Source organism: Quercus lobata, chromosome 3 (assembly GCF_001633185.2).
Source record: "Quercus lobata isolate SW786 chromosome 3, ValleyOak3.0 Primary Assembly, whole genome shotgun sequence".
Classification (NCBI taxonomy): Eukaryota; Viridiplantae; Streptophyta; class Magnoliopsida; order Fagales; family Fagaceae; genus Quercus; species Quercus lobata.
In genome coordinates, this window is record NC_044906.1 from 49420845 (window position 1) to 49492933 (window position 72089).

The 72089-nt window shown below is 34.0% G+C and overlaps 4 protein-coding genes across 5 annotated transcripts; 2 read left to right on the plus strand and 2 right to left on the minus strand.

Moving 5' to 3' along the window:
* Nucleotides 1-17388: 17388 nt before the first annotated feature.
* Nucleotides 17389-35533, plus strand: LOC115982048 (histone-lysine N-methyltransferase, H3 lysine-9 specific SUVH4-like). Of its 2 annotated transcripts, none has more exons than XM_031104534.1 (17): nt 17389-17774; nt 18216-18619; nt 19630-19716; nt 20544-20612; nt 21426-21477; nt 21605-21711; nt 22250-22426; nt 25764-25862; nt 28361-28459; nt 29691-29740; nt 29898-29986; nt 30794-30953; nt 32346-32451; nt 32538-32720; nt 33205-33441; nt 34408-34574; nt 35201-35533. In XM_031104534.1, exons 2-16 carry the CDS (start codon nt 18239-18241, stop codon nt 34519-34521), a joined length of 2010 nt encoding a protein of 669 aa, XP_030960394.1. In that variant the 5' UTR covers nt 17389-17774; nt 18216-18238; the 3' UTR covers nt 34522-34574; nt 35201-35533. The 2 variants fall into 2 exon arrangements, with proteins under 2 accessions (XP_030960394.1, XP_030960395.1); XM_031104535.1 differs by having other exon boundaries at nt 17390-17774; nt 19651-19716.
* Nucleotides 35534-43124: 7591 nt separating this feature from the next.
* On the minus strand, nt 43125-47464 carry LOC115981600 (pantoate--beta-alanine ligase). The gene is made up of 4 exons (XM_031103873.1): nt 46679-47464; nt 45749-45862; nt 45279-45410; nt 43125-43518 (listed from the first exon to the last, which is right to left on the minus strand). Exons 1-4 carry the CDS (start codon nt 47291-47293, stop codon nt 43402-43404), a joined length of 978 nt encoding a protein of 325 aa, XP_030959733.1. The 5' UTR covers nt 47294-47464; the 3' UTR covers nt 43125-43401.
* Nucleotides 47465-56351: 8887 nt separating this feature from the next.
* LOC115981006 lies at nt 56352-57026 on the plus strand. The gene is made up of 2 exons (XM_031103197.1): nt 56352-56722; nt 56906-57026. The coding sequence occupies exons 1-2, from the start codon at nt 56352-56354 to the stop codon at nt 57024-57026; spliced, it is 492 nt and encodes a 163-aa protein (XP_030959057.1).
* A 6190-nt stretch (nt 57027-63216) lies between these two features.
* On the minus strand, nt 63217-64832 carry LOC115981007. The gene is made up of 3 exons (XM_031103198.1): nt 63912-64832; nt 63740-63823; nt 63217-63409 (listed from the first exon to the last, which is right to left on the minus strand). The coding sequence occupies exons 1-3, from the start codon at nt 64751-64753 to the stop codon at nt 63217-63219; spliced, it is 1119 nt and encodes a 372-aa protein (XP_030959058.1). The 5' UTR covers nt 64754-64832.
* Nucleotides 64833-72089: the final 7257 nt, after the last annotated feature.

A 72089-nucleotide genomic window follows, 5' to 3' on the forward strand; every position in this document is an offset into this window, starting at 1 on the left:
TATTACTACCTTATAAAAGAAGATGAGACAATCCTGACAGAACCCATAAATGGGAAATGGCTGAAACAGTACTATGCATAAGAAAGAAGGGGTTTCAGCATGCCAAGATCCTTTTGCCAACTTCATAACTCGCTAAGTGTTTTTCTTTTATCATTTCTTCGCTTTTGTTATGAATTCTTTTGTTCAGGAACCTATGATAGAATGACACTCTGTGGTTCGTACTATCTTTAATGACTTTTCCTATGTTCCTTAAATGATGACCATATTTTAATGAAAATTTTTTTTTCCTTCAACCTTTGAATCTTAAATATTGCAAAGTCCAAGTTTGGACAAAATTGAGGAAGGATATCTGGGTCAAGACAAAAAGAAAATGTATACCTTTTGACACATACCCTAGGATCCACCTCACAGATGATTTCAAAATACCCCACAGATAATTTCAAGTGCATGGTCTAGGATCACAGGCAAAAGCAAGTGCCCAGGGCCTAGCACTTGACAAAAAGGGGACCTGTCAAGTTCATGAACTGGGACTGTATCTATAATAAAAAATATATATATATATATATTTTTTTTTAAAAAAAGGGAAGGGATACCCAGTGTACCCAGTTCAATACTTGCGCAACAAAGTAACCATCGGGTACCTAATCCAGGACCTACAGTAAGGCTTGTAGGAACCATGGCCCAGGACTCAGTAAGAAAAAGAGAAAAGAAGGGAAAGAAAAGCAATATATCAAAGGGAAACAAGCAAATCCACATGCTATTACAAGAAATTAGAAGCAGTCTTGAAACACAAACACTGAGAAACAGTTTCAAAATGTAAAGAAGTAGCCTCGAAACACAAACACAGATCTATGCAAAAAAAAAAAAGTAGTGTTAAAAAAAAATAGAAACTTATACAACCCCAAATTGTTTATACGCATCTAAAAAGGGAGAGGGGAAAAGCTAAGAAATGAGGCCAGTCAATAGGGAGCTATTTGGAGAAATAACAGGCATAGCTGAAGAAGAAAGAATTCTCTGCCTTTTGACCTTCAAATCTTGCAAAGCCTTGTGAGCATGAGACAGAGCTTCCTCAGCAGCAGTAATCTCAGCATCTATGCTCCTGGAAGCTTGCCTTTGGAACAGCACGCGGGCCAGTAGGTGGAAATGATCTAGCAAGAAGGACAGGTTGAACTTGGCCTCTAGAAGGTCCTGAACCACTCCCCTCCACTCCAAAAGATTTTCTTCAGATAAGGAGTCTACAAAAGAATCTCTCAAAGAAACTAGCATAGCACACAGCAATTCCATCAAGATATTACCTAGAAAAACACCCCCCTAAAACTGCTAGTGAAGTCTCCATGACCCTTAAGCAAACTTTCTAGCAACAGCTGACCCTCCACAGGCACGAAGAAACGTAGGAAGCTGCCATAAGAAGACCCAAAGGAGTAGAAGTGGTTAGCAGGAAGACTGTTGAACTCCATAAGATCAAAATGAGCTAAGAAGGTGGAAAGCTTGAATTAAGATCTAAAGCAGCCACTCTTGGAACGTCTCCCATCACTGTATCCCCACCTGCAGGAACTGGAGAACCTTCAGCCTTTTGGTTTGTTTAAAGATCAGAAATCTGAACAGATCTCACAACTCCCTCAGGAACAACAGACTCAAAATCCCTAACACCTGTATCAACACTCACAAAAAAGGAAAAAACAGACTTAATTCAAAAAAAGGGAGGGGGGGGGGAGCAAAAAAGAAAGAAAGAGAGAAGGAAAAAGAACAAATCAGTATCAGCCTCCTGAGGCGAAACCTCCTCCTCCTGCTCCTCTAGTTTCTTGGAAGATTCTAGAAAATGACACAAAGCAAGTTGAAGAAAGGGTGAGGAAACTGTGGCGAAATAGCTAAAAGAAGGTAGAGATGCAGGGGGCTTCGCCATAGAAGAAGAAGGCGGGGAAAAGGTGTAAAAAAAAAAAAAAAAAAAAAGGAAACACAGTAGGAATGATCTACACTCACCTTCAGAATCCTCTTATTCCAAAGAAGAAGCAACACTGGCTTGACTTAAAAGGAGAAAGGAAAGAAGAAGCTCAAAAAAGAAAAAAAGAAAAAAAAGGAAAGGGGACAAAAGGGGGACAAAAGAGAAATAGAGGTAAACTCTATTATAAAGAGAAATATGGCTCACCTGTTTGTTTAGATAGAGGCGTGCCTCCCAAAGTTTCTTTACTTAACACTGTCTGAGGAAACACGGTTCTGATAGGACTGGGAGTCTGCTCAAGCTGAGGACTTTGGGATGCAGGGAGTTGGGAAGTTTCGGGATCCTATGTAGTTTGGACACCTTGCATTGGCTGCCCGGTCTCCTCAGCCATGCCACCATTAAGGGGCTCCTCCTCCATACCAGGAAATGCAACAAAAATGGTTGTAACCGTCTCTTCCTCTAGAACCCTACCAGTCACGGGAGGAGACACCTTCACCTAAACAAAAAAAAGGAGAGGGAAGACAAACACTAATAAGTGAAGATGGTAGGGTGTCCCAAACACACAGTACCAGAGAAAGGAATAAGAGCAAACGGAGAGGTGTGAATAAGGAAAGGTCATACCACATCATCACCAGACGACTAACTTCTACCCTTCTTGAAGTCCAACTTGCATTTGGACTGCAAAGGAAACAACCACTCATTAGATAAAATGAGGAAGTGACTACAACAATAGTAACAAATATAAAAGGGAGAAGAAAGAAAGAGGTCTTACCCTTCTCTCTCTCTCTACAGATTCTTTAAGGATCTTTTGTTTACTACGAGTATGCCCAGAGGGTCCTAAGGGGGGCTGAGATACAAAATCAGAGGATCCCAAAGGACCATGGACTGAAGAAGTCACAGGAACCTGGGAAAAAGAAGACTCTACCTTAGTCTTCTTTCGGGTCCTTGTAGCCAAAGGTTACCCGACTTCCTTTTCCTTCGGAGACACCAATTGTTTCTGGGATTTCCCAGTCTTTCTCTTTTTTTGCCTCGGGACCAGCCTTCATGCCCTCTGTACTTTCTTCAACATCAATTGCTTTCAATTTTTTCGGCCTAATCTCCTTACCTTTACCCGCGGGAGTAGCAACGTCTATTGTCTCCATTGCACCCTTCTTAATAGGTACCCCGGAGGAAGTACCAATAATAAGATCATAGCCCAACCAAGTTGCTGGAAAGTCTTGTGCATATGTTACCCAGCCTCCCCTGGAGGCATGCCATTCCGCGAAACCCGTCTTACTACTTACAGCAGCAGAAACAATCCCAGCAGTGGATAGGGATAAACGTTTATTGGATGTTGGAGCAGAGGAAATACTAAGATTAGGGGTTTCCCTAATTATGCCAGAGCCAACGTAATCAACAAAATATTTTTGTATTCTCCTCCAGTAGCCAGTATAGCCATTGGAGGCAAAAACTCCTCTTTGGAAATTAGGCACTACAAACTAAGGGCTCCTCCGTGACCAATAGGAGAAGGCCTGCAGCCTCAAAAAAGGATCCAAAAAGGGGAGAGACGGTACTATATCCTTAAAAACTGGGGGAATATCCTGGTCGAAACCGAATTGTCGAAGTACCCGGTGTGCCAAGTAATGAGTATATCTTGCGCCGCTCGAAGAAGGCACAGGAAGCCAAGAGGGACTAATGCAAGTGAGGTAGGCTAAATTGCCCTCGTCACCGCGGCGCAAATCAGAAGTATTTCCCGTAGAAGTTAGAAAAGAAGACAACACAGAGTCGTAGGCAAAGCCAGGACTAAACTCACGAGGAGATCTCCAGTGTAAATTTCCTGCTTGATCAAACAACTTAACAAGGTTGAGACCACCACCTTTCAGACTAATCCAACAAAAGATGATGGGAAAAGTATCAGTCGAATTACCACAAAGACCCTTAACTATATCGGGGGATCCTTGGAATTCGTCCTTCACAAACTTCAAATTCCTGCACTTAGCCAAAGTGGCTGAAGAACAATCCCACATAAATATCTAGAGAATGGTACAGTGAAGAGATGAAGCAATCACATAACAAGAATCACCTTCGGCTTCATCTTCGTGGAGCCGATCTAACTGGGAATAAACATGGCCCAAAACAAAGGGGCTAAAGGGTACTGAGCGCCTCGAGCCAACTTAATTGCTAACGGAAAGAAAGTAGACTTAACCCTGTACCCCGGGAATTCACTGAACGGAAATTTGCTAAGCCAGAATGCTAGGAAACCAGCTCGCCTGACTTCTTTATCCTTCTCACGAGAAAGGGTCATGACCCATCTCCTCATCCTGGCCGGCTTACCACTGGGAGAAGCAGTGCGGCCACCAAAATGGCTAAACAACTTATTTTCTACCACGAGACCCTCTTCAGAAAGACTAATGTCAAAAGGATTCTCATCCCCAAATACCAGGAGAAGGAAGTTGTTGACCACATCTTTCAGGGTAATTGTCAACTCACCAACAAAAAAGAAAAAGGTATGAAGAGAAGGGCACCAACGGCGTACCAGATGCCTGAGACCCTTAGCGTCTCTGAAACCCTCAAGATTCTTGGAAATCGCCACCGCTTTCAAGATACAAGCGCGCTCCAGGCAACCCACGAACTCCTCATCAGATAGTTCCTTATCCACCCAGATGGGCAAACCTTGGATTTTCCCCAGAATGAAATCAAAAAAGATAGGCATCGCCTCTCGAAGTCCCTGCCTGATCTGAAGATTAAAAATTTCTCTAGGGTCTGGAACCTAAGCGGAACCAGTGAAACCCGCCTGACCAGAAAACATCCAAGCATGAGGGGACGGAGGAGCCTCGCCATGAGACATCTGAGGGAAAGATAGACTGGGAGAGTACTAGGGGTCCCGTAAAGGAAAAGCCGGGCGCTCAGTGATTTCATGAGATTTGCTCTGAGCAGAACCAGAAGAGCCTTCGTCCTCAGAAGGGCTGGGGGAACGCTCCCTTCTTTTTCGAGAAGAAGAAGAAGCCATTAAAGTAATGGGAATGATGAGAAGAAGGGAGGATTGGAAGAATGGAAAAGGGAAACGGGAATAGCAAACTGGTTGAAAAGAGAGAAAATATACCTAAGAATGAAAGACTCAGGGAAGCAAAGAGATAATCTGAAACGCCCGTAATAAAGGCGTAAAGAGCAGTTGGAGAAGACAGTGTATAGAAAGACGAGCCAGTTGCTAAAATATTTAATTTTGAAGAAGAGATTAATTAGCAGTTATTAATGGAAGTTACGGGGAATGAAAAAGGTGGGTAAAGGAAGTTTTACTCCAAATACTCAACTGTCACGTCCTGTGCAAAGGGGAAATTGCAAAATAAAGAAACACGACGGGTAGAAAAGACTAGGATAACCAAAAAGCAGTAGGAAAGGTTTGGATCCTGAAGAAGGAAGAAGGGAACCCAGGGATAATTAAAAGAAAATCCTACAGAATCTAAGAAACCCTGAATTACTCACGTGTGGGCTTCAGGCAACCCACGAGCTCGGGGGGCTAAATGTTGAGGTTCAAAAAGTCACAGCACCCAAGTCCAAAGAAATAAGCACAAGAGGCCACGGAAAAAAAGAAGAAATGGTAAGCCCAAAAGGCTTGAAGCCCAAAAACATAAAGAAGAAAAAAAGGCAAGCCCGGAAGTTTATGAGAAAATAAGAAAGAAAAAGAAAAGAAGCCCAGATCAGAAGATTGAAGAAGAAAGCTGAGCCAGGATCCTCAGAGACTGCTAAAAGGCTCGGGATCCTCGAGACGTGTAATACAGTCAAGAAAGGATTAAGACAGCTCAAAAGAAAAAGCCAAAAAAGAACACAAGAAACAGAGGATGGGCACGTCCTTCTCAAGTATCAAATGACCCAGCAAGAAAAGAAGAAAAACTTGGAGCAACTTCTCATAGCACAAGTGGGTGACACCTTGGGGAACCAGAATGAAGAAGTATAAAAAGGGGAGTAGCAGCGAAAGACTTTCAAACCGGCATAGTGGGATTCCGCCCATTTGAGAAAAAAGATAAAGAAGAAGGACGGCCAAAAGCTGGACCGTGAAGAACGTGACCTCAGCGTACTCCAAAATAGGTAGTCAGCCATGAACTTTCAAAGAAACAACACTAAAAGGAAGGAAAGAATGAAGAACAGGGAAACTGAACCTTCTGGGCGATGGGCACAACACAGGCTCTGGTACCCAGGGGGCAAAACAGGGGAATTAATAGTTCCCCTGGGGCTCCAGAATAACACTATAAAAGGGGGGAAGGATTGCGAAGAAGGGGAGAAGAAATTTACAACAGAATCATTGAGAAAGTTCTGTCGAGAAGAAAACTCAGAGAAATTAGTAAAATTACTTCCCGGTATTCTAGAAAAAGCCACTATAGCACATACTCGAATTAAAAAAGAATCAAATTTTGCAAGTCTTAGAGGTTTGAATAACCATCTAAGACTGTAATTTTCGAGCTTGCTTGAACCTTGTATCACGTCTTAATGAGCTCACTGTAATCATAATAAAGAAAATTCAATGAAATATTCCCTATTGATTTGAGGATCCCTAACCATTACTTTGTGCTTTTACTATTTGCTTTTGCATTACTTTGCTGTTTTGATTGTTGTTTAATACAAATATCCTTATTTGTTAGTTTATATGTATTGTAGGAAGTATGCCCTATGCACCACTTGATTCTTAAACAGCCCTTTAGTTGTGGTGAATCAAAGCCCAGTCCACTAAACTACAACTATTTTGCCCAGGATTCTTGGGCCTGAGTGCTAGAGAAAAAGCTCTCACAGGTTTCAAGTTCAAGTGTTAAAACCATGCAAATCTGTCCAAGAATTAAGTGAGAAAGTGCAGGATTTTAAAACTCGACAGCTAGCATCTATCGAGGTTTAAAAGCTGCTGAAACCCGTGGCTCAACAGCTAGCTTGATAGATGGCTATCTATCGAGATTTATGAAATTCAGTTTTTCAAGTTGATTTTCATCTAATTCGTGAATGTATGTTTGAGCTTTCTTTTCTCACAACTCTAAACATATATAAGAATTATTTTTAGGGCCGTAAAAGGTTATGCGCATTTGTACAAGAGCACAATTCCACAAGTGTGAAGAAAAGTGTGACCGGAAACTTAGTTTGCCCTAATTCTTTTTTCTCTTGAAGAAGCTGCTGTGTTTGTACACCGTAGGGTTTTGTGACCTAGCAACTTTATGATCTTCATCGTGTGATGAACTGAAACACTTTACAGCCAACATCCTTCTTAAGTTAGTGATCAAGTCGCATATTGGGATCTGCGCAATTGGTTCGTCACGTACTGAGAGTCGTGCATTGAAAAGGAGAGATTGTCACTACAGAATAAGTTCAATTGAGTATTGAGGTAAGGGTTCAATTGTAGGTTGGTATAAGGTACTGAGATTCCTTTACTTGTAACCGTTTGTTTTGATAATAGTGGATTCTTAGGAGTGGTGATTTTAAAATCACCCGGTGGGGTTTCTGCCATGTAGGTTTTCCTTATTCGTAAACAAATCACCGTGTCAATTTAATTTCCACTGCATATTTAGTTATTTGGTGATTTGTTTGTATTACCACGTACAATTGCATATTAATTTGATTAATTAATAAATTTGGCTAATTAATCAATTAATTCATCACAATAAGTCAATACATTCTTGGCCTATCAACTACTAATGTTAGCAATTTTGTTCTATAAAATTACACTTTGCCCCTCTTAATAATATCATTGATTCTTTTAAAAGTAATGTTATGGTTACAAACTTTTCTACAACATTTTTACAAACTGTTGAGGTAGTAAATTCTTATTAGTTTACATCTAAACCTACCACTTACATCACTTTTTTACTTACCAATAACCACTCACTGCATCAACAATTTGTAAAAATAATTGTAACTCTAGCATTTTTCTCTTTCTAAAGGCCATAAAAAAATTTATAGGTACAAGCCCCAAAAAATTAGCCCAACAACAAAAATTACTAATAGTAAAGCTAAAAAGATTTAAGTTCAATCAACCAATTTTACCAAAAACAAACAACACAACCCTTTAAAAAATTTAAATAAAATAATTATGTCCTTACCTAGCAACAACGCACACATCAAAAGTGTACGTTTTTAGACCCTTAAAACACAAGTTGTTTAATTTAGTTATTTAACCTAGTTATTTAGTAAAGTGATTACTTAGATAAATTATTCAGATTTAGGTTTACACAAGTAAATCATATCATGTAAACAATGCGGAAAATAAAGAACACAACAATATGACAACCTAGAAAAACCAAACTGATAAAAACCTGGGGGGGATTTAACCTAGCTATCCTTAAGGTAAAACAGATCCACTATGAAATAATTGAAATTTTACAATAGCAACTTAGATCACTAACATCCTATTGTTACCTTGAGTAGAAAACTTACTACCACAATCACGTGACAGCTCTGAATCTACGGACTATTTCTTTCTTTGATTCAAAGCAATCACAAGTACTCCCACTTGTGTTTTCTTTAAGTTTTTGAAACAGCAACTGAAGAGATCACCAAGCTCTTGATATCAGTCTTGATCTTAATAACTCTAAGTATGTATGAAGGTAAACACTTCTAGATCTCACAAGAGATTCACACACACAGCATATCAACAACATCTAAAACGTGGTTAGAGTTTTTCCTTTTATACTTGAAGCAAAATATAAAACCCTACACGTCATATGAGCTTGGGCTGAGTTGGAAAATCTACAGAAAAAACAATTTGCACGAGTTTCGATCGATCGAGTCTAATTTTCGATCGATCGAGCCTTGTAGAAATTGAATAGCAATTTCCTGCAATTACTCAATTCCAACTTTACACATAATCACACTTTGAGCAACTTAAATCTAGAATAAATGTTTTGATCATGGTTTGCCAACATTACACATTGAAGTTCTAATACATTTAGATTCTAAAGTCTTAGAACCTAACAAACTCCCCCTTGGGCAATCCGTGACAAAACACATAACAAAACAAAAATGCTCAAAGTTACAAAAACAACCCATTACAACAAAACGCCCAAAAACAATTCAATCTAACTACTATCTATCAATTGCCAGTGTAGACAACAACATAACTAAATCAACCTTTATATTCTTGAAACACTCAACAAACACATAAACCCATGTGTGGACAATACAAGTAAAAACAAAATAAATTCTTGATTTCACAAAATAGAAAATAAAAGACATATATCATGAATAACCTCATAATATAAATCAATAATCACTGTAGCATATGTGAAACAAGAAACAATAATAGAGATAAAAAAAACATAATGTCTCCCCCTAACATATACATCCCATAAAAATAAATACATCAAGATAAACACATCATGAGCCAAAAAATAAATATAAGATGAAGCACCTAGATACAATTTAAAGCTCCAAAGCTCTAAAACTCCCCTTATCTCCATCAATATGTACTCCCCCTTTTTGTGACAAATTGCCAAAGGGCAATCAAGGCTCATCATCAAAAGGAGGTGGTGGAGAAGACCACCGAATGCTTGCCAAATCTGCACGCAATGCCTAAAGTTCCGCGACCACATCCACCAAAAACTGTCCATGTGCCGCTTGAACGGTCATGATAGTATCCAACATACTACGAATGCTAGAATCATTCGAAGCAAAAGGTGGAGGATCAACTGCAGCAATGGGATCAACAAACTCCTTAGCTGTGGGGTCACCTGTAGAAGGAGGATGAGATGCAGCACCAGAAGAAGACTCTACACGAGGGCATTTAGAGCTAGCTTTCATCTGAGTTGCTCTCTGCCTAAGGAAGGTGGCATCTATGGGAGCTATAATATGTATGGGCTCAGACTCGGGAAAATCCTCTAAACCTAGATGTAACAAAATCTGATGTATAAAAACAGGGAAGAAAAGACCATATGCTGTAGAGTTACTCCTATGAATCCTTAACCAAGGAACGAATGAAAAGAGTAGGAAAACTCATAGGGGCATTAGTCACAAGGGCATACAAAAATGCACATCTCTCAATAGGAATGGTGTGCAAGTGAGAGATGGGCCAGATAGAATGATAAGAAATCCGAAAAAACAAATAATGAATCTCAGTGAGCTCATGAGAGGTAATACGAGGATCAGTACCCCACTGAATGGAAGTACCAGTGAGATATGACATAATGTCATCAAGAGAAGGGGTCTCATCATAAGGGTAGACTGGTTGTCGTACCAAAAGTACCCCAAAAGCAGAGGCCACTATTAAAGGAGTAATGGTATACTCTTCACCTCTTATCCAACTCATCACATAGTGAGTGTTGGAATCATCGGAGTGGACAGAGAGGTTCGAGTAGAACTCTCTAATCAAGGTAGCCAAAGGAGGATGAGAAAAGTCTAACAAAAGTAACCAACCCCTACGCTCAAAGTTCCTCTTAATCTCCAGATCTAACTCATCTAACACAACCTTTCTCTCAGCCTACATAGACCTAAAAATGTTCAACTTCTCATAGGCTTCTTGGTTTTTCTTAAACCAAAACCTATCACTATCGAAGGCAAGGGTAGAGGTGGAGGTGGTTTTCTTATTTGCTCTAGTCTTCCTAACCATAATGCTAAGGGAAGGAAAGGATAGACAAAAATAGAAACCAAAGAAAGAAAATAAAGAAAACCAAGCGCAGACTGCATTAGACAGTGTTAGAGAGAAAACAACAATAGAAAATATCAATCTATATGATGCATGAACTGAATGAACAAATGATGCATGCTCTAATGCAGTGAAAACTATTCAATTATACTTTAGAAGCCAACAATTGACTTGAACATAGAGTTTTAGAACAAAAACCCCAAATTTTGAAAAACCCAATTTCAAAAAGTAATCCACATTGAGCAATTAACCATCATACTAGTTAGGAAACATCATATAATGAATTAATCAATCAAATACACAAGTCAATTTTACCAATTATAGCCCAATTGAACAAAATCCCTAATTTCATGTAGTTTCAAGCCCTAAAATTTCAAATTGTTCTCAAATCACTAAATTAATCAAATTAATGTATGGGAAACATGTTTACAACATCCAAGAACAAAAACCTAGTGATCAAATTTGAAAGAAACCAACTCAAAAATCAAAAACCCCAAAAATCTATAGGTCCGAAAATTTCACCTAAAATGCATGAAAATTGCGAATATAATGAAAAAGAATGGGTAAAAAGGTCTTACCGGCATTTGAAGATAAAAACCTTGAGAAAAATTAGGAAGAAAACGACAAAAATTGACTTGAAGTGGATCAGTCGAAGAAGAAGAGAGAGGAAGCTTTTTGAAAAAGTATGAACAGTGTGATGAACATGTCAGAAAAGCTTTTTAAAAAACTCTCTGACCGATTTTTGATTAGTCAAAAATTAGATTCAATCGATTGAAAATCAATTTCGATTAATCGAGCACCAATCGAGCATCGATTGAGCCAGGTAGATTGTAACCAAAATTTTTATTGCATTTTTGATCGGTCGAGCAACAAGTTCGATCGATCGATCGAAAATCTGGAAAAAATAGATTTTTGAAAAACAAAACATTTTAATGCAAAAACTCCTCAAAGCACATTGTTTTATGAATAAAATGCATGAGTATAAGATGAAAAGTTTTTTAAAAACACTTGAATTCAACCTAGATCTTCCAAAAACAAGATTTTCAATCAATTTGTCCTCAAAGACTTAAACATTAAAACATGTTTTGCATCAAAATCAAGGAACTTTTAATTTTGGATGGCCACAACAATATCACACACAATATAATGTACTAAGTTTAACAAAGAATAACTTGTGTAGTGTGTGCAACTAGCAATAGCTTGAGATACATGTGAGGTGATAAGTAAATAGTGATTAATCACAATTTCTACAAAATACATCACATAAGTTTGAAAGTGACTATCACCTAAAGAGTTACATCATATAACTTTCACATTTCCTAGAAAACAAGCTTGTAGTTATGTAAGTTTCTTGTTTTGCCTCATAATATGCACACCAATTTTATTTCAATTTGAATTTATTATATCCCAATAATGTACACACCAATTTTATTATTATAAGCCGAGGCTACATCTTATGTTCTTTTTGTGCATGTGCTAAACTTTCTCGAGCACAAAATCATATGATATGCACTAAGGTGTTCATGATTGATTAGTAAACAGTGGTGAAATGATTATTTATGCATTTTTCTTAAGATTTTTTAGTCTTTACAATCAAAAGCATATGACTTCAAGATAAAGATCATGTGATCAAAAACTATAAACAACTCCCACACAAAATGCACTACAAAGCTAAAACTAGTAAAGTGTAGTAAAATAAGCTCATCCAAGCTAAACAAGATACATAAACATGTTATATAAAGATAATATGGCCAGCCTTGATTATAAATCCAAGAAAAATAATGCAAAACACATTTTTCCTTCCTCTTTCTCCTTTTTTTTTTTTTTTTTTAATTTAAATTTTTGAAAAGAATAACAAAAACAACCCATCATGAAATGCATGAATGTTATGTAATGCAAATCCTAAAAACAAAGAAAACAAAATAACAAAGAAGAATGGTCATAAAGAATAGAGATATGAAGTACAAGGACCACGAGAGCCAAAAATGACTAGGTACACAAAATCACACCAATTACTTGATGAAGTGCCTTAAATTTACTTCTATCAAGAGGTTTGGTGAAGATATCAGCATTCTAACGTTCAGTAGGGATATATTTAAGAGCCACAATCTTTCTTTCAACTAGATCTCTAATAAAGTGATATCTAATCTTTATGTGCTTAATTTTAAAGTGTTGAACAAGGTTCTTAGAGATATCGATAGCACTAGAATTATCACAATAGACAACCATGATGTCTTGTGATATTCCATAATCACTTAAAAACTTTTTCATCCAAAGGAGTGGACGAACAATTTCGGTCCTGTCATATTGAGTAGTAACTTACTAATTTCTTGCTTTTTTATTTTTTTTTTTTTATTTTTATTTAAAGTTGGTTTATGACAAGATTGTATGATATTACGCATGCATCAAATTAGATGGTTCTATCAAACCGCATGCTTACCCCCCCCCCCCCCCCCCAAGTTTTTAGTCATTTTTATTAGATAATAACTTTGTGAGACATCTAATAATAACTTATGTCACGTTAAATAGTAACTTTACAATATTAATTCTTGTTAATATTTTAACTATGACAATGTTCCGTAAGACAACTATAAAATTTGATAGTAGGTTATGCAACGTCGTGGGCTAACATTTTCTTTGTTTTTGTGGTTACTTTTTGTTTATATTATCGTATGTTAAATTTTTTTTTTCCCCTTCAAATTTTATGATCACTTTGGTGCAATAAAAAAAACCAAATGGCTATAACTTTGTCATATTGCTAGGAAATCTCGCTGCATTGATCAATAACTTCATATGCTTCTACCATTTTATCTTCATTTTTTCACTTCACGTTAGTCTTTATTTTGAGTTACATAAGACAATGACTCCGTCAAATCCAATGATAGGTTATGCCAAATTGCATGGTAATCCTTCTCTCTTGTTCCCCCCTCGCCCCAAATTCTCTATCACTTTGGATAGATAATTATAGGGTAATAAGTACCTTTGTTACTCTGAACAAAGTCTATCTCCAAACTAGTTTGGAAAGAAATTTTTCAAACTTTTCATATTTCTCTTTTTTGGGTGTGAATTTTGAAAATCTAACCGTTGAATTTCATGTTTCTTATGTTCTTAACATGCATATAAAATTTTGTTCAAATTGGATGTTATTTACTATTCAATCAATACATTTATTTTTTATACACAATTTTAGATCACAAAAACTTGAAATTTTAACATTTGTTTGATGAAATAGCAATTGATCTTTGATTTTCTTGAAATTTTGCAAGCATGAATGATATAATAAGAATATGCAATAAAATGATTACATTTTCAAAATTCACACTAAATATAAAAATATATGATGAGTTTGAAATTTTTTTCTCCAAACTAGTTTAGAGAGAAATTTTATTCTACTACTCCCACCTCTCCTCATAGTGAGCAAAGCCAATAACTTGTTGATTTGTAAGCATTTTTAAAATAGTTTATTTATTTATTTTTTTTTTTATGTTAGAATATGATAATGTCACATATGATGGCATTGATAGACTTAAGAACTAACACCCCCAACTTGTTGTAAGTAAAGATTAAGAACCACCCATGATTTACTATCTTAACAAGTTTTACTATAAGATTAAGAACCACTCATGATTTTCTATTTTAATTAAGAACCACTCATGATTTACTACCTTAACAAGTTATGTTGTAAGTAAGATTAAGAACCACTCATTATTTACTATTTTAACAAGTTATGAAAATATTGCAAATATGTCCAATGGCGGAACCAAGATTTTAACTCTAGGGGTAAGATCAAAAGACAAGATTGAAAGTAAAATTAATTTGAAAAATATTATTCAATTTTAATAACAAAATATATATATATATATATATATTTATATATAACCATATGTTTATGTAACTGTATCCACGATTCCACAGTATATATTGCATATCATCAAAATAAAGAAATCAATCATAATCAAATTTATAGTTAATAACAATCAAATTAAGAGAATAATTTAAATACATAAAGTTTAAAGTTTAAACATGTAATTTGATTCCTCAAAATAAAACGAGAAAATAAATCAATATGAAAATGTTAAAGAATATAGCAATATACCTATAAAGTTGTATACATGTCTCACTTCCTTGAATGCTTTTACGTAGTAGAATACAACATTTCTTTTACTATTATTTTAAGTAGCTAAAGTTTGGAATTTATATAAAAATTCGGCATCTAAAACCCACAAAACGTCAAGAGATGAAAGATAAATGTTAGCAGATACTCTAGAGTTTTTAGACTTTAAGTGCTCAAATTCAATAATGTTATAAATACAATATTTTTCACAATAAAATTCATGATTATTGAAGTGATTGACTATGAGTGATAGAGACAAAGCAATAGATCCATGAGTATCAGTCATGTCCACCATTCACAGTCAACTACTTTAGTTATTGCGAAATTTGCTTGTGAAAAAAAAGTGTGCATAACATTACTGCAGCCAGAGCTTTAACTTCATTAACTGAGGATGGTAAAGAAATCTTTTTAGACATGGAGGTCATAACCTGTCCCAAATAATCCTGGATCACAACCCCAATGCCAGCTTTCTTTTCCTCCTTAAACATGACACCATCAAAATTGACTTTAAATATCAGGTGAGGAGGAGGAATCCACATAGCTTTAAATGAAACACGAGGAATAACAATGGGCAAATCATTAGGAAGGGTTCGGAGAAAGTTTGCATGAGTAAAGACTACATTGGGTAGAACTTGAGTGATTGGAAAAGATTTCTCAGACATGCGAAGAAAATAATTAAGCACAATATTCTAAAATCTTCTTCTAAAAAAAGAGCATAATTTTCTTACTTCATCAAAATTGAGTCTCAAAATATTACAATAAATCACACTAAAAAACTTAAATAAATATAAAATATAAAAATACATCAAACTCATAAATTTAAATAAATTCACATCAAAATTTAGAACAAACCAAATTAAAAAAAAAATTAAAAATAGGCTTTATAGGATTACTCTAAAGTTATAAATTATTATTATTTTTTGATTAGATCCAAAACTTGGACCTACTCGAACTTAATTAAAAAAAAAAAAGGGATAATTACAGTAAACCCACATGTGGTATGACCCGTTTTCACTTTGTCTACTCGTGGTTTAAAACTTTACACTTTGCCCACCTGAGATTAGTTCCGTTAGCCTTCTGTAACCCACCTCTCTGTTTGCCATTAGAAAAACACATTTTTAGGCAAAAACAAATATAACAAGAATAAAAAAGTTGTTTGTTTTGATTGCTTAAGAACTTCTATAAGAACATAGTGAAGGAATAGCAAACCACGGGATAATTTGAGTTCAAAAACAACATTATTGAACAAAATAAAATGAGAAACCACATTACCCCATCACGATTAAACTCAAAAACAACAAAATCCCAAGAACAAACATCAGTGGCAGCATAAATTAAACAGAACCACAATTTCGCAACAAGAACATAAGATTTCCAAAATACCCAAAAACTCAAAATTCCATACAATTGAAAAAAAAAAAAAAAAAAAAAATGAAGCAGAACCACAATAACCTAATAAGAAAACAAACAAACAAAAAAGACCCAGAAGCCGAATCATTAGAATTACCACCAGACAACAAAAACCCAGGAAATAAAAAAGAAGAAAACCCCATTATAGGTGTGAGTTAGACTGTTCTGGCATCAATGGTGTGCTTGTCCTGAAGAACTCTATCGAGAATGGAAGGATTTGCAAAGACAACAAAGCCAAAGCCTCTGGGTCTACCAGTGGTCTTCTCTCTCATGACCACAGTTTGGACCACATCACCATAGTTCTCAAAGTGCTCCTTCAGCTTTTCCTCAGTGGTCTCCCATGAAATCCCACCTATGAATAGCTTCCCCCGATCTGAATCCATTTCCAACAATCTATCGGCATACACTCTTTTCCATTATGGTAGTTTAGCGCTTTAGCAAACCGCGACAACCCATCAAGCCCAAGCCCAAGTCCATCTCTGCCGTCGTTCGGTCTCATCGGAAACGACCGTATACAGAGACAAAACTGCAGCAAAAGAAGCGACACGAGAAGAAACAAAACAACGACGCTTAATTTGAAAAGAAGCATTACTGGGTTTTCTGGCTTTTTTTCTTTGTGGGTTCTTGAAGAAGAAGAAGAAAGAGATGGGTTTTGGAGATTGGGTATAATGAAGTCTAAGGTTATAATAAATTTCTTTCTTCTTCTTCTTCTTCTTCTTCTTCTTCTTTTTGAGAACTTCTATGAGAACTTCCATGAGAGGTTCTTAAGGAATAAAAAACCCTAACTTTTTTATCTTTGTTATGTGAACTTCTATGTTGTTGTGAAATTGTTGATAGTAATAGATTAAAAATAATTTCATTGAGCCATTTGATTGGTGTGTTGTTCCTCCACTTTGTTCTCCTTGAAGTTCATGAGCAATGAAAAACCCTAGCTTTTTGATTCTTCTTATATTTGTTTTTGCCTAAAAATGTGTTTTTCTAACGGCAAACGGAGAGGTGGGTTACGGAAGGCTAACGGGACTAATTTCAAGTAGGTAAAATATAAAGTTTTAAATTATGGGTAGACAAAATGAAAATGGGCCATATCATAAATGGATTTACTGTAATTATAAAAAAAAAAAGAAAAAGAAACTCAACCTATAAACTATAAAAAAAAAACTTATCCAAAACTTTAGAATCGATAAGGTTTGTTGGGTTGGTGAATTCAATGCATATCCCTATTCCCTACATCTTCTTACTTACCAAACAAGTAAAGAAAAAAAAAAAAAAAATCATCCAAAGCCAAAAGGGTAGCAACTAGCAAATAATTAGCAATAGAATAGTCCGACTCTGACGCCACCCTTTCTCTTCTTCCCGCTGCTCTCGGCTCTTTTAAACATTGCCTTTTACTGTCCATCCACGTCTCGTATTTATGTATGTACTGACTATAATCAAAACCCTACCCTACCACACACTCCTTCTCTTCACCTCAGTCTTTCTCCTCTCTCTCTCTCTCTCTCTCTCTCTCGCTTTAAACGCTAATCTTCAGCTACCAAAATCAAACAACGCCCCCCACCCCCCATATCAAAACTCCAATTTCCCGCAGCTCAAGAATTTTCAACTTTTTTCCCTGCTGATTCCCAAAATTGATGCCGACTTCTGTCTCTTACATGCAACTTTTTTTATTTTTGTGTGTGGAGATTTCTGATTGTGCACGCATAATTTAGAGAGTGGAGCAGGTAACACTGATTCTTTCCTGGGTTTTGTTTTGTTTTGTTTTTTTTTTCCTTTAGTTCATGATCTGAGCACAATTTCGCAATTGTGGAAAATCATATTTTTTGTGTCCTATTGTTTTAATCGTAATTGAGAATTATTACAAATAGCTAGCTGTTTTGTAAATCTCTATGGATTTGGAGTAGCATGTTTAGCAAATTTCTTTCTTTCATTCTTTTTCTCTTTTTAATGTCTGTGATGAAATTGAACCTTCTTTATTTTCTTTGAAGTTGAAAATTGAGCCAATGCTTATTTGTGAAATTTCTTGCTCACCAATACCAAATTTGTTATCTATTGATGTTAAAGATCTCGTTTGGCCCAGAGATATTTTGAAATCGAAACGAAAAACATGTTAACACGGTCTTGTTTTTCAACATATTTAAGTAATTGGAGTTTTCTGAATGCAGGTTGTGGTAATTGTCTATAGTCAATGGCTATATTAGAGGATTCTGGTGCTGGCCCCTTGTGCACGTGCAATCAAAGTAAAGTGCTAGCCGATGATAAGAAGAATGTTGCTCGATGTATTAAAAAGATTGAACCAAGGACTCCCGTGCGAGGGAGCCCGCGATCGAAGAGCTCACAAGGACGGGTTAATTCAAGGCTTAAAGAGAAATCCGATGATAAAAAGCCTTCCAATGGGAGTAAGAGAAAGAGGTTATCAGATGATACTAAAGTGCTTTTGGTGGAAGACATTGGATGTAGAAGTGATCTCGAGATGGGGTGTAACAATGGCCATGCTCGAGTCAATGATTCTGTAATGGTGAAAGAGACACTAAGGGTTTTCACTACATTTTACCTTCGCTTTGTTCAGGTGATTAAATAATGTCTGCGTGTGTGTTATTTACGTATCTATGTTGCCTTTAGATGTGTTAAAAATGCTTTTATTTCCATTAAAACTTTCTATCATTAAACAAATCTCTTTAATGCTAGCTTGCTACCATGCGAATCAAATTAAGGAAAAAAGGGAAAGTTTGAAGTTGGACATGTCTTCAATAGTTTAGGATCGATAAAATTACAGAAGAAACAACACTTTTATAGGAAATGTAGTATTAGCTTCATAAATGCCCATTGTGCAATTATACAAGTAAAACAAATGATGTCGGTACTTTAACATGCCGCAGTTGTTAGTTATTGTTTTTGGTCTTTTACATTAACTTCTTACTTACATTATTCAGAACTAAATGTTTTTACCATTTGAAGATAGATCATACCAAGTTGCCTTTTGTATCAGTAAGGCTTAATAATCCCTTTGGGCACACATAATGTAATAATTGTAAAAAATTACTACTTTGTAGGGGATTTAGTATTATAGTGCATATATTTATGTTAAATTTTATAATAACATTCTTTGATGTGATATGTTTTGGTATTTAAATGTTTGTCTTTTGACTACATCAACAACAACAACCCAGCCTTAGTCCAAATTTTTTGGGGTTGGCTATGGATCCTCAGCAAATTAGTTAGGGTTGGCTTCATGTATTCTTTGTGAGATGTTTTTCTTTTGACTAATTTACAATATAAATCCTTTGAAATTGAAACAATTAAGAATCCTGTAGTGACCCAAATATCTTTTAATTTTTTTTTTAATATTTTCCTCGATTCGATTAGTCTGGAATAGATTAGTTTTGAGTTCTTACTTTTTCTACTCTAATGATTATAGTAATTAATCTTTTCCTTAGCTTGATTATGCATGTGGATAGATGAGTAGAGATGCAAGAAGGCTAAAGGCTATTCGGCTATATCTGCAAATTTTTAATACTTGTGTGCAGGGCTATGCTTTGGCTGCTTAAATGATTTGAGCAATAATCTCTTTTTACATAGCCTGTCTATGCTTGTGCACAGGAAGAGGAGAAGAGATGCCTTAAGCCTAAGGATGATGTGCACTTTTCTAATGGTTCAGAAAATAATGTGAGAATCTTGAACTTTAACTTCTTTTTTTTTTTCCCCTTACTTTTTATTGGTTGTTTTTATTAAAGTTTTTGGTCAATTTGCTTAGAAGTTATAGTTTTTTTGCAATCCCTTTTGCTCTCTTTCACTTTTAATTCTTAATTTTACTTCATTTATTGGCAGTTTTGGAGAAACTACAGAATTGATGTTGAATTTTTTCAGTCTGTTATGCTAGGCTTTAGTTCTTCTTCATTTATGTATGTGGTTTGAGGCCTTAAATTTCAATAGGCTAGCCATCTGTGAATGTCATCTTTATACACAAAATACTTGTCAGTCTGTTACACAAGACTTTGGTTGCACTACTTTGTTTGTGTACATGTGTTGAACCTTTTAATGTGAATAGGCTAGCCACCCTATTGATCCATCTGTTTCAATTTTATCATCATGTGAGATATACTTTGTTGTTAGCGTTTATAAGATTGCCAAAATTTCTGATTGAATATATATATATATATATATATATAAATTTGTAATTACGCGCTCCCATTATTTTGCATCCCTTCTTGGATTCAAGGTTTTCTATAGTAATTGTGTTGCTTTAATTGTTCTTTATAATCTTCAAATTTCCATGCTAGTTCTTTTCAAGTGGCCAATTCATGCTTTCAAAATCAGATGGTGTCTGTGGCTGTACACTAAATTACTTAAGGATCAGTATATTTCTAGTGATTCTGTTCCAAAGACATATTAGAGCAGTAGATGTTGAAGTGCCTTTAAAATCAGGACTAAAACTGTATCTTGGTTATTATTGATCTTAATGGTTTTTTACATTAATGCTACAATGTTTGCAGAATGGGAATGCATATGATGATCATGCAAAGAGTCTTACCAAGCGACCTGATCTGAAGGCTATTTCTGAGGCAAGTTGCTGGCTTATGTGTTACACATATATTACTTGTACACTATGCATTGAATGGTAGAAAGTTTTCAGCCTCAGTCCCAGTGGCTTTAATTGGTCTTATTGCTAATGGTTTGATGCATAGTAACCATAGTTTAAAAATCAGGAATATGCTGAAATCATATCAGGTTATAAATATTGTTATCAGGCAGAGGAGCATTTTGAACTTGCAAATAATGATAGTATGATATGCCTAGATTCATGTTTCTTTTCGTGCATGCGCGCACAGTTTTTTATTTTATTTTATTTTTTCCGTTGGTGCATGTTACAAAGACACCCAGTGGATTTTGAAGTGATGACCTTAGCCTCCACCAATAATGAGAATTATTGGTGGAGGACTCATTGGCGGGTACACATGCATTTTGATATTGGTGATGTTTGAAAATTAATGTAGAGAAGAAAAGGGAAAATTTTATTTGTGAATATTTGCATGCATAAGACACAAGCATGCTCCTTACATTTTATTGTGTCTTGTAACATTATTAGGATTTTTTATGTATGATATTGCATAATAGTAAATATAATGCCATTAAATTTTGTTTTGCATGTGGACACACTCATATTGATCAATTTTTACATATCTTTATTTTAATACTAGGTTAATGTTTCATATTAGTAAATTATTGCTATAAAAATAAAATTGAAACTGGCTAATAACTTCGATTTCTTTCCTATATGTGAACATTTATGGTTACTTTGATTTACTGCAGTGTAGAGTAACTCTGATCTATTTTGTCACTCCATTTCCTTACATTTGCTCTGTGAATTATGGCAGATGGTGAGGTCAAATAAAATTTTGTACCGCAAAAAAATAGGTCATCTACCAGGTTCGTGAAATCAGTTGTCTGTTGGGGTGTAGATATTTGCTATCTGGTCTTTTATGAATTACATTAATAGTTTAATGGCTTCTCGAAGCATTTTAAAACCATTTTATTATTACTTTTCATAATGCAGGCATTAAGGTTGGGCAACAATTCCTTTCACGGGCTGAAATGGTGGCTGTAGGTCTTCATGGAGACTGGTTGAATGGAATTGATTATATTGGAGAAACTTGCAAAATGGTAGTGTATCTACATTTAATTAAGAATTCTGTGGGAATTGGTTAGTAAAGTGCATACACAACAATAAGTTAATGGCATCCAAGTATATGGTTTAGTGATAAGGTTTCTAAGCATATATATATAAAGTTAAATTGCATTGACTCAGAACTGGGATTTTCAGTATCTTTGAAACTTTATGTAAAATTGGTGAGGATTTGCGTGCATGGGATGCTAAGGAAATACAATGTCCTGCCAAGATCACGATGATAGGTGAAAAGGCCTTGGTTCCTCTTTAATTTGGTCAGGTTATGAAATTTTGTTGTTTTTGAATACCAGTTATCTTTATAGTGAAGGATAACTCCAAACTATCTTGTTAAAAATCGAAAGTAGGTAGATTAGTATATTACAAACTTTAAGGGACTAATAATCCATATTACAAAACCATGGTGTTCAGTGGCTTTCATGATTGTTTACTGATTGTTTCTCTTTAAATGTTGGTGGAATGCGCTGTGAGTTTATAGGTTTATTTTTTGTTTAATTATCTCTTGGATTATTGCAGGAAGAGTACAGGAAGTTTACCTTGCCCGTTGCAGTTTCAATCATCTTGTCTGGCCAATATGAAGATGATGTTGACAATTCGGAAGTTGTGTACACAGGTCAAGGTGGGAATGGCTTACTTGGAAATAAACATCAAATTAAGTATCAAGTTATGTGTCGTGGTAATTTGGTTCTTAAGGTGTGTAATATGGAAATATGGTTTATACTTTTGATTTATTTATTTATTCATGTTATTTTTATCTGATTACATGGGTTTTTCCTCTTTAAGTTGGTGGAATTTGTTCTTCAGACACTTAAAACAGAAAATTTTGTGTCCTAAAGGGAAAGTAATCTTAAATAGGTTCATTCTTGTTCAGGTACTTCTAAGTACATGCATGAATTCAAAGACACTCTCCTCATGAATGTTTGCATGTAGTATATTTCTTTAGTATTTGTTCACATGTCATGTAAGGAATTTTGAATTTTGCCTCACTAAATTAGCTAGTAAAAATTACATCGCATACTAAGATATAACATTAAATATTTCCAAAAATGTTCTTGAAATTTCTTTTTTAACTAATATGGTTGTTTTAGGTCTTAACTTTCCGAATGTATCTAGAATGAGTGGAGTATTGAAATATCTATAAAAAAATATTAAGATAGGGCGACTCGTTATCTTCTTTGTTATCTTGAGGAGGATGTTGAAGAGAACTGAGGAGGGAAGATTTATTTAGGGGTGTTAGGGTGGGCTTTAGTGCTGTTGTTGGTTTGTGTGTTTGTCATTTATTGTTTGCTTATGATACAATCTTATCCTGTGATGCTAATTCCAAGCAAATTCTTTATACTTGAAAATGGTGTTGACTTGTTTTGAAGCTGACAGGCTTTAAGGTTAACCTAGGTAAGAGTGAGATGGTTCCTGTTGGTGAGGTTCAAAAAATGTTAGTACTTGCAGATATCTCTGCTATAAGATTGGGTATTTGTCGATGACTTACCTTGGTATGCCTTTGGGGGCTTCCTTCGAGGAAAGTCAGTTTGGAATCCTATTATAGAGAAAGAGAAGATGGAGCACACATTATCAGGTTGGAAGAAACTCTATTTGTCACAAGGGGCAAGTTTAACGTTAATGAAGAGTACACTATTGAGGCTACCTACTTATTATCTCTCACTGTTCACCATTTTTGTAAGTGTGGCAAACAAAATTGAGTAATTGTAGAGAAATTTTCTTTTCTTGGGGGTGGAGCATCATTTGGTGGGGTGGGTTGTAGTGTGCTTTCCTGTTGCTAACGGTAGATTGGGAGTTAGGAAGTTAGTAACCCTTTAACCAAGGCACTTCTAGGTAAATTGTTATGGTGATTTGGAATTGAGGATATGCTGTTGTGGAGACTTGTAGTAGTTATGAAATATGGAGAGGAGTGGGGAGATTGGTGCACAAAAAATGTTTATGGAAATCATGGTTGTGGCTTATGGAAAGGTATCAACGTGGGGAGGGAAGGGTTCCTACATTATATCCCTTTGAGGTAGGTGAGGGTAGCCAAGTTCAGTTTTGGCAAGATAGATGGTGTGGTGACCAACCGTTAAGTATGGCCATTCCTGACTTGTATGATTTTTCATTAGCTTGTGATGCTTTAGCTGATTCCTTATTGGGAGGACAAAGTGACAGGGAACCAGGGAATTGGGATGTAAGTTTTGTGAGATTTTAATGACCAACGTCCTTCTTCAATCTTCTTACTCTAATATCCATTATTGGGAGGGTAGAGATTGAGTCTGAAAGGAAACAGGGATAATGATGTTCACTCATTTTATGATGCCCTAAGTGGCCCTTGTGCTATGATTCTCCCTTGAAAGAGTATTTGGTGTGTTAAGGCTCCAAGCTGTCTTTGGATATTGGAACTTGGTTTTGTTATGTTTGATGTGGACTTTGTGGCAGGAACATAATCGTCGTACATGTAGAATTTTCAGGGATACAATTGATAGAGCTGTTTGCTAGATCGCTGTTTGATTGGTCTTGACTGTGGGGGGTTTAACAATAGTGACTCCATTCTTGAGTTTTTAGAACCATTATCTTTCTGTACATAACCTTTTATAATTCTTTAGACTTCTTTGTATCCACTTTCTCGTACACGAAGTAGTCTTGTTCAATAAAATACTTATTATACCTATCAAAAAATTAAAAAATTGTGATTGATTTGAACTTTTCCAAAAGTTCATGAAAGGAGAGTGCCTTAATTTTTCTTTCTAATACCTCAAGATACATTAGTAACCCTAGAAGTTTCTATTTGTGCTTATAGGAATTTTTTTTTTTTTTTTTGGGGTCAAGAATGCCTTTTCTTATCTTTCCTAATAAATAGGACTTATTTAAAATTTTAAGTTCCTAACAAAAAAGTTGTATAGAGGTTTTCTGATGTAGGATCTTTAGAAATTCGGCACTAAAATAGGATTTTTTATAAGATTTTGATGGGTTATTGAATAGGTTTTAATGTCTAAGGGCTTAGGTAAGCTTAAATAATTTAAAAGACTGGTTTTGAATGAATTTGATGGGCGTTGTTGCCAAAACAGCGACTAGAATTGAAAACTATGAAAAATAAATCCTAGGCAATCACACATAGGAAGAAGGCAATCATAATACCCTCAAACTTATAATAAGCTGCTGGAATTTTATTGAATTCATTTAGGTGAATGTTATTTACTACAATTTATTGACTAAACAAATCCATTATTTAGGCTATTGTGAAACCTTTTCCTAGTAAGATGTACTCCTAATAACAAATAAAAATAATTAAGAACTAATTTTTGTTCTCTCTTTTTTTTTTTTTTTTTGGGGGGGGGGGGGGGGGTGAAAAGAACGTGTCCTAAATGCCTAATTTTTATCATCACTAATAGGCCAATTCCCGTTGTACAAGGGTGTCCATTTAGGTTTTAGGATCTATTAATGATATGCAGTTCTGATATATGTCTAATAGGTGTTGAGGTATTAAGCGACCATAGTTTAGTTGAAATCACACTTTTCCTTCTGTATGGTATTTTACTTCACTACCTATTTGGAAAGCCATGAATAGGCCAAAATGAGTTGAATTTTAAATTACTTTGGCAAATTCATATGTTTGGTATCAAATAAATCGAATTTGAATTCAAGTTATGTTTGAAACCTCAACTTGCCTACATGAATCGCATGAATTAGAATGTGAATTTGTGAACCAAGGATCACATCGCAAAAATTATTGGTTTATAAATATACCCAAATGGCCAATCCAAATATTTAGGTTTAGCAGCGGGAATCTAGATTTGCCAATAACCCTAAAAGCAGTTTTTAATATTGTTACATTTAATGCTAACATGCTATGGAATAGTTCAACTTGAACTAAGTCAAATGTTATTAGAATGATATGAGTCGTGATCAATATGTTATTAGGTATTGTGGCTGTCAAATCCACATTTATTTAGTTGCAATAATATGTTTGTTTTGTGCGCAGATATGGGTAAGTTAACAAATCTTTCATCAAATCAAGCTTATGGTATGTGATTATTATCTTTTGCAGAACAACATGTATCAAGATTTACCTATTAGAGTGATTCGTGGACATAAATGTGCTGGCAGTTATACTCACAAAATTTACACATATGATGGCTTGTACAAGGTAGAACATGCTTTTGAATTTAATGTTTGTTTGTTATCATAGAATTATATAGGTATTTTGAAGTCCATGAAATTGATTTGTGTGAATTGAGAATTTTCATAAACTGTATGTTAGTTTTTGGATTTATGCCATGTTATTTTCTTCAATATTTTGTCCTTATATTTTGTTCCTCCAATTAAATTTCGATCAAGCTTCATGTTTAACAATAGCATTTTCCCACCAATATATCTATGTGCATGTAGTAGACATGTGGAGATTTCAGACATTATAAATGCATGCTTCAAATGGTTTTTATTGTTTGGAATCTGTGGGGATATATTTTGTTTCTCCTGATCAATTGGAATTTGGCAAATTTACAGATTTGATAATATTTTGTGATGGAGTTAATGGTTTGTTTGCTACCTTTTTTTGTTTTTTTTTTTTTTTTTGGGGGGGGGGTGTTCTACAAATTAACAATCATATTGCAACGTTTTTGTACATAATCCTTCTTCTTCTTTTTTTCTTTTTTTTTTTTTTTTTTTTTTTTTTTTTTTTTTTTTTTGCTATTATTTGACTACTTAATGTCCTTTGTTCATGAAGCAGTCTTTCTTCTTAAAATTTTCTTATTTATCGATTTATATTATTTGAGACCAATTTGTAAAATAAAAGGCATTCATTAAAAACTTAAGTGATATTTTAACATAAGAAACCCACAAAAAGGTGACATATTCATTCTATTGTGTTTATCTACTAGAATTCTTTACATGAAAAGTGCCCCTTTCAATTTTTTTGAAGTTGAAATTCCACTTGTGAATGAAAAGATTTTTTATAATTAGATAAATACCACGTCCAACTTAACTAAATTTCTGTTATTTGGTTAATGCAGACTCATAAAAAGACTATGAACATGTATTACTTGAAGGTTGAAACTTTTGAATTTGACTAGAAAACAATATCAGACTCTAAGATTTATTATGTAATTATCTTCATACATTATTGTTTATACACAAATTTTAATTAGAGATCCTATTGGCATATTTGATAACTTCTGAAAGATAACAATAAAGTCCCTTTTTTTCCCCCTTAAATTATAACTACTTTCTTTATTTTTCCTCCTACTATATATATATATATATGTTTTTTCTTTTATAACCTTTTAAACCATAATAGACATGGATAAAATATGTTTCTTTCCTTTTTGTTTTTAATGAAATAAATAATTTATGTTAAAAAAAAAAATTAAACTCTTCTTTCTTTATTTTTCCCTCATATATATATATATATATATATTTTTTTTTTCTTTTTTCTTTTTATAACTTTTAAACCATAATAGACATAATAAAGTATGTTTCTTTCCATTTTTTTAAAATAAAAATTGACATATAGCATAAATAATATTTTATTAATTTTAACAAGAACAAATTCTCACCAAAAAAAAAAAGAAAAAAAGAAAAAAAAAAAAGCATTCAAGTATATTATTAGTTTTTTTTTTTTTTTTTTTTTTTGGGTGCAGTGATGAGGGTTAATTGACCCCCCTGGCTCTGCCTATGCAGTGCCTGACTTACCGTTGACTACACTGATATTGCCATATGCAAGATCAATCCTTCTTGAATAACCGAAAATTTGATAATATTTTTGTTATGACAATCACATTGGCACCCTATTACTCATGGCTACTTATTGGACAAACTTCGTAGTAGATAAATTATAGAATAAGAATATAGTTTTGAAGATATATTATAATGCCTTCTTTCTGAATGGATAAATTAGGACACATGGATGATAAACAAAACTTAACTTGCTGATATTGTATTTTGACAAATCTATTTTTAGCTCTTAATAAAAATATCAAGACTTTATCAATCTTGATAACGCAATGCCTCTCTCTCTTTCTGTGTGTGTGCACATGGGTCAGTGTATATACGAAATAGTAAAACCATATCTTTTTCAAAATCAATGTATTACTTGTACTATGTTGTAGTGGTATCTTTTTTTCATATCCATATCTGCATTTGTTTCCGTATTAGGTACTGTTGAACCTTAGGGCTCATTTCTTTATGATCTTAGATTCTGAAAATAACATTTGATTTTGTAATTTATCAAAAAAATTTCTTTCAGTATTTCTTCTGTTGAAAGCATCGTTTTTGGTTTTCTACATTCATCTTCTTTTAGCTGGTGCTCTTTTGGAGTAATTAAGGATTTATATGAGTGGGTTGGAAAATTAAAAACTTTTAAGGATTTCTTCTGATTCAAGTGCTTTTGTTTAAAAGAAATCCTGATCTGTCATTTTTTTCCTTTTCCTAATATTATGCTGTGACTATTTTTCTTAAATTCTTCTTTGTTCTTGTAGTCTTAAATATCTTTAAGGATCTTATAACAATTTTTTATTTTTAAAGGAATAATAGGTCATGTGATTATATTTTGTTAAAAAAATATTTCATTTGATAATTATATCCTTGTGAAGTTCTTAGGTTGACCACAAGTCTAATATGTGTTGTCTCTTTTTCACTATCTGGCAGGTTGATCATTGTTGGAATGAGAGAAGTGCTTTTGGATTTAATGTTTTTAAGTATCGTTTACGGCAAATTGAAGGACAGCCCAAATTGGTCACAAATCAGGCAAACAATCCTTCCTCTTTTTTTTTTCCCCAGGAATTTTTTGTGTAGCACTCACAACCTATGTTGGAAATTGGCTTGAATGATACAAGATATATTTGTAAGCACTTTGATATATTGCTATGGGATTGCTCTCCTTTCCACGTCTTAGAAGTTTTAAGATTTGTTAAATTCTAGATTGTAATGTTTTAGGAGGAGCTTGTTACACTTCCTGTTGTTTGAGAATTTTCTCCTTATATTAATTATTAATAATGATTTCTTTATTTATCCAAAAAAAAAAAAAAGAATGTAATTGGGAGGAAACTTGATAACTTGTCTTATCCAAAAAAAAAAAAAAATATTTATTTGCAAACTATTGAGTGCAATGGCCTGTCTTACAAGGGATCTAATATATTTTCATTATGCATTGTTTTCTTGTTTCTGTAATGGATTTTATACATGTATAGATTTATCTAGTATTTCTGTAGATTTTGTTGAACCCTTGTTGTATCCATATCTGGATTCGAAATAATTATTTCTGTTAGCATGTGCCATGTGATGCGGTAAGTACAAGGTTATATTTTTCAAGTCTATTATATTTTATTATAGCTATTAGTATATAATTTGGTTTATTATTATTTTTATTTAAATTCCTATAGTCAAGGTTATTTTTGTAATTCAATATTTGGGATTCCCTTAATCATTTAGAATTAAATTTCCCAAGTCAATCAAAATTAGAATTAGGTTTTCCTATGTCAATTAGAATTATGTAGTCTATATAAGCAAAGTATTGTGCTTCTATTGAGATGGATTATTTTGATGATGAATGAAATTTCTCTTGAAATTGTCTCAATGGTGTGGTGTTGACTCTAACCAACTATAGGTTGCTGACTCCTAGATGTTTTCTCTTGCTTGACCTATCTTTCTTTTTTTTTTTTTCTTGTTCTTCAATTTTCATGTTGTATTGTTTTGGTTTTTTCCTAAGTGGCTAAGTCATCATGTCTCATCTTAGCTGGTGCAACATAGAGTTATTCTCTAGTACTTGATTGACAAAACTTTTGTACTTTTCTTTTTTTGACTCTTCTTTTGGGTGCTTTCCAGTTGTAGCTTGCATTTTTCTTTTGGATGGTTTCTAGGCTGAATATAAGTCATATTTTTATACATGATTTTGCTTTTCTGGTCTTTGCACTGATTACACAGACCTCTTTCTTGCTCATAGTACTATTCTTACATTAAGTTTAATTTCTTAAGTCAGGTAGATTTTGCTCGGCAGCTAGTCTCTAAAGGTTGTTCTGAATTAAATGGGTATGAATTCTGTAAGCTGCCACATTAATGAACAAATACTTCCTGTCTACTAGAGTTATGCCCTTTTGTTATTTGATAGGAAAGAAAAAGGAAATAAACACTAATGAAAAATATTTTTGTATTTCATAAGCATAACTTGTGTCAGTTATTTTTCTAGATTGGTGTGTAAGGATATCTCCGGCGGTCAAGAAAATATACGTATTCCTGCTACAAATGTATGCGATGTTCTACCTGTTGCACCTTCAGGTAATTGTTTAGTATCAATTTATATTTAATTACAATGGAGAATTTGATGAAGAAAAATGCAAATTATGTGCAATTATATATTTCTTCATAAACTTCACTCCACTATAATGTCATTATTTGCAGTTTGTGTTCCTTGAATGGCATATGACAATACAATTTATTCTTATCCTTAAGGTTTCCCTTCTGTTATTGAAACGTGTTTGATTTCTTCTTATTTTTAATTTTTTAATTTTTAAAATTTTTTTGAGTTGACTTTGCTGGTAGATAGGGCTGGTTCAATATATTTTGAGGCCAAAGGCAATAAATTTTCATAGCTTTTTAATATTTAAATAAGTATTATTTTATATATATATATATATATATAATTTTTTTTTTTGAGGGTTTATAAACCATTCTTGTTTTTTGAGATGCAAACATTCTAATTAAGTTTTTGTATTAAGGTATTATTAACATACCTTTTACACCTCATCAAAAAAAAAAAAAACCTTATACAAGTTAGGAAAATTGATTGTCAATCATTATTCGGTATACTTATAACAATTTTTTTTTTTTTTTGAAAACACTTATAACAAATATTTTGGTAAAACATTTTAGGGTTTCAATTGGGTTGGATTTGTATTGGCAAAACCCGCCTATATTTTTTTATTTAAAAAAAAAAATCAACTTTCATTCTACAATTTTGGGGGCCACCTTTTTAATTTTTTGGGACAAGCAGGGCCTTAGGCCTAGAGCCAGCCTTGCTGGTAGATTATTCGTAGTATATTTATTAAGGATGCCAGTACTGCTGACATGGTTTTGGAATTGTAGGTTTTAAATATATCAAGTCTAATCGAGTTGCAAAAAATGTAATTATCCCCCCAAATGCTCCTGGATGCAATTGCAAAGGAAAATGTACTAATGCTGAGAAGTGTTCTTGTGCTCGACTAAATGGCAATGACTTCCCGTATGTGCACCATGATGGTGGCAGGTGAGGTTTGAATTTTTTGTTTGATGATGTTAGAGTTATTTTGTGGTGAGGGACTAATCAATTTTAGCCCCAAACCTATTTTCTTATACCCTTTTTCTGCTCACTCTTCTCTCCACCCTTTGCATCTAACTGTAATCTTCCACATTTTACAACTCAACTGATGGTGTTGACATATGCTAATCATGGAAAATATATAGTTTAAATTAGAGAATGGCTCAAAGGGATGTGGATGATGGTTGGTCAACAGAAATTGATTGTGTAGTAACATAGTACTGTACATGTATTATACAGTATATTACACAAATGCATGTATTTTTTTTTTAACTCTGGTTTACCATATGAAACAAAGATACTTTAAATAATATACATTTAAAAAAAAAAAAATTAATTGTATAAAAAACTTGTTAAACATTCTCGTATTATTTTTGTACAAAAATGCTCTAATTTTCCTAATTATCAACATTATAATTGTTTATTGTGTTAAGGTGTGTTATTATATTTGGCAATATAACCATAAAAATTTAGTCAACAGTTTTCATTTTTTTTTTTTTTTTGTTTATCTGTTAAGATTTTATTTTTATTTTTATTTATAATTTGGATGATTAGATCTTAATGTGAGTGTGTGTATAATTTGTATATATGTATGTATGTATATTAAATTTTAAATTAACAATAATCAAATTGTTTTAAATTATAACACTATGAGAACATAAATTTTTTGCTTATTATATTGCTTGAAAACATGTCCAAAATTAAAAAAAAAAAAATACTTAATTAGTTGGTTTTTGATTATATTTTATAAAATTATCCTCAGGTAACATAAGTTTGTTACTAAATTGGAATATCATAAAAAAATTATTTAACATGATCGACATTATTTTTAGTCCCATAATTTTCATGTAAATCCATATTATACCCACACGTATATCTGTTAATGCTTCTTTTTTTTTTTTTTTTTTTTTTTCCCTTTTTTTAATGCTGATTTTGTGAAACGTTTTTTTAAAACTTCAAGCAAATGAAAATGCGTAGATTTTCTATACTATATATATTTTCTCATGTATATTACTAGCTATGCTTAGTCATTTATGTTAGATGTTACCCATGAAGCTTAATGTTATGCAGATTTTATGTCTTTATGTTTTTATTTAGCTTGCTTTTTCAGCTAGTTGGAAAATACCCTGGAAGTTAGCATGTTGTTTGAATTTTTAAAGATTTATGTTTTCTGATTTATGTTTTCTGGTTTCTATTATGTTTACTTGTATTTTCTTGTCTTTGAAAGCTTGGTATCATGTTTCTGAGGTATCTTTTTGAGAATTGTTGGTCTTTATTCTCTGTGTGTGTGTGTTTTTTTTGAAAGATTTGTAATTTTGTTTGTTCTTTCCTTTTTCCCAGATTAGTTGAACCAAGGGACGTTGTGTTTGAATGTGGTCCAAGATGTGGCTGTGGACCTAGTTGCCTAAATCGTACATCTCAGCGGGGACTGAAGTACCAACTTGAGGTCATATAATTAAAATCAAATAGTAATATAGTGTTTTCTGGTATATTGCTTATGTAACAGATGATAAATCATTTTTCTTTGAACAGGTCTATTGTACCAAGGATAAAGGCTGGGCTGTTAGGTCTAGAGACTTGATTCCTTCTGGTGCACCAGTTTGTGAATACATTGGATTTCTAAGGAAGAGTGATGAATTAGACAATGTCTCAGGGAATGACTATATATTTGACATTGATTGCTGGCAAACAATGAATGGGATAGGAGGGAGAGAGGTACGAATATAAAAATGCATGAATTCAAATTTGAGGCTGTGTGTCATCTGTACTGTTTTGTTAAGGTGCTAATAACTGCTTAAATATAGGAAGTATGCTACTTGCAAATTTTAATTCCCCCTGTTGCAGCGGCTTTATACTGCTTTGTTGTCTAGTGGGTGATAGACAAACTTTTGCTAAATTGTCTTTAATCTTTATACCTATAAGGGAAATAGTATAAGGTTGCTCTATAATTAAATAGAATGACAACAATTATTCTCTCTGTCTGTCTGTCTGTCTCTCTACTATTTCCCTTATATTTTCTTTCTTTAGCAAAAAAAAAAAAAAAAAAAAGGGAATAAATTGTTGCCAATTCTATATGATTATTAGCAATCTTATACAGACACCATGTAAGATCACTCTTAATGTAATTTCAAAATATTCCTCTGTTTTTTATTTTACTTTTTTTTTTTTTAATTTTTTTTTTTTTATAAATTTTTTGCAGAGGCGATTACGGGATGTATCTATACCTTCAAGCAATCACGCTAAGGAAAGAAATGACCATATATCAGAAACTGGGCCTGAGTTTTGTATAGATGCGGGATTATATGGTAATGTTGCCAGATTTATTAATCATAGTTGTGAGCCTAACCTCTTTGTTCAGTGTGTTTTGAGTTCCCACCATGATGTGAGACTTGCGCGAGTGGTGTTATTTGCTGCGGATAACATTCTTCCTATGCAGGTAAAGCTTTGTTGAGCTTCATTTATACTTCCCCCTACCCCCATTCTTTTTTATTCCTCCAAAGCATAATGGAAGTGTGAATTCAGATAATTCCTGCTTTGATTTGCACGGACATTGAGGTTTGTGTTCAGTGTTTTCTTTCAGTAGTTTGAATGAAGCCCTTAAAATTTGATAAGGGATTGCAAATTGTATTAGCATCTGCTAGCAAGCACACTGTAACTATGGTGTTAACCAATATATATGAATACAATTACTGAAAGGTCAATCGCTCTAATAAGGTCTGTGATAATATCATAACTATAAACCTTTCATACATGAGGGTTACACCATTTTTTTCTTATGTTATCCTAATGCAATATCTACTTTGGATAGGATTTATTTGCATTTCTCTTGTATGCACTTGGATTCATGTTTTGTTAATAATACCCTTTGTATTCATAAAAAAGAATATACTTTGGAGAGGATTGATGAAGAGGCTTGCAAACATATGTAAAAGAAAAATGGGGGGCCTCCTTTTTGTGTGGCCAGTGATATTGTCCTTATTCGTAACAGACGCTATTTTTATATGCCATCAGTCAATAATCAATATGCCCGCGTCCAGAATTAATAGTATAACCTTTCTATAACTAATTCAGTAAAATATTATAGAAATATTAACAAAGTGTACTAATGAGGTAATGAATGATGAAATGTGTCTGAGTAGCAAGTTACCCATTCTGCTGGCATTAGTCTTGTTCACCATCACGTTATTTTGTCTGTTGTGCTAGATGTGGGTAATGGAAGTTTTGTTTTGGCTAGTATTCTTACTACACTGGTTTGTTTGTCCAGCTAATAATCTTTAGATATTACATATCTGGGACTGGATTTTGAACCCAACCCTTAGGTTGAACTTTTTCTTAAAAATATTTAGCTTTTAATAATCAGCTTCTTCTGTGGAATAATAACAGTGTTTAATGTTACAAGCAGGAGCTCACTTATGACTATGGATACGAACTTGATAGCGTTACTGGTCCTGATGGAAAAATAAAGGAGTTGCCTTGCTACTGTGGTACAGCTGACTGTCGGAAGCGTTTGTACTAGGCGGTTGAAGCTTCTGCATTGGATTCTTTCTTGTACTGGTTCCCCACCCTTCTGTAAGTAGTATCTGCAATTCAAGTGTGGATGTAAATTTCCTTACACTTTTTTTACTTCTATGTTATTTTATTTATTTATATTATTATTTATTTTTGTGTTGGGAGTGTGCTGGCTGAAATTCATTTGTCTGATACGGGTCTCTTCTTTCATCTGAAAATTAAATAGTAGAATTGTATTGGTATTTTATTTTCTCACTTACATTACAGTTATTTGATGCCCTTATGGTAATTTAGTGGTTGTGAATGACATTGTAATTCTAGAAGAAAATTTGTATCATTCTATTCATTTTGGTTTTGATAGTGGCAAAATTATTGGTAATTATTTCTTTACCACTACCATATTATTTTGGATTTACTATTGATTTTGAGTAAGTAGGCTGCCTGGAGAAGTTATTGTATAGAGTGAGTCTAGAGATACTCCCAAGTACCCATCAAAATCCACAACATGCTTAAGTGACACTTTGTGATTGGTGCACCTAAATTGTTTTTTTTTTTTTTTTTTCAATAAGTACCTGTGGTAGTCCCCATGTATTAGTGTTGAAATCCAATCACAACTCCCTAGCATGTTGTGACATTGTGAAATTGTTTGTTTCCGATATTGAGTATTATTTTTCTTTGTGGAACAGGAAAATCCTACCAAAGATTTCTGTATATAATACCAGGCTCCTTACTGTGGCATTTTTTGGCTGAATGATGCTACCTTTTTAAAGGAGACAAACACAGTCACATAAGGATGGGCTCCCATCTCCTTTGCCGCGGCCCTGGAATACAGAGAGCACCAAGAAAATGGGGATCCTTCCATAAATAAATTAAAAAAAAAAGAAAAAAAAGCGTAACTGGCCAAAGGATGTGCAAGAAATTAGGCTTCCCCCTAATGTTAGTATTTTAAATTTTAATTGGCTGATATCTGTGACAGTGTATTTAGATTAAAAGATGCAAATTCCTTGTTGAAAAAAAAATATATATATATATATATATATATATATATAAATAAAGGCCGTGATTATTTTGAAAATTTCCAACTTGAAGAAGCCTGCTCAAGCAAGCTCTTCTGGGGGATAAAAATTTAGGGTACATTTGGTACACTAAATGAGGATTACAACATGAATTGTAATCTTTTAGGAAATACTTTACTCAAACAATTATATTTCTGTAATAATAATAATTTTTAAATTTGTGAGAGAGAGAGAGATTTTTTATGATTTTTATTTTTATAATTGTTACGTGTATATAGAAATTTTGCTTATTTAAAAATATATTAATTTTAGAAATTATTGCACTACTAAAAAATAGCTATTAAAACCCAGAGAGAAATAAATTTTGAAGAATATCCATGCATAAGGAATGACTATTTCTTGTAATAAAAATATTACCAAACTAAAGAATAATTAAATTATAGGAATAATTATGACATTAATATTAAAAAAAAATGACATTATAGAGTCTATTATAGTCTACTAAACATGTCCTTACTGTTTACTCTATCTTGCTTGAAACGTTGCTACGGGATTGCTCAAGCATTGAGACTTGCTTGAGCAACTCATTAAAGTCTACTGTAAACTCATATTACCCTGTGGTGGCAAGTGAATTCTAAAAATATGTGAAGCAAAATCTTTTTTTTTTGGGGCTAAGTTGTGAAGCAAAATCTTAGTCCATAATCACCTTAAAAACCTTTTGTCAATTCCATATCCATAATTTATCTTTTTTTTTTTTTTGGCTAAGTTGTGAAGCAAAATCTTAGTCCATAATAACCTTAAAAACCTTTTGTTAAATCCATATCCATAATTTATCTTGCATTTAGTGTGCGTTTGAGTCTTGATTATATAAGATGCTAAAATCTGGTTTTTGTTTTGCGGGTCTCATAGTCTTTCTATCAGTGTTATGGGTTTCACTTTTATGTTTTTGGTCAAAAAGTCGAGTCCAATTATGGTTTTTGCACAAAATAGTGAAATACTAACTCTTTTTACTTATGTGTGTTTCACTCTACTTTTGTGCTCAATATTTTCAGCAAAAAATTAATTAATTAATTAATTTTATTTACCTTACAATTTCTATCTACATTACTTTTAGGAAAAAAGTTTTTAACAAAAAGCTAAATTGTTCTTGAACAGACATTAAATGAGCCACCCAAATCACAAATAAGTTAAAAGTCGCTTGAGAGATTGGCTTAAACCCTTGAATAGTAGGGATCCAAGGGTACCTCAGTACATACTACTACTTTACAACTCCCCTTAGCAAATCCCTGCCACCCAAAACTGATTTCCATTAACAAGAACAACAATTTTGGGATCTTCACCTTCATATAGGTGGTATTCCTCAAGAATTTTGCTTTTAGGATATTAAACCATGACATATCCCATACAATCAAAACACCCCAGCTTGGCTTAGCTATCAAGGGTCTATTTACATCATTCATTATCCTTGGACCTAAACCTCCCACGCCTCTTTGGTAAGCAGACTGATTTCTAGGATTTTAGATAATACTTTTCTTCATTTTTTCTTTTTCATCAGTCTTTTCCCCACACCAAAAATCCTTTCAATGAGAACTACTTAGGGAAAGTAAGAGAAGATGTCAAGTATTGTTGGAGAGTAGCCGCTACCACAGATCTAATTATGTCCTAGTAGCATGAGACATAACCTTATATTTCCATCATTGAATTCTACTTTTCACCCTTTCCACCACTGCATCTAAGATTTTGCTCTTTGGCATATTATTGTTCATCGGAATACCCAAATACAAATCATTTGATCGTGCCTTTTTTAATTTCAACCTTGGGTAATATTACTTGCAAAGATCTGGCTTACATTTCTTCATATATTGTCACCACTATCGTTACTTTTGTAAGCAATCCTCAATCTTCCTTGTTTCAGTTAGTTTTGCTCTTCCAAAAATGACATATCATCAACAAATTGTTGGTGGCTAACCTTAAGACTCCTATTCGACACTTTGAAGCCTTGTAGCTGGCCTTCATTTGTATTGTTGGTAGTGATGTTCAAACAACAGTTTTCAATGTTTAAATGTTGAAAATTGTAGGCCAAAAAAAAAAACTTTTTTGTTAGTGATGTTTAATTTTTGGTGTTTGAGTTACAATTCTCAAATTAAGGTGTTTAAAATATGTATTTTGAAAACTTATCCATATTAGTTTTTAGTTTTCACTTTTCAAAAAGCGTTGCTGAATGGTCTTTTTGTAAATAAGTTGAAAATCGTGGGGTCCATTGACAAAACCAAACTTTTTTTTTTCTTTTTCTCTCTCCTTAAATAAAATAGTATTCTTTTACTATAAAATAATCACTTAAAAAAAAACACATACACATACCAAATACACAATTATGTTTTTTCACATTTTAAAATATGTTATTTGAAATATGGTACCAAATACATTTTCCGCGTTATGAATACTTTAAAAACGTGTTTTCACAACATTTTTTAAACCATAGTTTTCACATCATTTTGTATACCAATACTTAAATATTGTTACCAAACAGGTTAGCCACAATAATAAAAATGAAAGGGGAAAGATGATCTCCTTACCTTAAACCTCTTGAAGGACTGAAAAAATAAAAAAGCTTTCCACTAATGAGAATGGAAAAGGCATGATTAGAAATACATTCCTCTATCATCTTTATCTAATGCCTATTAAACACCAGGCAAGACTATGAAAATAGAGAACCACTTTGATCTTGCCGTAGGATTGTTCCATGTTCAATTTGAGTTCCATAAGAGCATTTTCAATAATTTCTATAAATTTTTGCATTGTTTAGAGAGTAAATAGTTACTTTTGTCTTTTACTTATTTTTTAAATATACTTTTCAACGGACACTTTATTTTTTATCTTTTTTTGTTTTGTTTTTGTTTATTATTATTCAATTAAATATCATTTCTTCATTCATTCTTTAATCTTTCTCTATTCTTCCTTTATTCATTCCCAACAACTATATTTTTCAAATTTCCAACTACTATATTTTTTAAATCTTTCAATAGTAACATTTTCAAAATTTTCGATCTTTTTTGTTAACAATCTATTTTTAATTTTCACGCTTACATTATCTATTTGTTAGTCTTTATCAAATCAATGTTAGTTCTGTACAAGTCCTATAAAAATTATATGTAATTTAAAAATTTATCAAATCTCTTAATTTGAAATGAATTTATTCATTAATCTTTGCCTAGTTTTATCTTTTAATTATTAATATTCATTAACTTATCAATTACCCTTACTATTTTATTTGAAGAAAAATGGAAACCTATCTAATCTTAATTTAAGGGATTATTATTCATTAACTTATCATTAAAAAAAGTCTCCACGTTTTATTGGAGTATACAAATTGTTCCTTTTTGTTCTCCAACCTTTCCTTTTTGTTTCACACACACACACACACGAGAAATCACCACTCTACTCCGCAATCCGCATTGCCACCACACCTTCGAGGGAGACCTGCCTCACTCAAGTTAAGGACCTATGCGAAGGCTAGTGGAGATCGACCAAATCCTGAGAGAGAGAAGAGTAGCTTGATCAATGGAGATTGGCTAAGTTAGATTGGCTTTCAACATGCATTGCCACTCGTCCTCCTCACCAGTGCCAAGTGCATGCAGCTAGGATTGGGTTAAATCGGCTTTTTTTTTTTTTTTTTTTTTGTTCTTGATCTTTTTGTTCTAATTTTAGCTTTATTGTTCTAGTTAAATTGGTTTTATGAGAAAAAGATTGTGTTGTGCTTTGATTGTGAGTTGCTGTTTAGATACATTTGAGAGAGAGAAATGAGTTCGGTTGAGAAGGGGGAAAAAGTGAACAAAGAGAAAGGAAGGAAAGAGATAATATTTCTTTTATTCTGTTGTAGATTATTTTAAGAGAGAAAAACGTTTTGGAGTTACTATAGTGCTCACTTGGTCAAGAGAGCTACTATAACAACTCTAAAAATAAAAAAAAAATAAAAATCTGGAGAGGATGTTGAATCTGAGTTTTTGTGGGTTTGCTCTTCAAAAATGGGTTTAAGGAGCCTATTCGAGATGCTCTAAAGCTAGTCGTCCCTCTCCTTTTGCTCATTGAGTTAATAACCTCTTGTGCCATCACAGTACTATCTTGTATCAAATGCCCCAGAAAAAAACACCTTGTCAAGGGGAAATTACTGTGTATAGAATCTGTTTAAGTCTTGTAACTAGAATCTTTGAGATCATCTTATATAGACCACATTGCATAGGCTTATTTGGTGAATAGGCTTATTGGGTGAAACTTGTTACCAGAGATGCCCCTTTTAATCTCAGGAAGTAATGCAAGCAAAATGTGTTTCAAAGATTTTAACAGTTTTGCATTCTCAAAATATAACTTGACACTGTCCCAATAGTATTTGAAGAAGACAGACATCTGAAATTAAAAAAATAAAATAAAATTTGTTAGACCCAAGACTAAAGACAATATATTTTACATCTTGAGGAGCAGAGATACCCTTGAGTATCTCATTGTCTTCAAGAGTAATAACTGGGGCCAGCAACTCCAAAAGCAGTAATACTGCTGCAGTATGATGCATCTTTCTTAAGCTATTTACAAATTTGTATAACAGTTACATATAACATCCCTTTCATTAAAAAAGTGGATCCTACAGAAGTGGGACTCACTGTCATATAAAAGAAAGGATATTGTTTGTTTCCAACCATTCTATGAAACACCACCCCCTTCTTAAATCTCAAGTGGGCTAAGATGAGAGGCCACACCAATCAATCACCTAAACTAGTAGTAAAAGACAATTTAGTCTTTGTCTGCCACTCAAGCCCAAATGCATGTCCAAAGATCAAGTGGGTGATTAAAGAAAAAAAGTAAAACACAATTATGCGTAAGTAAAAAGGAAACCCCTGGAGAGTTATAGGGCAGGATATCCTCGAATTGATAGGCATTACCATAACCATAGCCATGTGCTTCTTACTTATCCACCGTATTTCTTTTTGGATGAAACTTATCCACCGCATTAGACAAAAGCAATATTTATTATACAATAACAATTTACATTTACACGATTCTTATTCTCATATCATATGTTGAATTATTAACTGGTCAATTACATTTCGCGATTATTTCACAAAATCAGAATAAACATATGAATTTCCCTTTTAAAAAAGAAGAAGATAAGTATATGAATTCCAGAAAAGTTTAATATTCTACATTCCCCTTTTTCTGTTTTTTCTTTTCCTAAACCAATTTCTCCAAAAACAATTGAAATATTATTATGTAAAATGTAATAGGAAAATATATATCTAACGGGATTTGATTCAAATCACACTTCCTTTTCTCATCATAAGATTGATGCTTATAAATTGAGTGTCAATGCTTTCATTGTTTTTAAGGCTTTTTTTAAAAAATAAAAAAAATATTTTCTAAACTATTTTTGGAAAATTGATCCTTGCCATATTTATACACCCACTGCTCACCAAAGTCAGGGTGTGCCCCTGCGGGAGTTTTTTCAAGGCCAAAACCTGGGCTCGTATGTTGTGACTTGTAATGACCATAAAAACTTCAAAATCTCCTTACTCTAGTGGTAGCTACTATTTCTAAGGCACACAATGCTACATGACTTGGGTGAGTTGCAGAAAGGATTTCTTCATTTTTCTAACATGAGACTTTCATTATGTTTTTCTCATAAAACAATAAATGTCACATTGAAATAGACAAGAATATTAACAAATTTTAACTTGTAATCTGATATTTCATTTTGAGCCGTAGTCAAAATCTTATATTGAAAAATTCATATGATAATTGATAAGAAGCATGCAAATAAATCTCTTTCTCGAGCTAAAGATAACAAAGCATGACTTACATCTCACGTTTATTATTTATGCGATATGATTAGGCCTATAAATAAATCGATCTGTTTATGAACTGTTTGAGCTCAACTCAATAAAATACTTGTTTATGTTCATTTATTTAATAAACAAGCAAAATTCAAACATAAACATAATAATGTGTTCATGAATAAACCCATGAGTATGAGACCCAAATATATATATATATATATATATATATATTTAAATTGACCTTTTGTTGATTTCTTCCAATCATGCCACATAAAAAATTTAACAATATATAATTTTCAGGTCATTATTTAATATATATCTGGTGTTAACAACAGTTAAAACTAATTTTAACTGTTTTTTTAGATAAAACAACCCAACACTAAACAAATTTTAATTATATTGGGATTGATCTTCTTTAAACAAATTCTAATTAAATAAAGCAAGTTTTTTTTCTACAAATTATCTAATTTTACTTTTTATTTATCAATATTTATTAATTAAACACATATTATATGTATAAATATTTTTTATCAAATTTTTTTGTGCATTGCACGAGTTACCGATTAGTGTACATAATAAAAGAAAAATGAATTGTATAATTAAAGAAAAATGAATGTGAAAGCAATTCGTGCAGACAGTTTGGAATTGAAATTGGAGACAACACGAATGGGTGAGCATGGATAACATGGTACATTTTACTCCAAATTGAAATTGGAGCATTACCAGTAAACTAGTGTGTAATTTCGTGCATATGCACGAGTAAAATTTTTTTTTTAAAATCACAATTATACAGTTCAAATTATACATGGTATTAGCTTACACATTTTTTAAACCATACATTTCTAAAATATGTAATAGTTTTAGAATCTAATAGGATTTGGACTTTTCGATTTTTACACTCAATAATTCACTTAGCACAAAAATTAAAAATTCAATAGGACCCGTGGTGCAAAATTGATAATCTAGTTGAAATCCAATTAGATTTTCTCTAAGTTATAGTTATTAATATATACTAGTTTGTAACCCCATGCATATGTATGGATACACTTAAAGATATATAATAAGATGCATAATATAATTCCTATATATATAATTTAAATATTATTGATAGTCATTTTTATATTTTGTTAACTCTTTAAAAATTTTTATAAGGATATTATTAAGTATAAAATGTAAATTATTCATGTTTTTTTTTTAAAAATAAAATTATTGTGAAGCACATTTTTATTTTTATTTTTAAGATTCATTTATTCTAAACTCTTTAGTTTTTGTACTTAATAATTCACTTGGATGAATATTTATGATGTGGTTTCACATTTTATTCTAAAATTAAGAAATAAAACTTTTTAAGAATAAATAATTTAGAACGCATGGTCCAAAATTGGAATTCTAATTTGAAATTCTAATTTGAGTTTCTCTCAGTTTCACCTATTATTATTATTATTATATATATATATATAGAATACATCTTCGAGAAATCATATATAAATGTTTCAAACAGGTGGTCTTGACTGAGATCCAAGAGAATTAAGTCTGTGTTATGTCCATGCATTTGATAGCTACCTACTAAGTACCACCATCTCCTCTATCTCAAATAGTAATTTTCACATATATTTTTAAACACAGAATATATTAGTAAATTCTACTCTTGCTATTTACAAAATTGGATTTTAGCTTTATCATTTCTTTTTGTTGGTATGTTAAAAGTTAAAACGTTAAATTTGAAAGATATAACATGTATGCCTCAAAGGGGGACAACAACAACAACAAAGCCTTAATTCCAAAATTTTGGGATTGGCTATGGATTCTCAACAGATTATTTATGGTCAGCCAGATATATTCTTTTCTTTCATTTTCTTCAAAAAAAAAGGGAAAAAAAAAAAAGAAAAAAGAAAAAAAAAAGACCACGTATATAGTTTGTATAAGAGTAAAGTCAGAACAAGATTGCTGAACTGCCATTGAATAAAAAATAAGGAAAGACAAATCTTTACCAATTTGACAAGGAACGCAGTTTTGCACAATGTTGAGTAACTGAGCATACGGCTTTCAAATATTTATTTCCATGTTGTCTATCAGCCTGACCTTCCCAAACCAGGCAGCAATGCAGAACACTACGGGGCTCTTGATTTCTTCCACTGCCTCCAAAGTCTCTTGGTCTACGATCTGATAGCAAGAGACATATGTAACTAAAACACATTCGAACCTAAACTTCTTAACATTCAGGGAAGTAAATGCTAGAGTTCTATTTACAATGTTAGTAGGCACCACTCTGATAAGAGATGGGTTCCAAATATTACTATTATCTTTGAGTATATTAAAGAAGCCCCATTCCTTTAATAGTTGAGTAAAACAGTTCAGCCAGTTTCTTGTTGGTAAACCATATATTCCTTTTAGTACAAAACAATCACTATAAGCAAGTGGCTCCAAAAATAACAATAAAAAATAAAAAAAGGCCCCCCTCCCCCCCAATAAACCCCCCCCCCCCCCCCAAAAAAAAAAGAAAAAGAAAACTCAGAACAATTAATTTATATACCTATATAGAGATGAAAAATATTCACTTCATAAATGTAACACTTTGGACAGAGAAACGAGCCTTGGATGTCTTTTTTTGTTTTTGTTTTTGGGCAGTGACTGTATAGAAAGAAAACAAAAACATACAAAAGCACAGGGAACTCTTGTGTTGGGAAAAAGACTACAACAGAACAAAGAGTCCCACCACCAACTCAAAGAGACAAAGCACAGGTGCATACCCAAAAGATACAAACAAACACATGCAGGCTTCAAAGGAGAAAAGAAACAAACTATAGAGGGATAGAATGAGTAGGTCAGAACATCCACCAAGGATCAATTTAGTAGACTGCTAAATTCCCACCCCAATAATAAACAAGATCAACTTATCCTGGACCCTGCAACCAGTTGGATCGCCCAAAAACCTTGAGTGTTTATTCTTACACAGTTATGAAAATTAAGCACTAAGTGCACTTAAGCGCAAAAGGCCTCCCGGAGACTAGGCCCAAGTGCAAGCACGTGATTAATTAAAGTGAAGCGCACATTTTTAAAAATATAATGTAATAAATTGAAAATAATTTTTAATGGTCAATACAAAAATCAAGTGATCAAATAATCATATAACTTGAAATATAACATTTTATAAAATACATACAACATTTTATATCATTCTCTTAATCAAATTTTCACTTAATGAGTATTAATCAATATAAGTCTTAAGTGCATCGTTCATTATATGTTCAACATCAACTACAAAAGTAACCAAACAATTATCAAAAATAAATTAAATCATACCTTTTTTTTCCTAAGAATGAACTAGGAGTTTTGGGACATGATAGTTTTTGTACCATAAAATTGACTTGTATATACTAAATCAACGGTTTATTTCAATAGTATTAAGATAAGATGGCCACAATTCATAATTGGTTCATCTAAAAAAAAAAAAAAATTTTAAGCAAAAAAAAAAGTGCACTTTGAGCTTTATTGAGAAAGCGCACTTCTTCAAATGTGCCTCGCTTTGGAGGTGAAAAGCACTTGGGTTTTGGCACTTTGAGCTTTGCGCTTAAAGCACGCTTTTGCCGACACTGCTTCAAAAGAATTTACTTATACGCATGACTACTCAATGTATCAAGTTCTGGAAAAAAAAAAAAAAAAAAAATTTATACGACTTCAAGAATCAACTTGTCATGGGTTTGAGTCCAAGGATCAACTTCTACAGGGGAAAAAAAAGGGCAGGGGGGGGGGGGGGGTTAAGGTACCATCACCTCTCCCAAGTCCTGACCTTTGTGCAGCAGGTACGACCTTTTTATATTGGTTCAACTACTGCTAGAATATTACCTATCCACTATGTATCACTCAAAAGTTCTAATTTGTCCAAAATAAACATAAATTAAGGAGGATTTTTCATGCCTCACCTCAGCATAATCAATTCTTCCACCAGCTTCATTTATTTCTTGGATAATCATGTTTCTTAACTCTCCACTGTTCACTTGACCCTTTTCTGCAGCAAATTTAGCTCTTGACAATGACCTGTTTATAGACAATGCCTGCAGAATTTACAGAAGCAATTATACAATGATGTAAAAAATATATTTGTTAGAGAAGTATAGGATAGAAAAAAATATCAATAATTAAGATACATTAGATAAGATGTATATATCAAAAGTCAAAATATCTCAAATGAAAAAAAAAGTCAAAATATCTGCAAAGGGAGGAGGAAAAAAACTGGTTTAAGCAATCAATGCTGATGATCTTTTATTCAAAAAATAACTAAAACTAAGCAGCATTTAAAACATTGTTTTCATGGTAGAGAAAAGAATCTATATGCAAAATTGGTAGTAAAGCTTCATGAGAATATAAAAGGAATAACCAACATTGAGAGAACCTTTTTCCTCTCTTCAGTTGATAGGTGCACATTGCGTGAACTCATTGCAAGGCCATCATTCTCACGCACTATATCAGAACCTATCACTTCTATGGAAAAATCAAGATCTCGAACCTGTAAGAATTCAGTAAGAAAATAAATTAACAAGCAGCACAGTCAGACCAGCTAGAAATTGCAAATGACATCAATTTGTTAATATCTTTCTACATATTAGTGGAACAACTAGGTTAGAAGATGAAACAAGACCAAATCAAGGTCTCTAGAATCAGTACAAACCCAAAAATCATTTGGTCAGGCTCAAAACTGAGCTAACACTAACATTTCCAACCAAAGAACAGAACCAGTTTGTTGAAAATTTTGTGTCCTTTGGCAAAAATTATTTTTACAAACTTATTTCACTATTTAGCTTTTTTTTGCTACTATTCATTGGTATTACACTTTTTATTACTATTTATGAATTCCACGGTACTATTTCAGCTAACTTTTACCTCTCTCTCTCATAACAAAAAGTTTCCAAATAGATCCTTTATTTCATTTAAATGTCATACGTAATATCAAGCGAAGTGCTGCACAACAGAAAAGTCTAATAATAAAATCACAATACAATGAGAATAAAACTATTTCTTAGATTCAATGAATAATTTAATAAAAAGTTGATGAATGTGAAGCAGTGGAAGACTCTGTCTTCACAGAGACCATATGCAAGATCAAGATTTTTTTTTTTTTTTGAAATGATATGCAAGATCAAGATAACACTTGAGTTGCGTGTATATGTCATAATGACTAAAAGGGTTGCTTTATATAATCCTCTTCATTTTCCAGATTCCAAATAAACATACAAAAAGAAAGGGGAATTTGGGACACTCATAATGAAGATAAAAATACCATATTCCTCTCTTATTTATAGAATAGAAGAGAAGTTGAGCTCACCATCCGCTGAATAATCCGCCATTGTTGATAATCCTTCTTGCCAAACACAGCAACATCAGGTTCCACTATATTAAACAGCTTGGTGACAACAGTGGCAACTCCTCTAAAGAACACAGGTCTACTCTTCCCACACATACCCTTTTCCAACCTCTCAACTCTCACCCAAGTTTCATGCCCCAAACCTCTCTCCTCAACACAAGACACTGCCCCTTTCTTCTCTACCTCACTATCACCACCAACACTAGAGTTCCCATAGTCATACAGATTGTAGGGATGGAAAACAACATCAACACCACCAGGAACAGCCATGAGCCTTTGGATATCACCATCAAAGTCAGATGGGTACGTGGAAAGGTCCTCAGTTGGAGAGAACTGACCTGGGTTCAAATAGATTGAGACCACTATGAGATTTGTGAGCTTGTGGGCTTCTTTAATCAATGATATGTGGCCCTCATGGAGATATCCCATGGTGGGTACCAAGCCTATGGTCTTGCCTTGGGATCTCATGGCCCTTGACCATTTTCTCATCTGATTCTTGTTTGTTATTATCTCTGGCTCTTTCTCATTCTTATGGCTGCTTTTCATTGGTATTTGGGAATTGTGGGTCTTTTCCATTAGAGCAGAACAATTTTAAGAAAAAGATGGGATTTGTCAATTGATAGTGAAGTTCCAAGGAAGCGTGTACGCTACTATGCTATGTTTTTGAAGACAGACATGGCTCTGTGAATTGGAAAAGGGAAATGTAATGCCAAAAATAGAAAAAATGGGTAGGCGGCGGATTCGTAGGAGTCGCATCCTTTGAGTTGACCAAAGATTATTTGTCTCATCTATATATATATATAAAACCGAAGCTTTTGGAGCTTTTACAATTTTCCACATCAGCATAATATTAAAAATAATAATAATAATAAAACTTTTTTTAAAACCTAACCCGATGCTCCAGAAAGACCAAATAGCCTTTCTTCTTTGCCGTTCTCTCTGCCTCTCTCAGTCGATGCTCTGCGTTCTCCCCCTTTTTATTCTTCTTTTTATTTTAGGTTTTATACCCACTCCAGAGAGACCAAATACCCTTTCTTCTTTGCCGTTCTCTCTGCCGCTCTCAGTCGATGCTCTGCGTTCTCCCACTCTTTTATTTTTCCTTTTATTTTAGGTTTTATACCCACTCCATAGAGACCAAATACCCTTTCTTCTTTGTCGTTCTCTCTACCTCTCTCAGTTCTCAAAATCCCTAAATCATAGCCCATGGGCACTCTCTCACTCCTTAAATGGCAAAAAGTGCCAGCCTCCGGCCACCGTCATATATCGCCAAAGCTAAGTGCAGGTATTTTTAAACAAGAAAATTGGTGTTGTATATGATTTAATTTTCGTTATCTTAGATTTAGGTACTTGGATTTGGTTTGATTTTGACCTCTGACCTCTAGGTTATTGGTGTTAAATACACAAGAAAATGAGGGGAAAGTTAAGAAGATTCTGCCGTGCGAGCCTTTTCAAAGGCGATTCTGACTTTGTTGCTGTCATCGTGGGTTAACCCCTGAATCTGTCTTTATTAATCTTAATTTTCTTAATTTTTGTTTTTTTTTGTTTTTTTTTTGTTTTTTTGTTTTTTTGTTTTTTTTGGGTTTTGCTTTGGGTTAGTAAATGAATTATGAATGAATATTGGCCTCAGTGTTGTTTCAATATGTCTCTCTTATTTTTTAGGTTTGATTTGTTCAAGTTTAGTTGAAGCTGCTAACTCTGTTAGTTGACCAAATTTGTTGATTTAATGATTTTAGCATCATCTTCTTAAATCGTTTTCTAGGGAGGGTTTAATGATTTGCATACTCCTAATTTGGCTTTCAATATTGGTCATTGTCCCTAGCAGGCGATACAGCAAGACTTCATTTGCATCTCTCACACCCACATGAACCACATTGTGAGTGTCCTTTCTGTGTTTTACTTACTTTCTCTTTGTTTATATTACTCTTGGTATTGGAATTTTTTTGTATTCTTCATTGTGTGTGTGATAAATTACAGTGGTTGGATGTTAAATACTTAGTAACTATTTATATACATTTGTATTTTGTTTAAAGTTGTGCTACAAGTTGAAGATTTTGGTTGGTGACTATGTTATTTGCTCCCCAAAGCATTTGTAAAAATGTCTAAACCAAACTTTCCATCACTTAGGAAGTACAAGGAAAAAAATCTAATAGAAAACTTTCCATCCTTTCTGAAAGTTATTTTGAATCTTAACTTCAATGAGAAGGCTTCACTGAATTTTTTCAGATAAGCTTTCACTTTAAGGAAAAAATTTCCTATTAATATAGCAGTCTTACACTCCTATTGTTGAGTGCTCTGCTTATGGGGATATTTAGATTTGCTTAGGAATTTTGATTCATGAGAACTGTTTTTGTGAAGGTGGTACTGTCTTTGTTAGAAAAAGAGGAAAAGGAAGTTTATAAGAAGCCTAAATCTGAGATAAAGAAAGGGTATTTCTTTCTCCATTATTACTTCCCAGAAATGCCAAAAATAACTGTTTCACTTGAACTTGGGACCTATATGGATTGAATTGTTTTAGAACTTTGTATGTCTGAAGCAATTTGGTAATAATTTTCATTTTTTAATCCTACTTAGTTTCTGAAGATATTTTTTTCATCTATTCTTTGTTCGCCGATATCTATTTCTTTCAAATGGTAAATGTTTCAGTGACTCTACTTCTTTACACTATCAATGTTAAAGTTGTTCTTTATATGCAGGTGTTGAAGATATCATTGTGGCTGCTACTTCTAAAGATAACACCCTAAGGCTGTGGAAGGTAAAAGGCTATTTTTCTTCAAAATATATCGAATTCTTGTGGGAAAGAATTCCATCCATGTTTGAACCATACTTTCTAGAATAATAATAGTAACAATAAAGAAATGAATAGATATTTTGGAAATCCTATAACATTTTTAGCAGTTATAAATAAATTGTTAAGTTCTTTTGCCATCTTCCATTTTAATCTATTTAGATTTTTGTCATTTTGGGTGTGTTATTGATGGTTGAAATACGGGCCAATTTGTTTAGTCTATTAGCTGCTCATCCATTAAAACCCTTGGTATCTGACCTCAGGAGGTACAAAAACAATGCAAGAGAGCTTGGCGAGCTTCAACTTTTAGAGTTGCTTCCTTTCTAATCGAGTCTAAAATCTTACCAATTGACTCTTCACAATTCATGCTAGGTTCGTTAATTCTGCTTCCAACAATCTCCCTCTATGTTCTTGATTTTTGGTTCTTTATTTTGTGATTTTTAATTTTTTTTTATTTCATTCCTTTCTCAATAAATATTAGGTTCTGTTTTTTAAAACATGGAAACAATAGCCTAAACTACTGGATGGGACTTTTGTGAATTTTGTCACTAAGGCACAAAATATATGAGAGCAAAATCGACATTAGGTTTGTAGCATATTAGTATTGACACAAATCCTTATTATGTTATATATTAAAGCAAGACCATTTAGCACATGAATATGGGAGTAAGATATATTGTATATGTACTATAGTTTCTGCCTTTGTCTGCAAAGTTTTACTAGGCAGGAACGTTATGATGGGGAGCTTTCGTTGTATAGCCAGAGAAGAACGAAGCAATCAAAGAGAAACTCTTTGGGATGCAGTGTAGATTCAACAACAATATGCTTGCACCTGTTTTCTCATATTTAGTATGATAATTTAAACAAAAGTCTTATGAAAATAGTTATTTATATTGATAAAATATAGTTAGTGAAGCTATCCCTTACCAATTTAATAAGATTTTGTTGAGTTGATTTGCAAAAATCTTCAAATATTATAAATTTTTGTTATTAGTGCATGTCGTATAATTTTACTTTTTGTTATTGTTTCTTTAAGACGTGATATGTAATATTTTGATTTGAAATTTTACCTTTTTTGTTGTGCAGGCAATAACCAATGTTTAAACATCATATTATTTTTCAAAATTTTGTCGGTAGACTAAGAAATATGAGACAAGATCACTAAATATACACACACACACACCCCTTGGCTCACCAACTCAAATCCTTTACATTCTAATGAATTATGTGTATTCCTTTGAATATTAGTGTTGTAATTAACCATTTGTGTGACTTATTCCTTAAAATCCGTAGCGAAAATGTCCATTTATCTTAACTAAATTTCTCTCAAACCTCCAAAAACATTAATAGTGACATTCATTTTCTCACTAGATTGACCACTCCTTAATTGGAAAATTTTAGTATTTTTAAGAACTTTCCCGTGCATCGCACGGGTTAGCGACTAGTTTTTAATAAAACTGAAGAATAATACGATGAAGTGTGGTTACAAATTTGGTCCTAGGTAATAGTTACAACTACCACCTAAAACAATTAACATAACTATATATTTAAAAAATAATAAATTTTAACTACAAAATTTGGTTGTAGTCTTGATCAAAGATTATTTGTCTCATTTTTAATAAAACAGAAGAATAGTACGATAAAGTGTGGTTACGAATTTGGTTGTAATTAATAGTTACAACTACCTGCTAAAACAATTAACATAACTATATATTTAAAAAATGATAAATTTTAGTTACAATATTTAGTTGTAGTGTAAAACTACAACCTATTCAATAAAATAAACATTACTACTTATTTTAAAAATCTAACTATTGAATAGTATGTTATTTATACTTTTAATACATATGTCAAATTATGATTAGAACAGAGAAATTGAGACAGAGTTTCTCTAACGTTAGGGTGAGGCTCCTGCCAAAACCCTAGCCGCCTAGTAGAAGGTTGTGCCTAACTGTAGGGTTTAGGCTTCTTTAGTTTTGATCCATTCGCTAGTGAGAGTCTATTCTTGCTGTTAGGTTTTCTTTCTTGAGGTCTCAACGTAGCGCCCAGGGTTATCATGGAAGATTTGTCGGTGATGTGGAAAAAACTTTCGCTATTAGAGGAGGAGGAGAATGAGTATAGCGGTCAGACGTTTGAGACGACAGGGGGGAAGGTTTTAGCGGCCAAATTCTTTACATGTAGAGTTTTGAATATGGAGGCCATAGCTCGAACTTTCAAACAGTTGTGGCAGACGAAGAAGGGTTTCGAGATCAAAGATATGGGAAATCATGTCGTCCTCTTTGTGTTCTCAGACAAGATGGACGCAGATAGGGTCCTTTTGGGAGAGCCATGGAGATATGATAAACACCTAGTTTCATTGCGTCAGATGGAGAAGAATGTTGCGGTAAAAGACCTGGTTTTTGATAGAACGTTTTTCTGGGTTCAAGTCCATGACTTACCAGTGGGGGATATGAATCTTGAAGCGGTTGCTGAAATTGGCAAAGTCTATGGAGATGTACAACAGGGACTTAGAGAGTAGGGTAAGCAGGAGGGAAGTACCTTCATGAGACTCAGGGTCAGGGTTGACCTATCAAAACCAGTGTGTTGAGGGCGCAAACTCCATCATGAGGATGGGGAGATAAGTTGGATTAGATTCAAATACGAACATCTACCAAACCTATGTTACTGGTGTGGCCGGCTTACCCATAGTGATAAGGAATGTGACCTGTGGGTGAGGAGTAAGGGTTCTCTGACCGAGAATGATAGGCAGTATGGTGCCTAGCTTTGTGCCCCAACCTTTAACACTAGGAAGTGCTCTACGATTAGGGTGGGTGGATCAGAGGATGAGGTGAGTGGTGGAAAGTCCTATGGAGGAGCCGAGAAGGAGGTGAGGACGGGGACTGGCAGAAATTCTTGTGGGAGGAGTGGTCCAAACTTGGCACGAGGTAACGAACTAGAGGGAATGAAGGACGGAGCCCGGATGGATACGCCGACCAAGCAACCTTATGCAACATTGGATTCTGTGTTCTCAGGAGGTACGAAAGTCTCGAAGTTCATCATGGGGGGTAAGCCAGTTTTCTAGGAACTATTGCGCGGGATTGACGCTGAGATTTCAAAATTTGACCCTCCAGCAGTGGGCTCATGCTCTATTGGGCTTGAGCTAGCTTTAGTCCAGTTCGAAGGTCAAATCCCTTGTAATGTCATTCACAATATGGGCTTCACTTCAAAGATGGATGAATTGGTATCTATACAAGGCAGCCCACTGGAAAAAAACCGTAAAACCCGTGGCTAGATGAGATTGGTGCAAGATAGAATTCCAGCTGAAACCTAAACCAAGCTTATTCAGAAAAAGAGATTGCTTTGTGAGACTGAGGAAGGTAGTGGTGTTGTGCCTTCAGGAAAAAGACTTTATACCCCTAACACAAACTCCTTACCAATGGTGGAGGCTACTAGGTAGCCCCATTAAGAACAATAAGTTTGTCTAGCTTGGAACTGTCGTGGGCTTGGGAACCCACGAGCAGAGGAAGAGCTGGAAGATATTATTCGAGCACAAGCTCCCTAAATTGTGTTTTTTTTTTTTTTTTTTAGAAACTTGGTTTGGGAAAAATCAGTTAGAAAAAATAAAGCATAAGGTTAAATATATGGGTTTGTTTTACAATACCTAGTCTTGGTAGGGGGTGGTTTGGCTCTCTTATTGAAGTCAGAAGTTGCCGTGTGGGTTAATAGCTTTTCAAAAAACCATATTAACGCTGTTGTGAATGGTGGTTCAACGGACGCATGGAGGTTTACCGGATTTTATGGAGAACTAGAAGTAAGTAATAGGGAAGAAGCGTGGAGTATGCTTCGCATGTTGAAATCAAAACCTCATCTACCCTGGTGTTGCATGGGTGACTTTAATGAACTCTTGCTCATGGAAGAGAAGAGGGGTGGGTGACTTAGACCATACGCACATATGCAAGCTTTCCGAGACACTTTAGATTTTTGTGGCTTCATGGACCTCGGTTTCACAGGTCCAAAATTTACTTGGCACAGTAGGAGGCATGGGCATTTGATTTGGGAGCGTATTGATAGGGGAGTGGCCAACTATGATTGGTTATCGAAGTTTCCGGCAGCTACAATCCGCCACCTTCATTGCTACTCTTCTGACCATCGTCCTATCAATTTGACTTTTAATCCTAACAATGAAGCTTAGCGTTGGAGTAGACGTCCTTTTCGGTTTGAAGAGATGTGGTTGGCCGATAGCGAGTGTAGCAACACAATTTTAAGAGTGTGGCAAGTTGAACACCATGGGACCCCTATGTTCAAGGTTACAAAAAAACTCAAGAAATGCAAGAAAATGTTGAAGTCTTGGAGCAGAGAGCACTTTGGAAGTGTTAAATTTCAGATTGCAAAGGAGTTACTATGGAAAGCGGAAGAAGCGGCTGCCAAAGGTGGGGATTATGAATTAGTAGTCAATCTCAGACGTGAACTTAATATTTTGCTTGACAAAAAAAGCCGGATGGGTGGCTAAGGGGGGTAAAAATACTAAGTATTTTCATGTGGTGGCAACCCAAAGAAAAAGAAGCAATTTTATAAAAGGAATCCGGAATGAGGAAGGGGTCTGGTAGTCCGAGGAAGAGGTGGTTTCTTCTATTTTTGTTGAATTCTATACCTGGGTTTTTACTTCTTCTAATGTCCTTGACTTTGACTGAGTTTTAGAGGGTGTGACTAAGGTTGTCTCTGATAGTATGAATATCGAATTATTGAAGACATACAGCAAAGAAAAGGTGGATGTTTCTATTAAACAAATGGCTCCTTTAAAAGCACCGGGTCCAGATCGGGTGCCCCCCCCCCCTTTCTATCAGTCCTTTTGGCAAAACGTGGGTTCAGAAGTTTCCGAAGCTGTCCTTTCTTGTTTGAATTCTGGTACTCTCCCTATTAACCATACTTTCATTACTTTAATTCCCAAGGTTGGCAACACGGAAAGTGTTTCAGAATTTAGACCTATCAGTTTATGCAATTTGCTTTATAAAATTATTAGTAAAGTTATTGCAAATAGACTCAAACCCATTTTGAATTCTATAATCTCAGAGGCTCAAAGTGCTTTCATTGCAGATAGACTCATTACTGATAACATTTTGATAGCTTTTGAATCTTTGCATTACATGAATACGTAATGTTCAGGAAGAGAGGGGTTTATGGCCATGAAGCTTGATATGAGTAAGGCTTATAACAAGGTGGAATGAAGTTTTTTTTGGAGAAAATTATGTTGCGTATGGGTTTCAGAGATTCATGGGTTGCAATGATAATGCAATGTGTTTCAACAGTGACCTATTCCATACTAATTAATGGAGAGCCCAAAGGTTTTATTCGGCCTTCAAGAGGTCTGAGACAGGGTGATCCTCTTTCTCCCTTTCTTTTTCTGTTTTTTATGGAGGGTCTTAATGCTCTCTTGTCCAAAGCAGCAGAGGATAAGGAAATAAAAGGCCTATCTCTTTGCCGGCAAGGTCCAAGGATAACTCACCTTTTTTTTACAGACAACTACCTTTTATTTTGTAGGTCAAATGCAGCCGAATGCCAAAAAATTCAACTCCTTCTTGATTGGTATGAAGCTGCATCGGGGCAGCAGGTGAATAAGGCCAAGACCACTATTTTCTTCAGCCGAAATACTCCTGAGGATGTTCAACAGGAGATTAAGGTTTTGTTGGGTGTGCCGGCTATAAAACACTATGACAAATACTTGGGTTTGCCGTCTTTTGTGGGGAGGCAGAAAAAAGCTTGCTTCAATCAGATTAAGGAGATGATTTGGAACAAGATGCAAGGGTGGAAAGAGAGGCTTTTATCTCAAGCAGGGAAGGAAGTGATGATTAAGGCTGTGATCCAATCCATCCCTACCTACTCTATGAATGTGTTTCGCCTGCCACTTGGTTTGATAAAAGATATAGAGACAATGATTCATAAATTTTGGAGGGGGAACAAAGATAATACAAGGAAGATGCAATAGGTGAAGTGGAGAACTCTTTGCTTCTCAAAATCCCTTGGAGGTATGGGGTTTTGAGATCTTAGACAATTTAACAATGCACTTGTTGGAAAACAGGTGTGAAGGTTTTACCATGAAAAAGATACTTTGCTTTACAAAGTGTTCAAGCCAAAATATTTTCCTTCTGGCTGTATCCTTGATGTTGAGATCAATTCGAGGAGCTCCTTTGCGTGGAAAAGTATAATGCAGGCAAGAGATGTTATTTTTAAGGGAGCTAGGTGGAGAGTGGGGGATGGTTCTACAATAGATACCTAGAAGCATAGGTGGCTGGATTCATCAGGGGGTGGAAAGATCTTATCTCCTCAACGGGACTCGTCTTTGGCTGTAGTAAAGGATTTGTTCATTACTGGAACTAAGATATGGAATTTGGACCTTATTGATCAGAATTTTTACCCTTGGAGGAAAAATGTATCAAGAGCATACCTGTTAGTTTTCATACAGAGCGGGATTCACTTATTTGGCCGTGGACCTTGGATGGGGTGTATTCGGTCAAGAGTGTTTATCAGATTTTGGCTACTAAAATACTTTTTTCCCAAGCTAGTTCATCCACTTCTGAAGCTACCAAGCCCTTGTGGAATGGAATTTGGAAGCTTAAGGTCCCAAACAAAGTGAAGCACTTCATGTGGAGGGCGTTAAATGAGTCTCTACCTATGAAATTAAACCTCTATGCTCAGCATATCCTACCTGACAATAGTTGTGGTCTTTGCGAGGAGTTTCCTGAAGACGTTATTCACTGCTTATAGCTATGTGACCATGCAAAGTGTATTTGGCTCTCGGATGTGACCTTCAGCTATCCACGTACAAGAAATTTTAGAAGCTTTGGTGATTTGGTGTCTTTCGTGATATTTGAAATGTCTCCAAATACTGCTACGTTATTCTCTATGGTAGCTTGGAGTATATGGACTAGACGCAACAAGTTAAGAGAGAGGAAACCTATTTGGGATGTTGGGGAAACTGTGAAGAGGGAGAAGGAGCTGTTGCAGGAATTTAAAGATTTGCAAGACTTCCCTTCATGGTATGCTATTCCTCGGGTGGAGGTGAGATGGAAACCTCCTGGCACTGGTTTATTTAAGATCAATTTCGACGGAGCAGTTTTTGAGGACAGAGCGCTTGTTGGTCTAGGGATTGTCATCGAGGACGAGTCAGGTCTGATCATTGCTGCCCTTAGTCAGAAAATTCCTTTGCCAAGCTCGGTGGAGATGGTGGAAGCTCTGGCAGTAAGGTAAGCTCTGATTTTCGCCCAAGAGATCAGTATCTTCAACGTTGAAGTGGAAGGTGATTCTTTGAAAGTTATACAGGCAGTCAATAACCCACAGCTCAACAGAATTCAGTTGGGTCATATTATAAACGATATTCAGAGACTTGGTGCTAGCATGCATATATGTAGTTTTATTCATACTCGTAGGAGGGGTAATAAGTTGGCCCACTCCCTTGCAAAGCGAGCAGTTCTAGCTGCTGATACTGATGTGTGGTTAGAAGAACTACCACAAGACTTGATCGATGTATTTCAATTTGATTTAGCTTAATAAAGTTGACTTACCTTTTCCTCAAAAAAAAAAAAAAAAAATACATATGTCAAATTTTGTAATAATCGGATATTATTTACTATATGATCTATAAGCTTATATTTTATGTATAATTTTAAATTACAAAAACTTGCAATTTAAACAATTTATTGATGACATAGCTATTATTCTTTAATTTTCTAGAAATTTTGCAAGCATGGAGGATATAAAAAAAAAAATGTAATCTAATGGTAGATTTGTCAAAATTCACCTCCAATAAAAGATATTAAGGTTGTAGCCTATATCCTCCATCTAAGGTTACAACCAATTTTGTAACTAAACTTTATTGTTTAAAAAATCTAATCATATCACTGCGCACCCTTGGCAAGATGATCAATCCACAAGTACAAATTTTTTGTAGGTAAAAAAACAAAAAATTTAATCATTGTATTATATGTTTTTTTATGTATGTCAAATTTTGTGTCAATTAAATGTTAGTTACTATTCAATCCATAAACTTATTCTTTATGTATAATTTTAATTTTCAAAAACTTTAAATTTGAACATTTGATTAATAACATAACTATTGATCTTTGATTTTCTAAAACATGTGCAAGTACGGAGGATATAAGATGAAAACGTATTTTAATGGTAGATTTTTCAAAATTCACATCTAATAAAAAGATATTAAGAATGTAGTCATTGGTTACAATCAATTTTGTAATTAAATTTTGTCATTTTGCGGTCAGACTCTAGAACATCACTGCCTTGGATTAAGGTTACTAATTTTTGAGAACAATAATGACATAGTTAATGATGGTTTTTATGTCCCTCTTTTAAGGCTTGTAACTTGGTGGAGGGTCTCAACTATTTTAAATACACCCCTTTTCTTAAGAAGAGTGTATATTGAATTTTATAATGGATTTAGCAATACCCAATCTAGCAAAATCTCTTTTGAGTTGGTTACTTCCAAAATCAACCTATGAATTAAAGATAGGATTTATTATAAGAGAAAATTTGGGTATTAATTAGGTTGTAATCAATAACTACAACTCAATTCAATATTTTTTTAGTGGATGTAAATTTTGACAAATCTATTATTGAATTATATTTTTTTTCTTATATCTTTTATGTTTTCAAAATTTCCAAAAAAAAAAAAAATTAATAACTATGTTATCAATCAAATGTTTAAATTTCAAATATTTGTAATTTAAAATTATGCATAAAAAATAAATTTAAGGATCAAATAGTAAATAATATCCAATTAACATAAAATTTGACATGTGTGTTACAAACATAAAAAGTATGCAATTCAACAATTATATTTTCAAAATATGTAGTCATGTTAATCTTTTTTTTGTGGGAGTTATAGCCAATTGCTTCAACCATGTTTGTAGTCAAAATTTATCCTAAATGTGGGGAGTGGAACAGTCACCTCTCGAACAAACTAGCCCAAGAAGCAATTGGGCCACGGGAAAGAATTGGGTCTGGCATGTGTTTTGAAAGGAAGGCTCAATGGGTAATAAACCCTGAAAGGAGGAAAGCTGGGTCATCCTAAGTACCACGGAAAAAATGAGTCACACAAAAGATTAGTTCCTGTGGAGATGGAAATGTGCCACCTTACCTAAGGTCTGGTGCACGAGTGAATCATGTGTGATTTCCAGGATATTCCTGGAACCATGAGAAAGTTTCAGAACTTGCAAAAAGGTTGAAGATCTTTATTTTTACATTAATGATGGGGTTGTTACCTCACCTCTGCCGCATTAAATACAGATGAGACAGCTTGAATGTACCAACAACCCCCAAAAGCCAGAGTTCCTGGATAAGGGAGGAGGAATCCGATAAAGTTGAGAAAAATATCCCTGAGGCTCTAGTAGGCAACAGGACAGTTGTAGTGATAAGAACAAGGATGGAAGCTACAAAAGGGGGAGGAGAGGTATAAGAAAGGGGATTTGAAAGAAAAGGGGAGAAAGGAACAAAAATAAGAAAAATAAACTAGAGAGAGAGAGAGAGAGTAAAGATAACACCATGGGAACATGAGAGTTATTTATTGTAATATCTAACTTGAAGTTGTAATAGATGAGTTTAGAGAAATCAATTACTTGAGTTTCCTATTGTGGAGTGTTTTTTCCCTTGTTGTTTACTTATATGTATGTTGTTTGAATGGTTTGAGTGAGAATCTGTGAAGAACTCCATGGGGACTAGTTTTTGTGTCCTTACACTAGAGTTATTACTTTACTATCTATAATCAATTATATTTCACTTCAATGTGTATAAATTATTTTATGAATTTTTTTTTATTACTTTAGAATTATTGAGAAAGACAATCACAGGCCACAATAGTTAATCAATAAATATAATAACATAACAATATTTTTCACAAAAACTAAAATGACATATTGTATTTATTGTATGTTAGAGTTATTTTAGTGTGAGCTAATTCTGTTTTAAAGTTTTGATTGTAAATATGTTGATTTTTGTGGATACTTTTCATTTAAGTTATAATCAAGGAAAAAGATTTGAAATAAGTTTCAATGCTCTAAAATGTGTGAAAACACAAGAGACATTTAGACCCCCAAATAAAAAAATACGGCTCGATAGATTTTACTTTAACTTTTACTAAGTGCGGAAAAGAGTAAATGTGAGCGTATAAACAAACAAGCTACTCTAACCCATATTCAAAATAACACAGCAGTAAAATGAAAGGTAAAAGAGTAGGGAAGAAATATGCAAACACAAAGACAACACAACGATGTGTTATCGAAGAGGAAACCGAAGTCTTCGGCGTAAAACCTCTCCGCCGTCCTCCAAGCGGTAATCGATCCACTAGACAATCAGTTGGGATACATGGGTTAGTAAGAGACCCTCCAAGCCTAATCTACCCGATGTACCTAAGCCCTCCAAACTCCTACTCCAACAAGGTTTCTTGGAACCATGTCTTGTCTAGCTCTCCGGATCCCGCAACAAGCTCCATGTTGCATCCGCCAAGCCTCACCGGCTTCTTTTGGCAATTTCCCAAAGCTTCCCAAGCTCCAAAACATTCTTTACACTTTGAGAAGGTGTGGGTTGTGTTTGGGTACAAATCTCCTTTCAAGGTATGACAATGTGAGAGGGAAGGAGAAGAGGCTACAAAGATTTCTCACTAAGGATGAGTAGCTCTCTCTCTCTAAAAGATGGATGTGTGTGTTGTAGAAAACCTATCTAGGGGTTTTCTCTCTGAATGGCCTCCTTTGCATTTGTGGGTAATGGGGATATATATAGTATGTGTGAAGGGTAGGGAAGTCACACTTAAAAATCCTCTAGGCAGAATGTTTCGCGACTGTCTCACGGGAAGACCTTACTCGCGAGATACTCGCGAAATCTTCCAGGCTAGCATGACTCTTCAGCTTTCAGCATGTGCTTCTTACGTGGCTTTTTCGTGGGTTAGCTTCCAGCGAGACACTCGCGAAATCCACTGATTCTTCACCAACTTAATACTAAACCCAATACAATAAAATCCCACAAAATACAAGGAAATAAATTAAAGCAATTACAACACTTTTTTTCGTGGAATAAAGCCAACATAAAACATAGTTATAAATCACAACTTTACAAAGTTCAACTTGTCTTGTCTCCAAAAAAGGAAAAAAAAAAAGTTCAACTTGTTGTCATGAAGACCTTGGTCAAGCGAGCATTGAAATGTCAAGTAAGAGTATTAAAATGGAATTATGGAGAAGCTTGCTCGACATTCTCCCGTAACCTTGGTTGAGCAACAGAGCAAGATTCCTAATAACTTGCCATATTTTCGAACAAAATAGGGTTTTGCCCTTTTTGGGAAAATTAATTAGCCTTTTTCCCTTCTTCCTAAACTAATTAGGGAAATGCCCCTCTTTTGAAACTCGATTTTCTCAAAATCGAGTTAAAAAAAAAAAAAAAAATTCTGGAGCCCTATAGTGACGTTTTTAAGGACCTATAGTGACGTTTTAAGAACCTATAGTGACATTTTATAACTTGATATCCATGAAATCGAGTTATAGGCAATAAAATTTCCTATAACTCGATTTCATGGATATCAAGTTACAAAACGCCACTATAAGTCCTTAAAAATGTCACTATAGGTCCTTGAAAATGTCACTATAGGGCTGAACTTGATTTTCAAAAAGTCGAGTTTTAAAAGAGGAGCATTTACCTATTTAGTTTGGGAAGAAAGGCAAAAGCCCATTTTGTCCCCATATTTTCAAATACAATAGTAGACATCCCGCCTTTGATTTGTACTTTTTATAAGAACGAAATTAAACCTTACTGACCATTGAACGAAGGTAGAGGCTCCTGTAACCCTAGATAGAAAAACCTTACATTCTCTTACTTTCACCCTCTACCATTGAACATTCTTGAGAGGAAAACTTCACCAAAATATTGAGTGTGACCTTGAGTGCTTTGGATTTCTGAAAACCAGAGAGAACTTTTAAAAATCTTCAAGAGGCCTTGAAGTGTTTGTGTGATCAGACTTGTAATTGACATGTCAACTTGCATTTGGAGACTGTGAAGAGAAACAATTGGTGTAATTTGGTTCTAGTAGAAGCTAGAGGCTTGAGTATATGTACATAGGCTTTGTAAGTTGTTATGTAGTGCAACTATCTTCATAGTGGATTATGTTTACTGGGCTAGGCCACAAAGAGCTTTTGTCCTTGAAGGGTTTCTCTTTGTAATTATATATTGTTTGTGTGTGTGTGTCTGAATTTTATTTATTTTTGTCCTTATCCATGATGCTTGCAATCTAAATTGGCTTAATTAATCACTTCGCTAAGTTAAATTTTTTAAAATTGGTAGCAAATCTTGCTAGGGTTTAAACATGTAAGAAGTGGTATTAGAGCAAGTTACACTACTTTAGGATTGATTTCCTTGTGTGATAACTTGCAAGATTGTGATTACTGTCATTGCATAACTCTGAATGTAAACTGAAAATTGTAGCGAATAAAATCTTTAAGGAATTTGTTAAATCAACGATAGTAAAACTTGAGAAAGAAATCCTACATGATGGATTGGTAAAATCAAATAAACTGTTTGGTAGATACTAACAAGAAAACCTTGCATTGTGTGATAAGATTAATGTTCTTGAAAATCAATTAAGTTTGTCTTATGTTTCTAAATCAACAAACATGAAACATGCCCAATTAAACACTAATCCTACTTGTCATTGTTATGGCGTCCATGGCACACTAAATCCAAATGTTTTCCCCTAAGTTCCCAAAAACTCTCACTAAACCAAATGAACTAGGATTAGAAAATAAAGTTCAGGCTCTTTTCACTTTAGTTTGGTCATTCGTGATTTGATTGCTAGATCTATTCAAACTAAACCAAAATAGCTTAGGTCTGGTCGTGATGGGTTTCCTGCAATCAAGAAAGTTTGGGTGAAAAAGGATGACCAATGTGCTTAATTGTTCATGTTGCCATGAAAGTCCTTGATACTTGTATATGGTATCTTGATGGTGGGTGTTTTGGAAATACGACTAGGGACAACTCTCTATTTAAAACTTTAAAGAAATGTAGAGGTGGAGCTGTCACACCTTTGGTGATGAGAGTAAATCCTAAATTGTGGGTAAAGGTACTATTGAATTACCTGGCATGCAAGCCCTTGAAGATGTGCTCTATATTGAAGGTCCTAAGGCTAGGTGGCTAACATCTTAAGCATAAGTAAAATCTATGATAATGACCTAATATTTCAGTTTGCCAAAAGGGTATGTCTTGCGTTTAATAAAAAAGGAGAACAGTTGATGGGTGGAGTTCGTATCCTAAACAATTTCTATTGGTTTATGGCATTGTTTCGGACCTAAAAGTGAGATGCAACCTATGGACTATGAAGCACGGGTGCGTTTCGGGACTCGGGTGCGGGTGTGGGACTTGACAATTTTTGAAAAAGGTGGGTGTGGGTGCGGCGGGACTCGGTGATTAAAAAATTATTAAAAATATTTTTACAATATATTTTTAATATATTGCTAAACATACTTTTTCACATTATATAAACAAATACCAAATTTAAGAGCAATAGTAGATAATAACTAAAACATGATGTTCATAAATTAAATACAATCCACAAGATTGAAACTAAAACATTCCATGATGTTCGGAAATTAGAATACAACTCATAAGTTTGAAACTAAAACAAAATAAAAGATAATCAACAAGACAATCAAACACAAAGATCATCATCCTCAAGATCAATAGCTTCACTTCAAACTTCACTTTCACTAGTAGTAGCACTAGTGTTAACATTCCCAATAACTATGGCCTCCAACTCTGGCTCATCAAGTGTAAAAGCTGCATTCTCAAGAATTCCAGCTCCTCCATGTATGTCGCTCTCATTCCAAGAGTCTCCTGCAATATCCCACATCTTTGTTGCTGTATGTATGTACTCTTCATTGCGCCTTGACAAGAGTCGAAGATTAGAATGCACATATACCAAATCCTCAGCGCGTGCAGGAGCAATTTTGTTTCTTTTTAAGGAATGAATGAATTTGTATGTGCTCCAATTTCTCTCAGCACATGAGGATGAGCAAGGTTGTCCAAGAAGTTTAAGGGCAAGGGTTTGAAGAGTTGGAAATGCGGAGCCATGGTATTGCCATCAAACCAAAGGTTGTAAGGCCTACCTATCTGTCAAGGCACTTGGTGAAGGAAACCTCCCTATTGAAAATTTAGCAAACTCAAACTTCACCACCGTTTAGTCATTATCATCTTCAAAGTATCGCTCCAAACACTTGCTTCTTTCCATAGAAATTTCATGATCCCGATGTGGAGGGATACGTTTTGGATTCTCCGAAAGCCATTCAATGGAGTAATTCCTAGTTAAAGATTAAAAAACAAATATAGATGAAACATGTGTTTTACTAAAAGGGTGAACTAAGGAAAATAGAGAATAAATGTACTTACTTAGGATTTAAGGAATGAGCCAAGCAATGTAGTAGTGTACAATTTTTAGTCCATCGATCAATGAGTATATCATACACCACACCCCAAAATGAGCTATACTGATCATCTTCCAAGCCTTCATGTCGATATATTACTGCCTTCACCTTCTCTATCATTGAATCCCATATCTCATACATAAGATGAAGACAAGGCTTATCTGTGTCGGCTATTCGTAGCATATCATAAATGGGTGCTGTAAATTCAAGAATATAACCAATATTATCCCACCAAAGATCACTTAGAATCATATCATTCACCTTTTGAGCTTTTCCAACATCATCCTCCCTATAAGAAGCCCATTGGTCACTAATAGCCATGGCTTGAAGGCATCTTTTTATCAATTTCAACCTTTTCAAAATTACAACCACCGAAGCAAATCTAGTATCAGCAACTTGGAGCAGTTTTAATGGACAAAATTCATTAAACATTGCCAACCTCATTGAATGGTTCATGATAAAAACACGTATGAAGGATGCATCATCAGCAACACGTGTAATCCAACTACATTCCTCATATGTAACTTCATTCTTTTCAGTGTTTTTTGCTGCACAAATATTCTTCAAAGCTAGATTGAGAGTGTGGACAACACAAGTTGTCCAAAATATTTTAGGACACTCACCTTCAATAAGAGCTCTAGCAGACTTCATCACATTAGCATTATCAATGATGACTTGGACAACTTTTTCATGTCCAATCTCTTTTATAGCATCCTTCAACACCCCAGCAATATAATGTTTGTCTTTGAACTCACCTGACCCATCAATTTCCTTTATAAACACTGGACCCCCATCTGATACAGCCATAATATTAATAAGAGGCCTCCTTTGTGGATCTGACCATCCATCAGAAACTATACTTACACCATTTTCAAGCCAAGAGTCCTTAATTAGTTTCAAAGTCTTTCAACATGAGCTCTTTCTTTTTGCAAAAGTGTTGTTCTTAAGGCATTGTATCCAAGAGGAAGATAACCCGGAATGCTATGGGTAGCAGCAAATGCATAGGAACTAAGATAATGTGGGTTCCTTGCAAAGTTAAACGGAAACCCACCGGTGTAAAACATCCTAGCAATTCTGCTATCCAAATCATGTCTAGCATTACTCTGGAATGCTTTCTCCAAAGTAGTATTCATAGTCACCTTCCTCTTCTTAGCATCAACCGGATTTGTACTATGACTACTATCACTCCCTTCCTGTCTCCGAAATGGGGAAATAGGTATCCCACGGCCTGGGGGAGGTGGGGGTAAGGGAATTTGACTTCTCTGTTCTCTCTCTAACTTATTATTCTCAACTTGATCATGCATTCGTTGCATTTCCAACCTATGGCTCTTTGACACCTTAACGCATGCTCTAATACCTTTGCCAGAAATTTGTAATAAATAAGCCTTAACCCTAGAATAGGATCCCATAAAAACTATATCACAATAGTTGCACTTAAAGTATGTGTTTCCACTTGATTTAACAGAAGCACCAGGTGGTTTTTCTACTTTAGTCACATACTGCCAAAGAGGAGATTCATCATTTGGCACTTCTTGATTAGATAAAGGTGAACTTTCTGTGCTATTAACTTCGTCCATTGCAAATTTAATAGATTCAATTTAATCTACAAATAATAACTATTAACTAAATAAATTAATGATAAATCAAACCAAGTTCACAGCAAAAAAACACAGCAACCAGGTTCACAGCAAAAAAACACAGAACCGAAAAAACCCTTTAACTCCCACAAATCACAGGTTAACAAAACCCTTTAACTCCCACAAGAATCGAAAAAACAAGCCAAAAAAACACAGCAAGCAGTCAAGCACACAAATTTTCCGATTCACAAATTCATTTCTAAGCAATTTGAAAGAGAGAAATCGTAAAAAACAGAGAGTAAAAATTCAAGAAAAGAGAAGAGAGAGCACACCTGAAGGCTGAAACAGAGCGCACCGCACTCGCAGAGAGCTCAGAGCACAGAGAAGAGAGATGAGGGACGGAGCACAGTCGCACAGAGAAGAGAGATGAGGGACGGAGTGAGAGAGGTTGTTTGGACGAAGTGAGAGTGTCTGAGAGAGTCCTTGGTATTTAGGTTAAGTTCAAACGGTGCGTTTTGCACCCTTTTTTTTTTTTTTTTTTTTTTTTTTTTGAATTTCGGCCTGACTCAGCCGTTTCGGCTTGAACCGGCCATTTTGGCGGTTTCGGCCGATACAGCTCGAGTCGGCCCGATTTGAGCCACGTTGGCGCGGTAAATCCACGTGGCACGACGCGGCACGGACGCGCGGTTTGTGGCGTCCCTCCCGTGTCGTCGCATCGGACGCGGGTGCGCTGGGTCCCAGCCGTTGGACGCCCCCCAAAAATCGGTTGAATTTCAAAAAATGGGTTTTTGGGTTTGATTGTCCTTAGCGACATGACTCTTTGTGTGCTCGTGTTTCTAGGGTGAGAGGTGTGTGTGTGAGTCCCTTTTTCTTAATTTTATTTTAGGAGTCGCCACTGGCTATTGGTTTTTTATTAGGTGTGATTGGTCACCTATTTGTCTAATTCATTTTAAGTTACCTAATTAACTAAACCAATTTTTAAAGGTTCATTAATTAAGGTAAATCAAAAGTCTTAAACTAAAGATCTTGGACTCGGAAGTTTGGTTACGTGTGGGGAAGGTGTTAGGCACCCCACAACGCCTATTCAAAGGATAGTACCTTACTTTAATTTAATTCAAATGTTATATTTTGATGAAGGAATAGAATACTTGGCATTTTGATTTTTGAAAAAAAATTTGCAAATAGTACATATATACACACACACACACACACACAAGGGCGGCTTGATGCATTTGGAGGCCCTAGGCAAAAACTGATTTGTGACTTTTTTACATATTTAAAGATGACTTTTTTTGAGAAATTTTTTTAATATTACTTAAGTTCTATTATCTTGTTTTAGATGCAAAATTACTAATTAACCATGTAGAACTTTTTTTTTTCTCTTCATGAAATCTATAAACACAAAAAAATTGACAAAACTTTTCACAATTGATGACGTGGCAAATTGGTAGTGGTAAGTAAAAAAGTGATGTTAGTGGTAGACATAATTGAAAACTAGTAAAAGTTTGTCAACTCAACTATTGTGAAAAATGTTATGAAATTCTGTGTATTGCTCTTTTTTTTTTTTTTTTTTTTTTTTTTTTTTTTTTTTTTTGTAAAAAGTGCTAAATTCACAATATTTTACAACAAATCCAAAGTATTAAGTTGTTGTTGGTTCTAATTTGAACTCACCATTGAAATTACTTTTTTTCCCCTACCAATAACAGCTAGTAACAACCTGCCACATAGGATTTATTGTAAAAAATGTTGTGGACATAACATTTTTCTCTCTCTTTTTTCTTGTTTTTCATTTGATAAAAATCTCATTTTATTTATTGGCTAATATTTGGTCTTAATGAATACTTTTATAAAAAAAATTATTTTATTGATTAAAATTTGGGGGCCTTTTTCTACCGGGGCCTTAGGCAACCACCTTGCTTGTTTTTATCCTAGAGCTGGCCCTGTGTGTGTATATATATACATGTGAGTATTTATTTACTTATAATACCATGTGAATATTTAAGTTAAAGACATGTGAGATATACACATAAATAGCATGTGAAAGATATTTATTTATTTACTATATAAATAGCATGTGAATACTAACTATTATACACAAATAAACTACAACATGAAAATAAAAAAAGAGTTGGAAGGATAGCACCTTGTTGTCATCCACAATTTTCCTTATTTTTACCATGCAAAGAAGATGACAATGGAAATGTATTAGTGCCTAAGAGGAAGAGATTATGTAAGCTTGATTACTGTCTATGGGTTCAATGGAATTGAACCATAGGCACAAATCCTTAAAAATACTATTCTAAGGAAAAGTTTTAAATTAAAATGCATGAGTGAGTTTTAAAATGTTAATTCTATTTTATTTTTGAAAGGAAGGTTTTGGAAAAGACACATTTTTTATGAAAAAAAATTTATTGTTAAGAGGAAGTTTTAAAAATTATTGTTAAGAACGTTACTTTTAGAAAATATTTTTTTCTTATACAAGAAGTGGATAACCTTTTTTTTTTTTTTTTTTTTTTTAAGGGAAGAATTAAGAAAAGCTCTTTTGAAAAACTTTATGGGTTTTTTCTTTTTGAAAAGACATTAATCAAGAATCCCATAATTTTTATGGTGAACGGGGGTTTGTATTAAAAACATTTTTGTGGGAAAATTGGTTTTGAAAAAAGAGTATTTCAAAAGAAACATTCATGGGTTTTATTTTTTAGAAAAAGATTTGGGTTCCAAAAATCCCATGATTTTTATGAAAATGCATATTTCTTTTAGAAACTTTGCTCATTCAAAAGATTTCCTTTATTATATTTTGAAAAGAAGAAATTTCCAACGTGGTAAGAGAAAACATTTTTTTGAAAATCCTTTCTTTTATAAAAAGAACCTCTTAATTTCGGATTAAAGGAGAAAAATAAAAGAATATTTTTTTTTGAAAACATTTTTAAGGGAAAGAGAACATTTTTAAGAAAAAGAGTTTGGAGGAGGATTTTTCAAGAAAAGACTTTATTTTTTAAAACAGCTTCTGGAAAAAGGAAGAAAACTCTTTTTTATTATGAAAAGCCATTTCCTTAGAAAAGCTTATTAAAAAAATTTGTTTACCCAAGCAATCAATTTATGGAAACATTATTGATGAGAAAAAGTAAAGAACAACAATAGTACAAGTGCTATAAATTTAAAGATAAGTAAATGTAAAGTGCTGAAATTTAAATGACGATAAAAGTAAAGGGCTGAAATTTAAATGAAAAGTAAAGAGTTTGAATTTAAATGACAAGTAAGTAAAGAGCTGAAATTTAAATGAAAAGTAATGAGCTTGAATTTAAATGACAAGTAAATGAAGAGCTGGTATTTAAATGACAAGTAATGTAAAGATTCATTAAAAAGGTTTGGGAAAAATGTTTTGACACCCCCTAAATTTTAACATAGTAGCCAATACACTCCCTGAACTTTTATTTTAGCCAATTTACTCCTTAAACTTTGCTTATGTGACAAATAGGACCATCTATTAGCCAAAACGTTAAGTGACTAATAGAACTATCACACACATTTTTAAAAAAACAAAAAACAAACGTCTAGACCAATTAGAAGGGGGTGAGAGAAAAAAGAAAAAGAAAAGATAGCCTCATCCTTATCTCCCCCTGCAAATAAAGCTTAAGCACAAAAGCATACCAGATCAGATCAAACTCTAGCAAATAAATTGTAATAAATTTTTATCTATATAGACTATATTCAAATAAATTGTAATATGTACAACAATTGTAAATACACGTACAAGCTCCCAAGAAATAGTTACGGGAAGCCACAATTATTTTCAGTCTCTACATCTCATCTCTAGTTTCCAAACCCAAGCTGATGCTTCTCTTTTACAACTTCTCTCTCTAAACCCATAGATCAGCCATCATGGCTGACTCAAGACCTCCATTGCCACTATAGGTCTCTTCTTTAATTTCTCTCTAATGATTTCTTTTTCTCTCTGGCTAAAGCCTTAGCCTCCATATCTAAAACTCTCAAGCTTTAACCTCTCAAATTTAAACCCAAATCTAACCACCACATCTCAAATTTATGTTTCCCTCTCACAAAACTGAATGGTGAGATTGTCACCACCACATCTCAAATTTATGTTTCCCTCTCACAAAACTGAATGGTGAGATTGTCAGTAGGACTATGATCATCTCTTTCTCCTAGGATTCAAATTGACACCTAACTGCGTGGATCGTCTCTCTCCTAGGTTTCTCTCTCTCATCTCTATGGGTCTTAGACAATTGAATTGAGTGATTTTAATGCTCACATGCGTGTCATGTGAGTATTCCATTAATTTATTAACAGTAGACCAACTAAAGTACGAATTTGGCATATGAGTAAAGTTTAAGGAGTAAATTAGCTAAAATAAAAGTTCAGGGGATGTAATGGCCACTAAGTTAAATTTTAGGGGGTGTCAGGGCATTTTTTCAGAATAAATGGGCAACAACATATAAGCAAGAACATAAAAAGTTTCTAGAAGCCTAGAAGAAATGAGACTTCTTCCCCATAAGGGTACTTCCCATATTAAGTCTAGGGGATGGTTCAATACTATAGACACAACGAGCAGTCGCCACCTAATTTTACAATGGCCTAGGAACCATGAATATAGTGTCCTCTCGGGGAAGTACCTTTTGATCTTACTATTAAAGTATGGGTTTGGAGTTTAAGTACGGTTTTGGGAAGGTGTTAGGTACCCAAAACCGCCCAACCCTAGGGTTGGTTTCTACTTATTGTGTCTTATGTCTTAATCCTATTAAAGGCATATTCATTATTGTATCTATACTTACACACACACTAGCATACATCTAACTAAGCATACAATCATGGCATCAATCATCTATCATGGCATATCACAACCCAGGCCTAACATACATGGCATCTCATATCAACCTAACATTCATCTAGCATCATATCACATCCAAGGCAGAAACATAGGTAGCAAACAATCATGGTAGAAACACAAGCATAGAAAGATCCAAGTAACATGTGATTGCATCTATACATTAAGAATAACTCATCCAAACAAACATGTTCATATCTATCATTAAACATAAATCATGTGTGTTTATGTGAATACATGACTTACCTCACTTACATTGCTGCATCTCAACACCTATGGCATTAATGCATGAACATGTGAATGTGTGCTCATGGCATCAAAACAAGGAAACAAAAGATAAACCCTAATTTCAACATGTGAAAGACAAATAAACAATAAATAGAGAATAAGGACTTATATCTATAAAAAGGAACCACAACAGAGGCATAGCATGTGAAACAAATGAAGAAAACAAAGCAGAAAACTTAAATTAGGGTTTCTGGGTAGCGGTATACTCGTGCAGGCAAATGCATGTGTTCGCAAACTTTGACCTGCGTGCGCAGGTTGGCTCAGAAACCCTAGCACAGAACGCAGAAAACACAAAAGAATGAAGCAACACTTAAAATAATAAATCTAACAACCTAACATGCTTAAAAATATAAAAGATGACTAAAACTAAGCTATATAAGTATAAAATAAACAAAGAAAAAAGATTAAAAATGAAATTAAAACAGAAAAGGGAGAAAAGAGCTTAAAACTCAATACATCAAAACAAAAACTCCTAGGCTTGATTTTTGATTGCTCCCTATCAGTCAAATCTATTCACAATCAATGAAAAAGTGATTAGTAATCTCAAACTCGAAGATCAAGGCCAGAAAATGCCTATTAAAAGAAAATTGATTTAAGGATGTTTTGTGAAAAACTCTCTCTTTGATTCACTATTTCTAGTGAGTCCTAGTGTTTTCCCTTCGGATTTTTGTGTGTTTTGCAAAGGTACCATGTATGGTTATTTATATTGTGAAAATGAGGGTTTGGAATGGCTCCCAAACGATGTGAGATTCGTTCCAAACCTCTATCTTTAATGCAAAAAAGTTGTCTCTCATAGTTTCTAAAACCCTACATAAGCGTGCAGGTTTGTGCCTACATGCGCATGCATCATGGTCGTGCACGCATGTTGATTCTTGCGCGCGTAGGTCGAGGGTTTTCTTCTCTTTATCTTTCCAAAAATAGATTTATTTTCTCATTAAAAGTTATATTTTCCATTTTATCATTTCTCAAGTCAATTTAATATCTGATTGGGCCTTAAACCAACCTTGGATCTTAGAATTTCGACATAATTGGGGAACAGGGGCCTAAGTCGTAAGGGGTACAAAATGCAGTGTCTACAGATGCCCCTCTTTTGATTCGTGAGCTCTGCTAATGGAATCAAAAGAATAAGAGACAAAAAAATTTGTTTCGACGTATAGCTCAGGTCCAACCCACACACATGACACATATCACGCACATGGGGTGGGGTGCAACTCCAAAGAGTTGTGTGTGATTCGTATGTCTGAATTCCCACCTCTGTTGCTTGGGAAACGAGCAACGATAGGTTCACCATCTCAGAACCTGTTTTGCCAATTGCAAGCAAAAAGCAAGTGACTCATTATCCTAGAGTCACTTAAAAAGAAAAACAAACAAGGCCAACGGCCACAACCATCAACCAAACAAACAAGGGTGCTCTTACGAGCTTAAAAGGATACAT

Bases quoted from the DNA above. Each gene is read 5' to 3' on its own strand.
- LOC115981600 (XM_031103873.1), bottom strand. From the start codon at position 47,293: ATGGAAAAGACCCACAATTCCCAAATACCAATGAAAAGCAGCCATAAG. The intron at 45,863-46,678 runs GTGAGCTCAACT...GAATTCTTACAG, and splicing joins GGCGGATTATTCAGCGGATG to GTTCGAGATCTTGATTTTTC. The intron at 43,519-45,278 runs GTGAGGCATGAA...TCTTGCTATCAG, and splicing joins GAAGAATTGATTATGCTGAG to ATCGTAGACCAAGAGACTTT.
- LOC115982048 (XM_031104534.1), top strand. From the start codon at position 18,239: ATGGCTATATTAGAGGATTCTGGTGCTGGCCCCTTGTGCACGTGCAAT. The intron at 19,717-20,543 runs GTGAGAATCTTG...CAATGTTTGCAG, and splicing joins CTAATGGTTCAGAAAATAAT to AATGGGAATGCATATGATGA. The intron at 32,452-32,537 runs GTCATATAATTA...TTCTTTGAACAG, and splicing joins GACTGAAGTACCAACTTGAG to GTCTATTGTACCAAGGATAA.
- LOC115981006 (XM_031103197.1), top strand. From the start codon at position 56,352: ATGTCTCCAAATACTGCTACGTTATTCTCTATGGTAGCTTGGAGTATA. The intron at 56,723-56,905 runs GTAAGCTCTGAT...TCATACTCGTAG, and splicing joins GTGGAAGCTCTGGCAGTAAG to GAGGGGTAATAAGTTGGCCC.
- LOC115981007 (XM_031103198.1), bottom strand. From the start codon at position 64,753: ATGGCTGTATCAGATGGGGGTCCAGTGTTTATAAAGGAAATTGATGGG. The intron at 63,824-63,911 runs GTAAGTACATTT...ATCTTTAACTAG, and splicing joins GCTCATTCCTTAAATCCTAA to GAATTACTCCATTGAATGGC. The intron at 63,410-63,739 runs GTGTTTGGAGCG...ACTCTTGTCAAG, and splicing joins ATTTCTATGGAAAGAAGCAA to GCGCAATGAAGAGTACATAC.